The 50,899-nt window shown below is 57.5% G+C and overlaps 16 protein-coding genes across 16 annotated transcripts; 7 read left to right on the forward strand and 9 right to left on the reverse strand.

Annotated features, from left to right (window-relative positions):
• Positions 1-548: 548 nt before the first annotated feature.
• KLP7 (Kinesin) lies at positions 549-2,431 on the reverse strand (the record flags this gene model as incomplete). Its single annotated transcript, XM_028637096.1, has 2 exons — positions 549-2,179; positions 2,248-2,431. 2 exons carry the CDS (start codon positions 2,429-2,431, stop codon positions 549-551), a joined length of 1,815 nt encoding a protein of 604 aa, XP_028490916.1.
• A 612-nt stretch (positions 2,432-3,043) lies between these two features.
• Positions 3,044-4,885, reverse strand: D7B24_002902 (uncharacterized protein; the record flags this gene model as incomplete). The annotated part of the gene is made up of 2 exons (XM_028637097.1): positions 3,044-4,507; positions 4,613-4,885. The coding sequence occupies 2 exons, from the start codon at positions 4,883-4,885 to the stop codon at positions 3,044-3,046; spliced, it is 1,737 nt and encodes a 578-aa protein (XP_028490917.1).
• An 854-nt stretch (positions 4,886-5,739) lies between these two features.
• Positions 5,740-7,493, forward strand: GDA1 (Guanosine-diphosphatase; the record flags this gene model as incomplete). Its single annotated transcript, XM_028637098.1, has 3 exons — positions 5,740-5,971; positions 6,025-7,378; positions 7,436-7,493. 3 exons carry the CDS (start codon positions 5,740-5,742, stop codon positions 7,491-7,493), a joined length of 1,644 nt encoding a protein of 547 aa, XP_028490918.1.
• Positions 7,494-7,799: 306 nt separating this feature from the next.
• D7B24_002904 (uncharacterized protein) lies at positions 7,800-9,034 on the reverse strand (the record flags this gene model as incomplete). The annotated part of the gene is made up of 3 exons (XM_028637099.1): positions 7,800-8,174; positions 8,239-8,835; positions 8,891-9,034. 3 exons carry the CDS (start codon positions 9,032-9,034, stop codon positions 7,800-7,802), a joined length of 1,116 nt encoding a protein of 371 aa, XP_028490919.1.
• Positions 9,035-9,675: 641 nt separating this feature from the next.
• D7B24_002905 (uncharacterized protein) lies at positions 9,676-10,658 on the forward strand (the record flags this gene model as incomplete). Its single annotated transcript, XM_028637100.1, has 7 exons — positions 9,676-9,705; positions 9,765-9,818; positions 9,890-9,985; positions 10,052-10,231; positions 10,286-10,330; positions 10,387-10,489; positions 10,549-10,658. The coding sequence occupies 7 exons, from the start codon at positions 9,676-9,678 to the stop codon at positions 10,656-10,658; spliced, it is 618 nt and encodes a 205-aa protein (XP_028490920.1).
• A 1,413-nt stretch (positions 10,659-12,071) lies between these two features.
• On the forward strand, positions 12,072-13,285 carry D7B24_002906 (uncharacterized protein; the record flags this gene model as incomplete). Its single annotated transcript, XM_028637101.1, has 3 exons — positions 12,072-12,092; positions 12,151-12,927; positions 12,986-13,285. 3 exons carry the CDS (start codon positions 12,072-12,074, stop codon positions 13,283-13,285), a joined length of 1,098 nt encoding a protein of 365 aa, XP_028490921.1.
• A 2,064-nt stretch (positions 13,286-15,349) lies between these two features.
• HMX1 (heme oxygenase) lies at positions 15,350-16,603 on the forward strand (the record flags this gene model as incomplete). The annotated part of the gene is made up of 1 exon (XM_028637102.1): positions 15,350-16,603. The coding sequence occupies one exon, from the start codon at positions 15,350-15,352 to the stop codon at positions 16,601-16,603; it is 1,254 nt and encodes a 417-aa protein (XP_028490922.1).
• A 614-nt stretch (positions 16,604-17,217) lies between these two features.
• D7B24_002908 (uncharacterized protein) lies at positions 17,218-19,624 on the reverse strand (the record flags this gene model as incomplete). Its single annotated transcript, XM_028637103.1, has 4 exons — positions 17,218-18,605; positions 18,659-18,769; positions 18,823-18,952; positions 19,004-19,624. 4 exons carry the CDS (start codon positions 19,622-19,624, stop codon positions 17,218-17,220), a joined length of 2,250 nt encoding a protein of 749 aa, XP_028490923.1.
• Positions 19,625-20,446: 822 nt separating this feature from the next.
• On the reverse strand, positions 20,447-22,153 carry LYS3 (Saccharopine dehydrogenase [NADP(+), L-glutamate-forming]; the record flags this gene model as incomplete). The annotated part of the gene is made up of 5 exons (XM_028637104.1): positions 20,447-21,393; positions 21,468-21,489; positions 21,550-21,830; positions 21,901-21,983; positions 22,143-22,153. The coding sequence occupies 5 exons, from the start codon at positions 22,151-22,153 to the stop codon at positions 20,447-20,449; spliced, it is 1,344 nt and encodes a 447-aa protein (XP_028490924.1).
• A 455-nt stretch (positions 22,154-22,608) lies between these two features.
• SPB1 (AdoMet-dependent rRNA methyltransferase spb1) lies at positions 22,609-25,333 on the forward strand (the record flags this gene model as incomplete). Its single annotated transcript, XM_028637105.1, has 3 exons — positions 22,609-22,776; positions 22,855-25,153; positions 25,212-25,333. 3 exons carry the CDS (start codon positions 22,609-22,611, stop codon positions 25,331-25,333), a joined length of 2,589 nt encoding a protein of 862 aa, XP_028490925.1.
• Positions 25,334-25,888: 555 nt separating this feature from the next.
• On the reverse strand, positions 25,889-26,710 carry D7B24_002911 (uncharacterized protein; the record flags this gene model as incomplete). The annotated part of the gene is made up of 2 exons (XM_028637106.1): positions 25,889-26,596; positions 26,663-26,710. The coding sequence occupies 2 exons, from the start codon at positions 26,708-26,710 to the stop codon at positions 25,889-25,891; spliced, it is 756 nt and encodes a 251-aa protein (XP_028490926.1).
• Positions 26,711-33,633: 6,923 nt separating this feature from the next.
• On the reverse strand, positions 33,634-34,994 carry D7B24_002912 (uncharacterized protein; the record flags this gene model as incomplete). Its single annotated transcript, XM_028637107.1, has 2 exons — positions 33,634-33,797; positions 33,872-34,994. The coding sequence occupies 2 exons, from the start codon at positions 34,992-34,994 to the stop codon at positions 33,634-33,636; spliced, it is 1,287 nt and encodes a 428-aa protein (XP_028490927.1).
• Positions 34,995-35,530: 536 nt separating this feature from the next.
• D7B24_002913 (uncharacterized protein) lies at positions 35,531-36,139 on the reverse strand (the record flags this gene model as incomplete). Its single annotated transcript, XM_028637108.1, has 1 exon — positions 35,531-36,139. One exon carries the CDS (start codon positions 36,137-36,139, stop codon positions 35,531-35,533), a length of 609 nt encoding a protein of 202 aa, XP_028490928.1.
• Positions 36,140-37,178: 1,039 nt separating this feature from the next.
• On the forward strand, positions 37,179-38,615 carry D7B24_002914 (uncharacterized protein; the record flags this gene model as incomplete). Its single annotated transcript, XM_028637109.1, has 1 exon — positions 37,179-38,615. One exon carries the CDS (start codon positions 37,179-37,181, stop codon positions 38,613-38,615), a length of 1,437 nt encoding a protein of 478 aa, XP_028490929.1.
• Positions 38,616-44,251: 5,636 nt separating this feature from the next.
• On the forward strand, positions 44,252-45,229 carry D7B24_002915 (uncharacterized protein; the record flags this gene model as incomplete). The annotated part of the gene is made up of 1 exon (XM_028637110.1): positions 44,252-45,229. The coding sequence occupies one exon, from the start codon at positions 44,252-44,254 to the stop codon at positions 45,227-45,229; it is 978 nt and encodes a 325-aa protein (XP_028490930.1).
• A 1,319-nt stretch (positions 45,230-46,548) lies between these two features.
• Positions 46,549-50,060, reverse strand: D7B24_002916 (uncharacterized protein; the record flags this gene model as incomplete). Its single annotated transcript, XM_028637111.1, has 3 exons — positions 46,549-47,510; positions 47,562-49,957; positions 50,029-50,060. 3 exons carry the CDS (start codon positions 50,058-50,060, stop codon positions 46,549-46,551), a joined length of 3,390 nt encoding a protein of 1,129 aa, XP_028490931.1.
• Between the last annotated feature and the right edge of the window lie 839 nt (positions 50,061-50,899).

Here is a 50,899-nt window from a genome sequence, read left to right on the forward strand (position 1 = left end):
CCTTTCATCTCATGTCCTCGACGACCAGATCGCCCTGTGGCTTCTCGCTGTTCGGATCAGGGGCCGCTCGGCTGCATCGCATCCTCCTACACCTACCCTGCCGTTCTTGGATTTCTTCTCTTTCCTCGCGTGCCGCGTCCCGAGTGTCAGTCTCGCCTCACCTCCTCAAGCGTTGCAGGTCCATCACGCAGACTGCAACGCACACGACTCGCAAAAATCTCGTAAAGGGGAATCATTGGTTTCTTCTACCTTGGCCTGGCGCCCCGTCGACATTCTTGAAACGCCCTGGATGACGCAGCACCCGAGAGCTGCCCATCCTTCTCACCTCACCTTACCCAGAGACAGAAATAGAGAGAAAAGAGACAGAGACAGAGAGAGAGAGAGAGAGAGAGAGAGAGAGAGAGAGGCAGACGTAACGAGACCGCCGTCATGAAATACCCAACGCCGAGAAACACCACGCTTCGCCGCTGTCGTTTGTCGTCACAAATGAAAACCCTCCAGACCGATCCCATCCCCCAGACTGCTACCGCCGTCCCTGGCCCGCCGCCTCACACATTGAGCCTGGCCCCCAGCGGCGTCCTCGCGCCCCCCTGCTCCATCCACCGGCCCATGTCGTCTCCGATCTTCCTTCGGAACATGCCCAGGTCCTGGAGGAGGCTCTTCATGTAATCCTGCGTCTCGTCTTCCTCACCGCCCGCCTCCGAGTCATACGCCGTGCTGTCCGAATCGCCGTCGTACGACACAAAGCTGTCCTCGTTTTCCTTGTCGTCGTTGTCGTCGTCGTCCGCCTCTTCCCCGATGCTCTTCCGACCCTCCACCGACTTCAGGGGCACCGCCGGGATCGGGTTCTTGAGGCTCTCCAGCGCCAGCTTGAGGTGCAGCCGGAGCGCTTCGTTCTCCGTCTGCAGGCTGCGGATCTTGCCCTCCGCCACGAGGCTCTTCTCCTCCATCATGCGCTGCATCGCCACGACGCTCTTCTGGTAATCCTCGAGGCGCGCCTCCTGGTCCTGTGTCGTGTCCTTCTCGCGCCGTCGCGACTCCGACACGGAGAGCTGCAACACCCTGATCTCCTCCGCCATGTCCGCAATCTGTGCGTCTCGTTCCGCTGCCGACACGTGGTCCTGGTTGACGACGGCCCGTGTGCGGATCCGTTTGGCCTGGTCCGCGTAGCGCAGCGTCGAGAGCGTTTCCTCGTAGTCCGACGGCGCAATGCACGCAATCATGGCCGTCTTGCTGTTGCCGCCGAGGGAGTCCTTGAGCAGCCACGTGAGGATCGAGTCCCGGTACGGCACCACGTCTTTTCGTTTGCGACCCTTTTGCTTCGAGTCGGCCAGCGCTCCTATGACGCGCCCGAGCGTCGTCAGCGACTTGTTGATGTTGCTGCCCTCCCGGAGCCGTGCGCCCGTGGCTTCCGTTGCCTTGGCGCGCTCACTGCCCGCGAGATCCACCAGTCGGATGCGCGAGCTTCGCTCTGTCGTCTCGTCCGTCTCCATGTCGTGATGAATCTGCTTCAGCATAATGGTGAAGACTGCGTGGCTTCGACTGCTCGTGTCGTTCATCTTGGTGCTGGCCGTCGTTCTCGAATCGTCTCCGTTCTTCATGTACCGCAGAATCTCGTTGATGCTGCGCACCGGCACCTCGGTGAGATCCTTGACGTAGGGGCCTTCGGTCGGCGACTCGCGGATCTTGAGGTAGTAGGGCGGCTTGTTGGGCACGACGGGCACCAGCAGGTCGCGCACGTGCTCGTTGTAGACCTCAAAGTACGACACCCTGACGTTGTAGGAAATGTTGGGCGTCTCGTTCTGCGCCGCCTCGATGCGTTCAAAGAGATCCTCGCACGTCCGTGGGATCAAGCCCGGGTGGTCCGGCGTGCCCATCATGGTGTAACTCTTGCCGGACCCCGTCTGGCCGTAGGCGAAGATGCATGTGTGGTAGCCCTCGAAGTTGTGGTCGAGGAACTCCTCGCCGAGGGTGTTGTAAATTTCCTCCTGTGGCGCATAGTGCTTGTCCGTTGTGTCGTGGCTCCAGAACGAATTGTCAAATGTGAAACTCTTCTCCTCGATCACCTTGCGCGACTTGGTTCGCGAGTTGGCCGGGTCGTTGTCGTTGGGCACGAGCAGCGTCGTCTCCTGGGTCATTGGGTTCATCTCGATAAGGCATTCGGCGCCGCGGTTGATTTCTGCGGAGCGTGACATTCTGCCGTCAGTCATCCATCTTGACCTCGAAGCAGCGAGAAAACAAACTCACCTCGGGGCAGGAACGCCCGCACGCGGACGACCACCCGTACGTTGCCTCCTCCGTCCATTCTGGCGTGTAGCGGGATAGTTCCATCGCGAGAGCGCAGCGACGGGGTCGAGGCAGATGAGCGGATGGTCCGCAGTTCGGGAGTAGCGGCGGCGGCGGCGGGCATCAGGCGGTTGTCCAAAGCCATTCCAAGCAGTGTCTCATTGAGTTGCTCGACGAGTTTGCGGAAGCGTTGACGTTGAACAGCCCACATCACATTCCATGAAAGCTCTCCCCCCCGGTCGATGTTTACTTGGTTGCCCAATCGAGGCAGCTGCAGTGGGGTAGCGGTTGCCGGATCGACCGCGAGGTGTCGATGGGCAGGGATGGCCAGTGTGGCGTGGCCAAGTGCGGCGTGGCAGTGGCACCAGTGAACAGACAGTGATCCACGTTGACCTTTGAAATTCTCAGTATTCGGAAGAGAGGATCAGAGAGTTCTCCTGGTAGGTGCAAAGAGCGGTTGTGCTCAGTGTCATGGTACGAGATTGTTTTCTGTGCGTGGTGCCTTTCTGTTTGTTTTGATGCCGTCACTGCCCGCTGTAGTACCAGCGCCAAAGTACGTTCCCGCGCACTAGAGAGCCACGAGTGTGGAGGACCTAGGAGCCGGTGTCACAGCACGACCTTGGCAGTGCAAACCCTCGATCCGTCCTGCTGTTGAATTCCCTCCCTGTACCTATCCTACATGTCTATCATAAGGTCGCCCATGCAATCCCGAAACGATGAAATCTAGACATGCAAACGAAACGACTTCGTTCTCCCTCTACTTCCGCTTTAATCCCTTGCCCAACAACTCCGATCCAACCTCGACCACGAGCTTCTCCTTGGGAAATAGCTTCTTCTTTCCAAGCACCGTGGCTTCTGCATCCATGACGCGCAGCAAGTCGGCCAGCTCTCCGTCAATCGCCGTGCCATAGACCAAGTGACCAAGCGCGAGCAACATGCCTTGGAGAGCCTCTGGTGAAGCTTCTTCCTGTCCGATGGCTTCGAGGACAGAAGCGGCAAGCTCAACTTGTTCAGCCTCCGGCAAGCCGTCGCCTGCTTTCGTCTTTCTCGCGTTGCTGCTCGCCAGGGCGACATTATACATGAGAGAAGATGCGGCGACTCTCACGTTGTTATGGTTATCGTCGAGGAAGCTGGATGAGATGAGTTGCACGACAGGCTCTCTGATGAGCTCGTTGTGAAGAATCTGGTCCGCATAAAGCTGTGTAGAATAAAGGTTGCAGGCTGCTTGTAAAGTCACAAGTCGGAGGGCATAAGGGGCGTCTGTACTAGCATTGACCAGCCCGATGATGCTGTTGAGCGTCTGATGGTCGTGCTCTTCTTCGAAATGGCCGCTTACTCGAGGGTCGATCAGAGCGCACCTCAGGAGGTCTGTCACGGCGAAAAAGGTCTCTTTGGATAGTGTTTGAGTCGAGCGTCGGAGAAAGTCGGCGAATTGACGCATATCAGGCAGGACCGCCTGCGTAGGGCCGTTCTGGTCACGACTCTCGATGAAACGCCTGATGGCCTGCACAGCCGGTTCACTGGCCGCGTCTCCCATTTTGGCCAGCAGCTTCTGTAGTGGTGGTACTTTGGTGTAAAGTACTGGTTTGGCGCCAGGACTCGCAAAACTGGGAAGATTCAACGACTCGTGGGGATGTCGGGGCCAAGCCATCTGCACCAAAAGCTGGACCTTTTGCCGTAGGGCGTGGGGTGTCGCTCCAGTCCATTGGTCTTGTTTCTCGCCGTGTACAAAGGTTGCAAATGTGGGCGCCGCACGCACGTTGAAGGTGTTGGCAACGTCTGTTGCACGGTTGATGTCGATTTTGATGAGCACAGCCGTGTCGGCCATGTCGACGGCCAGTTGCTCATACTCGGGGTAGAGCATCTTGCAGGGTCCACATGTGCTCATGGTGAAGAAGACGACTGCACAGGACGTCTTTGCAGTCTCCAGGGCGGCACTCAGCTCCTGCATAGTGCCAGCCGTCACGACCTTGCTTCTCGGTGGTTGTGGCTGAGTAGACTGGGGCTGGGCTGCGGCGTTGTTCTGAATACCAAGTATACCTCCGTTCTGCCGCATGGAATTAACTGTCTGGTTCAGCTGAGGGAGGAGCATCCTTCCCATGGGGGAATCCATGACAGCTTGGGGCATGTTGATGATGTGATCTGGGATTCCTTTGCCGACCAAAAACTTGGCGAAGGAATCTGAAAAGTTGTTGCAGTTGTGCTTCCACAGATCGTAAGCCTGTTAACCCCAACACCTGTCAGCAAGCCTCGAAGGATGTATGCCGAACCGACGTCGAGCATCCATTGCACGGGGGTGGGTGAACGTCGAAGTAGCCTCACTCACCTCGAGAGTAAAAATGGGTCTCAGCGAGTCCAAGAACTCTTCTACCACATCCATCGGAAGCTCTGTCGTTCCGAGCGGTATCCTCTGCATCGGCCTGCCGAGATGGGAAGACCCTGGCCTAATTGCGACTATACCGCCATCGTAAACGTATTCGAGCCCGTTCAAGTGAATAGAGGTGTGATAAATCGCGTCAAGTTGAAACCCAAGGAACCCTTGGGACATTTGCCGCGCGAGACCCTGTGAAAGATCGTACGTGAAGAGGGCAACCTCCATGACGGGCCTGTTCAAGTGCAACGAGGATTGTATGGCAGGCAATAAGGCGGACGGAGTGCGTCGGTGAGTCGTTGCGCTACAAGTGCGCGTGTGGTAATTCTACGTGGGTAAAATGAAAAGAAATCAAACTGTTCTTGGACGGAGAAGGCCGGTGAGTGCTACTGTTGAGAAGACTCAGGGAGGCGGGTTTGGGTGCTTGTGAGCATTTTTGACGAGGAAATCCAAAACTCGACTGTCGCCGCTGCTGACATGGAGGCAACTGCGACGACGACGACGGCTATCGTCGAGAAGCTTCGGTGACGAATGACCTGTGGCCTGTGACCTCCCACTGCTTGGTACATGTACCACAAGAGAGCGCCACACCAATTGCTTCTCAGCACCTAGACATGTGGCAGTGCACCTCCTCGCCCGTCCGTTCCTGTCGCGCGGAGGAAAGGGGCCCCCTTTTGGTAGACGGGGTTCGGCGCCGGCATGCCCCGCTTATCCAGGCTGCATTGGGGTTAGACTCGTTGGCCGCGGCAGGCTGGCTCGAGCAATCAGCTCCCCTAAGTCAATGAATTTTTGAGTGCCACCTCCTGGTTCGAGCCAACCCCATTCTACTGTACAGTAAAGTCGTTCCCCTCGCCGAACCCCATTCGCCTCCTTGCATTTGAACCCATTCGACTGGACTCGATTCATCTTGCATCTTGTCCCTTGGCCGACCCGTACGACCTGACGCTCTTTCGACATCGCTCCCTTCTCCCGCCGCCCTTTCCGACCTAGTCCCTCCTTTTACTTCACCTCGAATCACGAATGCGCCGGGCCGTGTCTACGTAGACTCGCCCGCACAACCTTCGTCCCTTCAGCCGCGACCAATGCGAAGATCATCCGTCTCGCTCCCGCACACCAAGAACGCGCGAGATCCATTCGAAAAGCCCGGTCGCTTTGCCCCTGCCCGAAAGCCTGGTCTTCTGGGTGCACTGAAAGCCGTCATCATGTCGCAGACGCAAAAGGCGAGATGGATCAAGACGGCCGCCGTAGTCTTCTTTATCGTTTTGGGCTTCATCTGGCTGTCCCCCAAGGGCGTTGACATGTACAACAATGGAGGTGAGAAGATGAAGCGGCCGAGATGGCACGACAAACCTAACAGTCTTGCACAGTCTCCCCCACCAAGTCCAATGATGGCCAGGTCCCTTCAGACAACTCCTATGGCACCGATCGATGCACCAAGTCCAGCTCCAAGTCGAAGCCCATCGTGCAATACGTTCTCATGATCGACGCTGGAAGCACTGGCTCGCGTATCCACGTGTACAAGTTCAACAACTGCGGCGCCGCCCCCGAGCTCGAGAAGGAGGAATTCAAGATGACTGAGAAGTCGGTTGGTGGTCTCAGCAAGTATAAGGACGACCCCGAGGCAGCGGCCAAGACCCTCGATGCCCTCATGGACGTTGCCATGAAGGAAGTCCCTGACAAGCTCAAGGGCTGCAGCCCGGTCGCCGTCAAGGCCACGGCTGGTCTGCGCATGGTTGGTGCTGAGGCAGCTGACAAGATCCTCAAGACTGTGCGGTCTCACCTCGAGACCAAGTACCCCTTCCCTGTCGTCTCGGAAGAGCAGAACGGCGTTGCCATCATGGATGGCTCCGATGAGGGCGTTTACGCCTGGATCACGACCAACTACCTCCTCGGCAAGATTGGCGGCCCTGACAAGAACCCCACTGCCGCCGTCTTCGACCTTGGCGGTGGCTCTACTCAGATTGTCTTCGAACCGACGTTTAAGGGACCGGCTGGAGGCATGCCCGAGAAGCTGTCGGAAGGTGACCACAAGTACAACCTCGACTTTGGTGGTCAGAAGTTTGAGCTGTACCAGCACTCTCACCTCGGCTATGGTCTCATGGCGGCTCGTGACGCTCTCCACACCGTCTTCCTTGATGAGCTGCTGGCGTCCAAGAAAAACGACAAATCTGTTCTCGAGGGACCTGTCGTCCACCCTTGCATCGCTCCTGGATTCGCCAAGGAGACCGAGGTCAAGCTGCCAGAGAACCATCAGCTCGGCCAGAGCATCAGCCTTAACTTCACCGGACCTACCAACGCCGCCCCTGCGCAATGTCGCGCCCTGGCCGAACGCATCTTGAAGAAGGAGGCCGACTGCAAGCTTGCTCCCTGCTCTTTTAACGGCATTCATCAGCCCTCTCTGGCCAAGACCTTCGGCCGCGAGGATGTCTACATCTTCTCCTTCTTCTACGACCGCACCAAGCCACTCGGCATGCCCGACTCCTTCACCCTTCGCGAAATGCATGACCTGACCAACACCGTCTGTGGCGGTGAGGAGTCCTGGGACCTCTTCTCCACGATCCCTGGAGCTCTGGATGAGCTTCGCGACCGCCCCGATCACTGTCTCGATCTCAACTTCATGATGGCTCTTCTCCACACCGGCTACGAGATGCCCATCGAGCGCGAGGTCAAGATTGCGAAGAAGATCAAGGGCAACGAACTCGGCTGGTGCCTGGGAGCCAGGTAAGACCTAACCTGTACCACTCCCACGAAATGACATGATTGCTAACCCTTGGCTAGTCTCCCTCTTCTCGCCCCCGGTTCCGGCTGGGAGTGCAAGGTCAAGCAGGTGCAGTAGACGGGATCCGCCCCTCTAGCTATGCGTGCTCTGGCTTTTTGTAAAGTATAGACGTTGTAATTCATGACCCAAACAACACAAGGACCTGATGACAAAAAGAAGAGTGAGATGACCGCCACAGAACAGATGGGGACTCGGCACAACGTGGTTTTTTTTTTGGGCCTGGAGATTGGCAAATCTCACGGTACCAGTGGCGTCCCCTTACTATGGCGGGCATGGCCCGCATTCGGGAGAACACCGTATCGATGCCTTTTATAGCAGTGTTACCATCACACGTAACGAATTCATCAAACCGGCGTTTGTGAATCAAAGTGGCGTCGCAACCATGTCCAGAACCTCTTCCATGACCTCTTCCGGCCCGATGTCCTCGAGCAAGGCCTCTACGGCCTCGAGCTCGCTACCCCACTGCATGCTCCTCTCCTGTCCCGGCTCCACGATCTGGATCCTGTGCAGATAGACCTTCCGCAACGCCAGTGCGACGAGGCCTGGCGTCGCGTAATCCAGCTGGTGTAGCGGCGCCAGCGCCTTGATCAGCTGCTCAAAGTGCTTCGTCGCCGTTGGACTGACACCACCCCCGACGGCTCGGTGCATTCGCAAGAAGGATATCAGATTCATCTGGTAGCGGAGGACATCCACGTCAATCTGCACACCTTGACTGAGCCTTGCCAGGGCAGCGATATCCTACAACTGGTCGTCAGCATGATTCCGTCCGTCCGCCACGCCCGAGGGATTCATCACCACGTACCACATCGCTCAGCAACGGGTCGTCCTCGACACGGAGGTCCCCGTTGACGCTCTTCTTCACGACGCTCTCCATGCTGCCCGTCTCCGAGCCGCCGTCCCCCACGGTGGCCTCGAATCCTTCGTCGAGGTTGGCGAAACCGAGGTCCGGGTCGTGCCAGTGCGCGAGGTACAGAAAGTCGTTGAGGTGCGGCGTGACGTGCGCGCGCCCGCCGCTCTGCGCGCCGAGCGCCGCGACGAAGAGGAACTGCTTGGGCGCCGCCTGGACGGCGGTGCGGGTGAAGATGCGGCGGGTCCGCAGGAGCTCGAGGGCCTGGATCTGGACGGCCTTGGGCGCTTGGTCGAGGTTGCGGGCGAGGATGACGTTGGCCATGGCCGGGGGAGGGTGGCCGGGGCTCGTCGCCGAGAGAGAGGTCAGAGGGGTGAGGGCGCCGGGGCGGGCGCCAAAGTACGAGGGCTCCGCCGAGTTGCGGGTTTGAAAGGGCGAGGGGGTGCGTGACTGGGGTTTCGAGGTGAGAATGGCGGCGGCGAAGTCATCGAGGGTGGTGTGGGCGTGGCAGTCGACAACGACGCATTTGAGGCCAAAGGTCTTGGTGAATATCTGGTCGTAATTAGATGAGGTCTTGAAAAAGAGAAACGAAAGTTCTTCCGCATACAAGTTGAAGCTCTTCTGTCAACTCATCGAGTGCTTCTGGAGGAGTACTGATGAGACAATGCTCCCTGCTCACGAGGCACAGGAGCCCGGCGAGTTCGAGGTCGCTGAGGCCATGGACCTTGCTGAGCAGGATATCATCTGCCATATCTAGGCTCAGTGGACATCATCCGGGCCACTGATGACCGCGACAAATGGCTGAGGATATCTTTGCCGATCATCAAGTCGTTGAGTGGATGCAAGCTAGAAGCATGCGACTGAAGCTCACCAGCCTCTCTCTCTCCCATCGTCTCGTCTCCTAGCGCCCCACTACAGGCGCCCAAGACATGCCCCAGCAGTGCGGTGCATGTGGCGCAGTCGTCATGGCATCCAAGTGACCTCACGCAAGAGCCGCTAGTCCCCTCTCGGCCGCTTGCATCCAAGAGCGCAACGCATTGATTGGCTTGTTTCATGCTCGTCAGTGGAACCGCCAAGTAGACAAAGGTGGAGGTACTCAGGTACCTTGGGGGAGCTAGCCGCTATCAGTTGTGCAACAGGTACTGTATGGCCGGGCCTGGCGACCGACCGACCGACCTCCTCCATCTCGACCGCTCCAACAACAGACGAGACGACGATAACCCGTTTCTGCTGCCTGCACCGAAACGACAGGTGCCTTGCCCGACCGAATCGACACGAGTACGAAGATTACGTACTTGCAACGATTCCCCAGACCGATCCCACAGGCAGCACAAGACATTGCCTCTTCGCCGATTCCCCTCTTCGACCAGCTCGAGAGATCAACAGCCCAACATGTCGACGAGGAAGAAGGTCCTCCTCAAGGTTAGAATCATGTACAACCAACTCCATGCCTGTTTCCTCGACTGACTTTCTTTCACCAGGTCATCATCCTTGGCGACAGCGGTGTCGGCAAGACGAGTCTGATGAACCAATATGTGCGTCCTATTCGATCTCGACCACCACTGTGCGAGTGGAGTAGCCTGCTGACCCAGGATTCTGGCGACAGGTCAACAAGAAGTTCAGCGCGAGCTACAAGGCGACCATCGGCGCCGACTTCCTGACGAGGGAGGTCCTCGTCGATGACCGACAGGTAACAATGCAGGTACGAGGAGACAACGAGCCGCCGAAACGCCGTGGGCTGCGATCGAGCACTAACGTGACCGTGCAGCTTTGGGACACTGCCGGCCAGGAGCGCTTCCAGTCCCTGGGCGTGGCTTTCTACCGTGGTGCCGACTGCTGCGTGCTCGTGTACGACGTCAACAACTCCAAGAGCTTCGACGCCCTTGACAGCTGGAGGGACGAGTTCCTGATCCAGGCCTCGCCGCGGGATCCCGACAACTTCCCCTTTGTGAGTAGGCTTTCCGGCCCAGAGTTGTCACCGCCCTATTGACCATGTTCCTAGGTCGTTCTTGGCAACAAGATTGATGTCGAGGAGAGCAAGCGTGTGGTGAGTTTGAGATGCTTTTCTGGAAGCTCTGGACGCAAGCTGACTTTGAGTGGCAGATCTCGACCAAGCGTGCCATGACGTTCTGCCAGTCCAAGGGTGGAATCCCTTACTTCGAGACCAGTGCGAAGGAGGCCGTCAACGTCGAGCAGGCTTTCGAGGGTAAGTCCACGCCTGGCAGTTACTTGCTTCTTGTGTGTACTGACGAGACATCCCTCTAGTGATCGCACGCAATGCGCTGGCTCAGGAGGAGTCGGAGGAGTTCAGCGGCGACTTCCAGGACCCCATCAACATCCACATTGGGGACGATCGCGATGGCTGTGCCTGTTAATGGGGTCAAGTCGGAGGGAGAGAGCGTGTCTGCATAGCGACATGGCTCGCACGACAAGGCGCGGCACGGCACGGCACACGACAGAGAGGCAGGGTACGGCATGCCCACGATAGTCAACTTCACATGGCTCGAGGAGTACACATTCTAGCACAGACAGTCTCGGGTTGCCGGCATATTATTACTATACCTTAGGCTTGATGTAGCATATTCTGGCACTGGGTTTTCTGGGTGTTTTGCGGGGTTTTCGAATATCACACTGATTCTTTGCGTCTGATGGTCTCTGCAGTTGGCAACCTCTTTGGAAATTGAGCGTCAGACGGTGGAAGTGAGCCGATTGCAGCTTCTGACCTCTCATGTGTTCCAGGCGGGGGCGTTGCTCCCGCCAAAGACGTAGCGAAAACCTTGCAGGCGTCCGCATTCTGTCGCTCATTATAGATTTCACGGTCAGGGAGATGAGGTGCACGTGAACAAGAGACCTCGTCAGTGACAGTCTGGGGCCCACACGCCCGCCCGCGTCGTCACGTCATGCACCCATGGAAGGGCACGGTGTCCCGCCGTGCACGATTGCAGTGACAGGACCGACCGACGTGCCCCCAAGGAGCGCGCCGGAAGCCGCTGTTTCAGTGGCTGTTTGGATGCCCTGGCCCACTCGCCTGCCGCCCTAATCCTGAGCCCCCCACTGGCCTGACCCTCGCCGGGTGACACAAGGCTGCGACCCTGAGAGGACGGGAGGACGAGGAGGGGCTCACGAGGGCTCCCCACCATTGGCCGAGCCCTGGAACATTTGGCGAAGACGCCATATCTCTTCCCGACGAACCCAGACAAACGTGTGCGTGATCGGAGGGGTACCCGAGCCTCGATGCCCTTCCTCCATTCCTCGCGAACGACCCTCCCGACCCCAGTGCCCACGAGGCGGCTTGGATTCCCCAGTTGACCGACAGTTCGACAGCAGCTGAACCCACGCGCGCCTCGTGTTCAGCACCTGCCGCATTTGCGAGTTCTCATTCTTACTCCAACGTGCGGGCGGTCGACGAGACGGCACCTCTGTTGCTGTTTCGCCGGGAAATACGCTCGATCTCACCAACTTGGCCGCGACAGCCCTTTGACGTCCAGTAAAGGCTTCAGAGTTTGGTCATTGTTTTTTTCTTCTTCTTTTTCACGAAGGCCTTTTTCCTTGGCCCCAACGTTGACGCTAGATCGAGAAAACATCAATCACGATAAGCCTTTGCGACAATGACTCGAGACGAAGCAATGATGGGGGCTAGCGACAGGCATTCGCACAGAGAGTTGCCGACCGACAGGACAACCGCCGATGCAGGGCCTATGAGCTGGCGAACAAGACTTGGACTCGACGGTGTCGGGAGGCGCACGTTGGGAATTGCCTGTCTTCTCCTGACGGTCGCCTTGTGGACCATGTCCAACTTTCTCGCATCTGTAAGCTCTGGGCCCTCCCCAGTGGCATGGCTCACTGCAATGGCTGACAAGTGCGCAGTACATCTTCTCCGACTCGACGTACGACAAGCCCTTCTTCGTCGTATACCTCAACACATCGGTCTTTGCCGTCAACCTGGTTCCGATGCTGGTCCGCTTCCTACGTCGACACGGGCTGTCCGGTCTCCGTCACGAAGTGTCCAAGGCCTGGCATGAACAAGAATACGGCAGGACAGCCCTCCTGTCTCCGATTGCCGAAGACGCCGAGCGTCTCCTCGTCGACGATGAGGCCAGCGCCGGGGGCTACACCAGCGGAAGCATACCGAAGCAACCGCCCTCGACCGAGCGCCTCAATCCGCGCGAGACCGCCTTTCTCAGTCTCGAGTTCTGCATGCTCTGGTTCTTAGCAAACTATTTCGCCTCGGCTTGTCTGCAGTACACGAGCGTAGCAAGCGTCACGATCCTGACGTCAACGAGCAGCGTCTGGACGCTGCTCTTCTGCGCCACGCTGCGCCTCGAGACCTTTTCCATGCGCAAGCTCTTCGGCGTTCTGGCGTCGCTCGCGGGCGTCGTGCTCATCTCCACCATTGACCTGTCCGGGTCGAGCGATGAGAGCAGGGGGTCGTTCCCGCACAAGACAACGGGCCAGATTGCGCTGGGAGACGGCATGGCGTTTCTGAGCGCCATCATCTACGGAGTCTACGTCACCATTATGAAGTGGAGGGTCGGCAACGAGGAGAGGGTGGACATGCAGCTATTCTTTGGGCTCGTGGGTCTCTTCAACCTCGTCATGCTGTGGCCGGTCTTCTTCATCCTGCACTGGACAGGCATTGAGACAGTGAGTTTCCCCCCCTGTGGTCCCTAGCATGTTACTGTGTACTAAACCTATGCGCCAGTTCGAGATGCCGCCGACAGCTGAAGTCTGGGTCATCATCCTGGTGAATGCCTTCTCTTCCTTCGTCAGCGACATATCATGGGCGTACGCAATGCTCCTGACAACGCCGGTGCTGGTCACAGTCGGCTTATCGCTGACGATTCCGCTGTCATTGGTCGGAGAAATGATTCAGTATTCGCAGCACTCTGGCTGGGTGTACTGGGTCGGAGCGGCGATTGTCTTCATTTCTTTCGTGTTTGTCAATCACGAGAGCAAGGAGGAAGATTCTGCGACGGAAGAAGACCAAACTACGGCTATCTAGAGGGTGGCGCGATTGGGAAGGCGTTGGGTCATGATTTTAGGCGTTTGGGAAGGGCATAGGTTTGCCGTTGGTTGCGATCGTGATACCTCGGCATACACCTGGAGCGTGCATATAGAAGCGCATCTTGATCTGTTTTGCGGGAGCCGTGCTTATGTGGTCTCTTGCCATATCGCTTCACCGAATAACCATTCATTCATTCATTGCGAATCAACTTACGAGAAAGCCGAGCCATGTCACCCGATACGGGAACAGGATAATGTTGTTGGTGTTGCACTGGAGCCGTCCCTACCTCAGAGCTCAACCCAACGGGTGCTACTATGCTGGAACCCCAATGGCTGGGATGACGACCGAGTTGTAGGAATGGTTGATTCATGAGCCCGGGGCATCTTTCGGCAGCATACCGAAATGCTTTTCTTATCTTGGATCGAAAAGCAAGCATGACGAGCAGCAGGCTCGACCCAGTGATTCGAGGCATTACCCAAGTCTATTGCAAGCATCGGGCTCAAGCTCATGTGGCTGCTACAAGATTAGGATGAGGTCCACGCGGTGTACCGGCTCGTAGTTGGTTTCTTGCTCGTGTGGGGCATCTGAGTGAGAATATGGTTTCTGAGAACTGATTCACTCGGCCGTAGCCTCGCTGGTGACGACATGACTTGTGCGGAAGTCTGTCCGAAATAAAAGCAAAGACAAGAGGCTGAGACGGCAGTGAAAATGATGCAAGTCAGGAGTTGGAGATGTCCATGACTCGGACTCGAGATGGATCATCGACGACCGAGTTGTTGGAACAGGAACAGACTTTCAGAGCAGGCAGGGTTGGGGTAGGCGGGATCGACAGGGCCGTGATTGCCGTCACGTTGGTGATTAGAGCGCTGTGGAGACGGCTCCGGGGCGCTACTTCCTCCACCCACAGCCTGTACTTGTAGGGGCATGTAGTGGGCAACGTCATGAAATGTCGATACACAGCAGAGATACCGATCTCGATGACCCATGTGCCCCCCCCCCCACCTGAGCCCACGACCGAGGTGCGCGGGGCACCTGCCTCTGGCGAACAAGAGGATGGCCATGGGCATTCATTGGAGAGACATGGCATTCGCGATCCTGCCTTGGGGAAACCCTGCCTTGCCTATGTATTTTAGGGCCTGCAACACAACCCTGAGAAGGAAGGGATGGAATGCGAGCATGTGAATCCCACCCGTTACGCAATGCACACCCAAAGCGTGGAAGCCAAGGAGAATGAGAAATAGCGTTGAAGGGATTCACGAGCGCCAAGGCATGATCTTCGCATCCATTTCTTGGTCATAGGACTTTCGGATTGATCCCTCATGTGCCCCTCTCCCTCTTCTCTCGCGGTGGCCAACCCATCTTTGCCCGATCATTTTCTTCATCCCATCAACCTCATCTCCGCTCAAGGTTGCCCTGTAAGCCCAGTAGCGTACTGGTCGAGGACCTTGGCCGAACCCTTCCAGGCCTAGAACCGATCGTGCCTCTTCCTCCTTTCCTTCTTAGGAACGCCCCTTCGGTGCTCGGGCGTCTGCGTGTATCGAGCCACAGAACGACCCAGATCCTCCCAGCTACCTGGTTAAGGACGCTGCCCAGCTCTGCCTGGCTCGCTAATCACCGTACAGCACTCGGCCACATCTCGTCACTTGTCAGCTGTGACTGGCCGTTCCTGATCTGATCTTGATCTGTTCAGGTGCATTTACAAGCGCGCATCGCAACTGCTTGTTCCACGAGTCAGCTTTGTGTTCATTCAGCAACGGCCCTGCCACGATACCATAGCTAGCATAAAGGGTAGGCATCGATAGGGCACCGGCGAGGCATCAGTGAGCCCATCTCTTGCTGCGTGGTTCTGTCGCTCCTGGCATCATGAAATTTCGCTCCTCGCCCGCTCGACCTCTTCAACGTCTCGCCCGCGGCCTTCATGGGCAGAGGACATCCAGACAGCCTTTTTCACCATCTTGCAAACCTTCTCAAGCCGCGCCCGACCTCCCCACCTAGAGCCTCTCCTTCTCATAAGCATCATCCACCAGGCTTGCCTCGCCGCAAGGAGGCCCCTACGACGTTATGCTGTCCTCGACAGAAGCCTCCGCGAGCAGCGGAAGCCCTCAACGGCCGCTATCAGATTCGATCAACGCCGCCACTAGGACTATCCACGCAAAGCTTAACAAGCTCATCATCGCTCGTCTACCTCTGAGCTTGCCTCCTCATGCACAAGATCCTTCCACCTACGCATCTGGTCTTGTGCACATTGCGCCCATCTACATCACTTTCGAGTCTTGGTGGTATAGTCTCGTAAGCGCAACGCCGGCTCCCGGCGCCGATGCTGCTGCCGGCCGCATCCACGACATCCTATCCAGCATCTATTTTCCAGATCTCATGCGCGCTGACCGCCTGCGTGCCGACATTGCCCAACTCACTGGTTGGTCCATCGACGCTGTCAACCAGAAGCTCGATACCGTCGCCCGTCACGGTAGCCTCGCGGGTTTTCTGCGCCATATTTCTCGCGCGCTCGAGAACCGGCCGCACGTCTTGATTGCGTATGCTTACATCCTGTTCATGGCGCTTTTCGCCGGCGGACGCTTCATCCGGGCCACGCTGGAATCTGTCGACGCGTCCGCCCCGGAACCTGGCTTTTGGAATCGTCGCCCCGTCCCCGGCGCTCCTGGCGACCCATTACCTCTCTCCTTTTTCCGCTTTAATGGTTCTGTCGATGGAGAAGATCTGAAGCGTGACTTTAAGGCAAGCCTCGCCTCCATCGAGCCTCTCCTCTCTGCACACGATCGACACGACATTGTCCAGGAGGCCATCTGCATCTTCGACAACATGCTCCGTCTCGTAGGCCAGCTCGATGTCTTTTGCAACACCGATCTCGAAGCAGAGCCGTCTTCCTTTGGCTCGCGACTGCGTAACTCCGTGGCCGTCGCCAAAGAACGCCGTGCTGCGGCAGCGGCCAGCAGCAGTGATGACTCGCCAGAACGAAGCCACTCTCATCACCAATGTCCAGCAATGAGAGCGGCTGGTTCCGACGAGTCGGCGGACCTGGAGGGCACCGGCCAGTTTTGCCCCATGCTCGGCAAGGCTGTCCGTTTCGAGCCTAAGCCGTCCACGCCGGATCGTGTTCGCAGAGTCGGCAAGTTGCGTTCCATGTTCTCAGGCGATGGTTCATCTTCGCGCAGGGGTAGTCTTGTCGACACTGATACCTCGCGTACGTCTGCCAGGCTCTCTCTGCTGTCAAATGTGCTTCTGCTGGCGGCAGCAGCTGGGCTCATGGCCACGTTTTACTTCTCTAAGGGGAGACGTGAGGAGAGCGTGATGTAGGAGATGAAAGATGAGAGTCTTGTCGTGTTGCATAGTTGATGTTGGAGATTGACGGGATACCAGATGATGACTGCACGGCGTTGAGGCTGACCTTGTTTTCTTCTTCTTTTTTTCAACACCTGGACTTATCATGGCGCTGCGAGGGACATACACGATACCCCCCTTTGTCTCATTTTTTTGGGCTTTCCTTATCTACTGCATTCATGTTTTATGACAACAGACCCAGACAGCATCAACACCATGGCGAGAAGGAGCATAGCCTGGATCCGAATTGATGATCGGTCATACAATAGCCTGTTTTGCCAAGGTTTCAACAGTCATGACCCCAGGATTCTGAACTGCTGTTGTTGGGATAATTTGTGATATGCTATGCTATGCTATCCATAAACCAATCGATTGGGTATCCTGCTCTATCGCTCTTTCAAATCTGGCCTTGCAACCTTTTCCGTAAACGGGCTTGGTCCCTTGAGACGCCTCAAATAAGAACTCCCAAGAAGCTGCCATCCTGACGCTGCTGTATTCCAGGCAACTGTACAGTACTCAAAATACACACACACGCACACACATATGCGCCTTGCAAAGGGGGGGCTGCACAAAGAGGAAGACAAACACACTCAGCACTCGGAGTGGTCGTCATCATCGTCGTCCCAGCTCGCACCCTCCTCGGTCCGCGCCCAGCCCGCCATCCAGCGCTTCCGGCCGAAACCGCCACAGGTGCGCAGGTCGCGGGCGTCCCTCGGGACGTCCTCGTTGCGATCGCCGGCGCCCTCGCAGGCGTCCTCCTGCCAGTGCCGCACAGTGTAGTCGTCCGAGACGGTGACGAGCTTGCCCTCGTTTGACCAGCTGAGGCCCGTGACCTCGCGCTGGTGCCCGTCTGCGAGCTGCGTGCCGTTGTGGACAATGGGGATGCGTGTGTCGGCGGCGGCACCGGAGCTGGGGCCGGGACGCCTCGCACTGGCGTCCCAGTCGTGGTTTGGGTCGTGGCTTTCGCGATCCCACTTCTCGCGGAGGAAGCGCTCGTCGGTCGGGAAGAGGATGGCGCTGGATGTGGCGCTGCCGACGGCGAGAAGTTCGGGACCGTTTCCCGTGCCGACGGTGCGCAGGGCGGAGCGGACGTAGAAGGAGCCGACGGTGAGAGCGGGGTGGCGGAAGCCGTAGAGGGGGCCCAGACCAGGGGAGGCAGAACCTAGCTTCTGGCGGGGCGGGTTGCGGGAGAGTTGTGGCGCGGGTCCGAGCATGAGGTGGGCGGTCGAGTAGGCGTATACGGTGCTGTCTTTGCAGACGGCGTAGAGACGGGAGGCATCGGAACTGAGGCACATGGACGTCAGGCCGTATGGGCGCCAGGCGTGGGTCGAAGGGGTCGCTGTGGCGGACAAGGGGGTGGCTGCTCGGTTACTGGAGGTGACGTAGCGGGTGTCCCAGAGTTTGATGCAAGAGTTGGCTTCCGAAGCGGAGAGGAGGAGATGCTCCCGTCCTGCAGGCAACCACTCGAGAGCCGTGACCGAGGCTCCTCTGGTCTCACCCTCGACAACACGAACATGGGCTTCGAGCATGGTGTTCAACGGCCTTGTCCTTGATGCGGGCAGATCACGATCGCGAGCAATGGGTCCTCGAGGCCCCATCGTTGTGAAAGATACGGCGGGAGAGGTGCTGCAACGAATGTCCCAGATTTGGATCGTGCCGTCCCGGTCCGAAGTCGCAAGCACGTCACCATTGGCCTGGCCGGGTTGAAACTTGACGCGGCGCATGGCTTGGTACTGGCCGTGGTTCAGCTCCACGGCTATTGACTGGGACATGACATCCATGATCTTGCCGCTGTGGTCTCCGCAGGCGGTTGCCAGTCTGAGATCGTTGTGTGAGAAGGCCAGGTCCATAATGGCGTTATTGTGAGCTTGGACGGCGATTTTGACCTTGGTGGGTTCTGATACATGGGCGGGAACGGACTTTGTATCAAAGAGACGAATAAATCCCTCCTCATCGCCGACGGCAGTCAAGGGGGTAGCTAAGAAACAGTCAGAGATGGGTGGATAGAAACCCAGAAGCCTGAGAACGTACTGTGACAACTGGCGAGACTGAAGGGAATAGTATGCCCTCGGCCGAGGCTTGAAGTACACGTGTAGACATCTGTATCACGAGTGAAGAAGCGAGTGGTTTCGCTGCGTTGATCTAGAGTAAGGTTAGATCACGTCCAATTACCTCTTGCGTGCTGCTTTACATACCATGAGCTGGGCAGTCGATTCTCTCCAGTCCAGGCCTCGGCGTGATACCCTGCTCGCGGAGCAGCAGCTGTGCGGCAAACCCCCGGTTGCGGAGCTTCATGACAGGCTTTGGTTTATAGTCAAGCATCATCTGTCGATGATTAGTCCTACACTGCAAGCTTCTCTGGGGATAGAGACGTACCGCATCACTGGAACCAGCATGAGATGATTGTGCGAGCTTGCTCTCGAAACCGAGCGTGGAGCCGGAACGAGTCTGAGCACCCAGAGCTCTCAAATTATGAGCGGTCAAGTTAGACGTGCGCACACTCCCAATCGAGGGCGAAGACAGCAGGTCAGAGGCCTCGGTCCTCCTTCGTTTCCTCGCATCGGGAAGAGTCTCCCCTGAGTCTCTGCGTGATGCATTGTTGTAGTCGATCGATCCTCCGAAGAGGTTGAGAGTCTTCCTCCTTGCGTCTTGCGGAACGTCAACGTTGAAATCAACGGATCTTGAATCGAGCTTGTCTTCGAGGGTCGATGCAGGCGATGTCAGATGGGCGGCGTTGAGGGCCGACTCGCTCGACTCGCCGAGGATAGATCTGGCATCGAAGGGTATGGCAAGCCTCTCGCTCCGGGGAGTGAAGAACCTCCTGAATTTCCTTGGGGTTATGGTCGGCTCGCGTCGTTCTCTTCGGGATCGTTTTCGGGAAGAGCCATCCTGTATCGGCGAGGAGGGGGGCATCATGGTCGAGGGTGACGAGGGTATGTGGCCATCGCTCGGGGGAGGGCTGGCCATGGCGCGGCCCCATGTTCGGCTGGACGACATGGTGACAGTGTGGTGTGCCTGTCGAAGCACAGGTGCTCAATTGAGGAACTCACGACAACCTGGCAACGCTAGGTAGGGTAAGGTAAGAGGAGGAGGAGGGGGGTTAGGAGTTGCGTGGAGGGAAGGGGTGACAGGGCGCTGGAATGGGGAAGTCGTTGCCACGGACACCCAGGGAAGTGAGGACTCGAGACCAGGTTGCTGTGGACAACTAGTGGCGGGCCGGTGGGTTGTGTCAGAAGTGCCGGAAGCTTTGGGAGCAGAACATGAATTGACGAAGAGGTGTGGGCGTCAAGAAAGCTACCGTGAAAGACCCGGCAATTTGTTGCAGAGAAACAGGCTGGGGTGGAGAGATGGCATGAGAATTGGCAGAAGAAACGACTGACGTCGTCACGATCGAAAAGGTGCACGAGACGCACGGACGGCGAAGGGTGCCCGAGGAACGCGCCGCAACACGACCTGGACGCGTGCTAGCGCGTCTGAGCTACAGGGGTTTTTAATTGACCGTTAGCGCTTGAGCTGCCATTCACTGCCTTAGCTCTAGGTCCTGTCAGCTGCTGGCATCCCGAGTGAGCAACCTTCCCAAAGTCAATCCTGCTGCTACCCAAACATCAACCGTGTACATCCATCATGGGGACACCATGTCCTGCATCACCATGTATACACATCAACAGTCATCTGTCGGGCATTCTCATGACTTTCGTTATTGATATTTTTTTCTAACCAGGCCATCACCGGATGATGGCGTCCGCTTTTTGCGCAGGATGCCCCATCAATCCGAACGAGCCGTGCCCCGTCTATCAAGCCTCCTCAAAGCAAGCCGGTCTACGACACAGTCTTCTCGACCATGCTGATGCCGTACTTCTCCTTGAGCTCCTTCATGAGCGGGTTGTTGATCTTGGAGGTCATGGGCGCGAGCACGCCCTTCTCGGCGAGGGTGCCGTTGAGCACCTGCTTGACAGCGACGGCGCACGGCACGCCGACGAGCTTGGCCATGGCCGAGTAGCCGGCAGGGTCGCCGTACTCGACGAGGGTCGACGTGCGCGTCTCGCGCTCGCCGCTCTTGTGCTCAATGACAAACTTGTGCTGCAGCATGACGAGGTCGCGCTCGCCCTCCTCGAACTGCATCTTCTTCTCGAGCGTCGCGCAGAGCGTGTCGAGCGGGTTGCCACGCGCAATCGTCTGCTCGTCCGAAAAGAGGCCGATCCAGCGCAGACCGCCAAGGATGCGCTGCTGGTCCTCGGGCGAGTCGAAGGTCGCCTTGGCGAGGATGGCCTTCTCGAGGTCGGCGGCGCTCGAGGACGAGGCGCCGACGATGGTCTTGGTGGCCTCCTTCCAGGGCTGGTTCTGGGCGAGCGTCTCCTGGGCCGTGTCGTCGAGGAAGCCGATCTCGACCAGGACGCGGATGAACTGGGGGAAGCCCTGGTAGCGGAGGGTACCACGGATGATGGTCTCGGCCTCCGGGATGTTGTAGCGCTCCTTGTAGGGGGTCGAGTCACGGTTGGGGTACGCGACAAAGGCGTAGCCGGGGTAGATGAAGTAGGGCTTGGCCGTGCCCATGAGGTCCTTGGACTGCACGTCGACGACGGAACCGCCGTGGTAGTACTTGGCGGCGTTGCGGAGCGCCAGCAGCACGCCACGCGACGACCACGAGAACTTGTAGCCGAGAGGGTTGTCCGAGGCCTCAGGCGCGGGGAGACCGCCGCAGTAGGACAGGAAGGACAGGATCTTGCCGCCCTCCTGGTGCACCTCCTCAATGGTCTTGACGGCGTCTGCAAAAGGGTCAGTACGTCTGGATGCACAGCTTTTCGCACAAGCGCCGGTAGCTAGCAGCTGGCACACTTACAGAGGTGGTCAATACCGGGGTCCTGGGAAGCAACAAGGTCAGTTCAAGCCCCTCTCCGGGCAGGCAACGGAGGAAAACATACCAGGCCAATCTCGTTCATGACAGTGATGCCGGCGTCCTTGCACTGCTGGTCGAGCTCCATCATGGCGGGCGAGACGTAGCTGGTGGTGACGACATGCTTCTTCTGGCGGATGGCCGACTTGATGACGGTGGCGTGGAAGGTGTAAGGGATCAAGCTGATGACCAGATCGTGCTTGGCGACCTCAGCATCGAGAGCCTTGTCGTCGGTCACATCGAGGGAGATGGGGGTCGAGTGGGCGACGCCCTGGGAAAGCTTCTTCGCGGACTCGAGCGTCCTGCAGGCTGGAAGACGCAATTGGCGTCAGTTTCCGACCAAAGCTCGAACAGAAAGAGAGGTAGCTGCGTGTCTTACCGACGGTGACGGGGATACCGGCCTCGCTGAGGATATCGAGGGTCGGCCGGGTCACGAAGCCCGCACCGAGCATGAGCACGCTCCTGTGCGGCGGTCAGGTTAGCGGGGTTGCTGTTTTTGTCTCCGCATCGTAGCTATCGTAATGGTATGGTAGGTAGGTAGGTAGGTAGGTAGGTGAGGGGCAGGGGTGGGAGGAGGGGCCATGTTGAATATGGAAGATCAAGCATGGAGGCTAGACGTACTGGGATGACATGATGGTATTCTTTTTTTTCTCTCTGTGGGAAGAAAGAAAATATTGTGTCAACTGTCTTCAATCAAAAGAAGATCAAAGAAGCAGAGATGATGTTGCTCGCAAGAATCAGACATGGACGTCACAGCCAGCAGACACAAGTCATTGGCATTCGGGACCCAGAAAAATTCCACCCCACGGTGGGGTAACGGCGCGCTCATGTTTCCATGGCGTTGAGCGAGACCGGCGGACTCGCCCTTTGGAAGTGGGTGGTCGCTATCACCACGTGACCATTTGTTATCAGAACGCCAAGAAACAAAATTTCTGAAAATCGAGCCGAGAGAAGAGAAGACGGGCGGTGGGGCGGAAGGACTCGAGGACCCCAGCGCTATCACAGCAGCCTCCTTCAACGAACGACACGACACCAGGCCTGCTGCTGCTGCTGCTGCTGCTGCTGCTGCTGCTTCGCGACCGTCACCATGGCCATCCAGAAGAAGCACGGCAAGGGCCGTCTCGACAAGTGGTACAAGCTTGCCAAGGAGAAGGGCTACCGCGCCCGAGCTGCGTTCAAGCTGATCCAGCTGAACAAGAAGTATGGCTTTTTGGAAAAGAGCAAGGTCTTGATCGATCTCTGCGCCGCGCCAGGAGTGAGTTGGTGACCAAGGATTCGGGCATGCTGACGGCCTCACGCCACGGACAACGTTTGCTAACGCCTCTACGCGCAGTCATGGTGTCAAGTCGCCGCCGAGACCATGCCGGTCAACAGTCTGATTGTCGGTGTCGATCTCGCCCCCATCAAGGCCATCCCCAAGTGCATCACCTTCCAGAGCGACATTACGACCGACAAGTGCCGCGCGACGCTCCGACAACACCTCAAGACGTGGAAGGCCGACACGGTGCTCCACGACGGCGCCCCCAACGTCGGCACCGCCTGGAACCAGGATTCGTTCAACCAGGCCGAGCTCGTGCTGCAGTCGATGAAGCTGGCCACCGAGTTCCTCGTCGAGGGCGGCACCTTTGTCACCAAGGTGTTCCGCTCCAAGGACTACAACCCCCTGCTCTGGGTCTTCAACCAGCTCTTCACCAAGGTCGAGGCCACCAAGCCGCCGTCGTCGCGCAACGTCTCGGCCGAGATCTTCGTCGTCTGCCGCGGCTACAAGGCGCCCAAGCGCATCGACCCCCGCTTCCTCGACCCCAAGGCCGTCTTCGCCGAGCTCAAGGACCAGGCCCCCAACAACGAGGCCAAGGTCTACAACCCGGAGATCAAGAAGCGCAAGCGTGACGGCTACGAGGAGGGCGACTACACCCTCTACAAGGAGGCGCCCGCCAGCGAGTTCATCCAGACCGACGACCCCCTCGCCATCCTCGGCGGCTACAACAAGCTGACGTGGGCCCAGCCCAAGAACGGCGACGTGGCCCTCGCCGCCATGAGCAAGCTGCCCGAGACGACCGACGAGATCCGCCTGTGCTGCGAGGACCTCAAGGTCCTCGGCCGGCGCGACTTCAAGATCCTCCTCAAGTGGCGTCTCAAGGTGCGCGAGATCTTTGGCCTGTCTACGAAGAAGGACGACGAGCCCGTGCCCGAGGAGGTCGCCGAGGTCGAGGACATGGACGAGGAGCTCAAGATCCAGGAGGAGCTGCAGGCCATGCGCGACCGGGAGAGCACCAAGAAGAAGCGCGAGCGCCGCCGGGAGAACGAGAAGAAGCAGAAGGAGATTGTGCGCATGCAGATGAACATGATGGCCCCCATGGACATTGGCATGGAGCAGGACGGCCCCATGGGCGCCGACTCGATGTTCCGTCTCAAGATTGTCGACAAGGCCGGCGCCGCCAACAAGATTGCGCAGGGCCGCATGGCCATCCCGCGCGAGGCCGAGCAGAAGGACAGCGGCATCGGCTCGTCTGGCGAGACGGACGACGAGACGGACGAGGAGGAGGACCGCCTCGAGGAGGAGCTCGACGGCATGTACCAGCAGTACAAGGAGAAAAAGGCCGAGGCGGACGCAAAGTACCGTGCGAAGCGCGCGCGCGAGGAGCACAACGACGAGTTTGAGGGCTTCTCCGGCGACGACAAGACGGTCAACACGGACGACGAGTTTGACATGGACAGCGACAGCGACGAGTCGGACGGCGAGGCTGCCGACGGCAAGGCCCTCGTCACAACCCTCGACAGCACACCCGAGGAGGACGGCGCGTTGTCGAGGCGGGCCAAGAGCTTCTTCGGCCAGGACATGTTCGAGGGTCTCATTGACGAGGAGATGGAAGACGAGGACGTCAAGATGGCCGATGCGGGCAAGACGACGGGCGACGAGGAAATCGACGACGCCGCCATCGACGCCATGATCGCCGCGGCAAAGACCAACGCCAAGACGCAGCCCAAGGCCGAAAAGGCAAAGGCCGACAAGACCAAGGCCGACAAGACCAAGACGGAAAAGGCAAAGAAGGGCAGCAAGGCGCCAGTGCCGGCAGCCGTCGACGCCCCCGACACGGACTCGGACTCGGACAGCGAGACCGAGGGCCGCCCCGCGCCCGCCGGCGACGACGAGGCCGACTGGTCCGCCGACCAGAAGAAGGCGGACGGCACGCTCGACATTGACATCATCACGGCCGAGGCCATGACGCTGGCGCACCAGCTGGCGACGGGCCAGAAGACGTCGCACGACCTCGTCGACGACGGCTTCAACCGCCACGCCTTCCGCGACCGCGACGGTCTGCCCGAGTGGTTCATGGACGACGAGGGCAGGCACGACAAGCCGCACAAGCCCATCACCAAGGCGGCGGCCGACGCCATCAAGGAGAAGATGCGCGCGTACAACGCCCGGCCGATCAAAAAGGTGGCCGAGGCCAAGGCGCGCAAGAAGTTCAAGGCGGCGCAGCGCTACGAGAAGCTCAAGAAGAAGACCGACTCGCTCGTCAACGAGGAGGGCCTCACGGAGAAGGAGAAGGCGAGCACCATCGCCAAGATGATTGCCAAGGCGGGACAGGTCAAGAGGCGGCCGCAGCCCACGCTCGTCATCGCCAAGGGTGAGTTTGCTTCTTTTCCATCGGGGCTTGCCGTGACACGACTGCTAACCACGCACAGGCCTCAACCGTGGTGTCAAGGGACGACCCAAGGGTGTCAAGGGCAGATATACCATTGTCGACGCGAGGATGAAAAAGGACCTGAGGGCGCAAAAGAGATTGTCGAAGAAGAAGAAGCGGTAGACTGCTCGCCAAGCGAGCCGTGCGAGGGGCGTGTGCTATTCAACGGTACAGTAGACGGGATGCGGCGCTTGTCGTTCATGAAATACCATAGTCCAGTGCATTGTAGGCGTCAGAAAAGAAACAATTCGCATCGACTCGCAGCCAGGTCTCACGAAGCGAGAAGACATGATCGAATCAGGCTATAGCCATAGTGCGCTCAATCAGGAGGGTTGCATTGCACGGTCTCATAACTTGAACGCAGTCCGCCTGGGCGTTCCAACGACCCGATGTGTCAAGATTGTGAACTAATCCACCAAGAGATAGGTAATGAAGATCGATATATGATACAGCCGCCCGATTCCAGGCTCTCTTTTTTTCCCATGCCCAATGTACACTAGTCGAGCCCGCGTGTTCATCTGACTCCAGGTCAGTGTTGTTGCTAGGTCCACCCAAAAAAAAAAACGCCGCGTCCTGGTCGACGAGAGCCTAGAGGTGATCTCGAGCACAAAGGTGATCTCGTTCCGATGCCGCCACCCCATGAGCTCGTCCCACATTACGCCAACAGAAAGCCCCTGCTCACTCATCATCTTCGATCTTGATACCTCTGCCTGGTGGCCCAGCCCCCCTAGGTGCGCGTGGGCCGAGGACCCAGTCTTCCATGGCCATCCACTCGGTCCACTCGCGGTCGGCAACGGATAGCCATTCACTCCAGCCGGCGTCTGCTGCTTTAATCTCCTTCTCAGATGGCTCCTGCAACGGGCGCAGGAAGGGCGTGTACTGGCCATCCGCCATATCGTACGAGTCCTTGACGCTCAGCCAAGGGCGACTCTTGGCGGCGAAGAGGTAGTTTCGTCGTTCAGCTTCGTGCAGGCGCCCCACACCGGCCACCCAGTCGTCGCCAAAGAAACCATGAAGAATGGCAGGATAGTCGAAGCCCGTGGCGACGAGACGACGGATGTAAGGGATGGGGGATACTGCCGTGTTGGGGAGGGCGGAGCCGGGAGCCTGGAATCCGCCGAAGGAGGGGGGGAAGCCCGAGGGGCCGGGGCCTCCGCGGCTGCTGCTGGGAGCCGAGGGGTAGTGCGCTGCCGCGGCGGCCGCGGCAGGTGAAGATGGAGCGGATTTGAACGACAAGACGGGATTCGGGTGCTGCTGGTAGGGAAGGCGGATATTGACAAAGGCAGCCACCGCCTGGACGGGGGGGTCGTACTGGGCACGGTCGACAAAGTAGCGAACGCAGGACTGGAAGTGGTTGTACCAGTCGAAAATGTCAAAGTTGGGGTCCTACGAGCCTTGTCAGCAGTCTGCCTCTAGGCACATGAGAACCAAGGAGGAGAGGCCGTGTCCTACTTGGGCATGGAATGAAGGCCCTGCAGAGGCACCGCTGGCAAAAGCCATGTCGAAGGAGAGGGGATGTGTGCGGTCGAGATGCGAGCTGTCACGGATGACTGGCTACTCGTGTCCAGCTTGGAGCCAGGGCTCCGAGGTGTCTAATAACACAGGATCCGGCAGGCGAGCTTGACAAGGCGAAGAATTCAGATCTGGGTGCCGGAGACGGAGGGTCAAGGATGGGATGGATACGACACTGCCCTGGTGTGAGATGCGCATGGACGGGGGTCGCGTGGTAGGCTGTTCTAGTTCTGCAGAAGGGGGGTGTGGGTGTGGGATTGGACGGAACTCGGGCAGGAATTAGGCCAGCGTCGAGAGTGGGCTTTGGGGCTACCGAGTACGGATGCCGTACCGTGTATGTATGGATACAGAGGCAGAGTGGCGGTGAGGAGATAGGACAGGAGACCGGGACTGGCTGGCGGATGGGTTGCCACCGATGTATGTATGAGTGAGTGAGTGAGCCGGGCGGGTGGGCGTGGTGTTTATATCAGTTTGGAGATGGAAGGCAAGAGAGGAAAAGGCAAAAGAAGAGGCCAGGCCAAGCAACGCAGGTACCACCTTCACCGTCGGCGTGCTTGCCGTAGCGCCTGCCTGTCTGTCCTCCAGGTCGACCCTAATGGCGTCAGGCGTCGTTCGGAGATATGGGAAGCCGTCCGGGGAAAGGTTGAATAAGAAACGGTCAGATGCCCCCAAGGGAGGAGGTACAGTCTTCTCCACAGCAGAACAATAGTACCTGAGGTAGGCAGGGAACGATGAGTGACGGCTAGATTTACCTACTCGGTACCTTAGGTTAAGGCACCTTAGGTTAAGGCACCTTAGGTTAAGGTACCTTAGTTACGCTCGGTAGGTGGGCAGGCTGTGTGGCCCTGGGCACTGCGGCAGATCAGGTCCGCGGTTGAGGCGCCGGCTACCTCACCGTGAAAGCCAGAAAGGACTCGAGATGGGAAATGCATGGGCAGCCAGAGCCAAGGATGTCGAGGGAGACAGAAGAGACGACCGGGAGACGCGAGAAAAGTAACGGGTGAAGCCAATCTGCTTGGTGCCTGCCTCTGCACTCTCGACAGCCACGGACGGCGAAGAACCGGGGTCAGTGTTCATGCAGGTCAGTCCAATGTGAGTGAGTAGTGAGCAGGCGCAGATGGCTTGCGTTGCGGACGACACTTGCATGCCTCCACCAGCCTGCCTGCCTCGCTGGCTTGGCCGTCGGCCGTTGACCAGTAACGAGCGACGAGTGACTAGCGACGGAAAAGGACCAGGGCAAGGTAGGTAGGTAGGCACAGCAGGGAAGGGCCTGAAGGCCGGCGCCCAGGGTGGGTAAGGTATGACCATCAAGCATTTGTGAAAGACATGAAAAGGGAGGGGTGGCGGCGGAGGGCGGAGGGCGGCGAGCAGGATGCGCGAAACAAAAACGAACGAGAGCGAAAAAGGAGACGATTCCCGACGAGTCGTTGCCTCGTGCGTGAGGAGGCCTGGCCTGGCCGAGCTGAAGCTCAGCACGAGGTCCACTCCCACAGGGGGAAAGGGGAAGGGGGGGGGGGAGGACCAAGCAGTCAAGGACCCCTCCGAAGGCCACCCCCCTCTCTTCGGCCGACGTGAGGTGTTTTGCGTGGAGGAGGAGAAGGCGGAGAGGAAAGGAGGGACCAACAGAAGAGTGACTAGCTGCGGGCACTTGTTCAATGGTGCCGCTGAATATACTGGGAGCACGATGGCTCGGTGTCCGGTGGCCTAGCGGTTGCATACTCAGCCGGGGCCGGTGTGCGACGGGACAAAAAGTGTGAACCGGGGGGTGACTTGGTGATCCTGATGTCTTGCCCGTTCGGGGACTGTGGCTTTTACGCTGGGAGATGGGAGCTGCTAGGAGGCTGCTGGGAGCTGCTGGGAGCTGCTGGGAGCTGGAGCTGGAGCTGGAGCTGGGGAATGGCGCACGGTGGTAGTTGGTGGTCGGCGGTTGATTCGAGTGGAGGGCCACAGGCTGAGGCGCTTCACGAGAGTGGGGGTCTGCTTGGCGAGAAACGATGAGGTAGACGCATCGAAAAGGAAGGGGAACCAGCCAGGCATTGTGACAGGGTGTCATTCATATTGGTTTCCAGGTAGTTGGGAGATTGAAGAGCCGGTCACCAGGCGTATGTGTACAAGCACAAGCACAAGAATAGTCACAAGCATCAATACAGATGGGTAAAGGTGCAGGGCGCGGATGGGCTGGAAGGGGAAAAGCAACGAGAGAAAGACGTGGCTTTGTTCAGGAGAGGCGTGGAGGCGTGAGATCAATGGGATGACAGAGACAGCGTCCACTGATGCAACGAGTTCTCGTCAGCTTGCCCGATCAAGGCGAGCAGACGCAGCACCAGGGTAAGGGGGTCTCGGCAAGAACAATCAAGATGGAGGTGCTGTTGCTGCTGTTACGACTGGGAGTTGCGGCTACAGCTCCCCTTCCTCCCCACTCGCTCCTGCTCAGGGCGTATGAGATGGCCGGCGCGAGGCGGGCAGCAAGGGTCATGGTGGCGCCAACGAGGCCTGTGGCAGGCAGGCACTACTGGCCCTGTGAGGCCGCGGTCCCTTCCGAAAGCCCAGGTCAACGACAAAACGGCTGAAGCAAGTGCAACCAGTGGAAGCTGGACCCTGGAATATCTCCGAAATAACAGGCAAGAAAAGTTCAACTGCCAGCGCCAATTGACAGTCCATTTTACCTACCTACATTGCACTCGGTGGATGGCAGTACTCAACAGACGCGCATCCTTGATTGCTCATTGATGTTGGTGTATACAGGCACCTCTGGCGGCCCTCCTCCCCATCTGCTTCCAAGTACTATTTCTACGGACATGCCGCTCATTGAGACCCTCCATCCATTGGCCGCTCAGCAGAGGTACAATGATCTCAGCATGACGGGGAACACAACCCGGAGACGGCCTGTCCGGTGGTTCGACATCCAGTGATACGCACCTCCACCCAGGCGCGGCAGCGTACCTAGGTGCCCCTCTCACCCCCCCCCCCCCCCCCCCCCTTCCCGTCGCCATGCGGTCGTCGAGCCGGGGCGAGACTGAAGAGGGGTGTGATCCTGCATCGCTGCACCACTAACGAGTCCCTACCCAGGTACTAGAAGTACTTGGATCCCTCTCTGCAGCTCTGCGCCTCTCAGGTCGTGACACTGAGGTAGTGAAGAAGGTGGCTCCTCGAGGCAAAAGCCAGGGAGCAACCAACCAGATTTGACAGGGGTCACCCTCGCAGGCCATCGAGTAACGCACCTGCAACGCAGCTCACGAGCCATCGGCACGCCCACGGCGGGTTTCCAGGGCACACCTGTCTGGCCTCAGCTCTTTTGTCGGTCTGTCGGGCGCACAGAGCATTCGGTTGTTGAACGCGCACCCCCCCAGCGCCCCCGAAGCACGTACATACCCAACGTGGTTAACTCAGGATAGGTAGGTCGCTGCCATCCCCACCAACCTTGGCCAGGGCCCCTCTAACCATTCCCCAGCCCCTCAGCCTACCGCCGTTGCCTCTCCTCCACAAAGCAAAGCCATCGATACGAAGTGTGCTCGTGCGAACCCTCTCGCCCTCTGTGCTATCACAAATCATGTCGATGTCGAGTGGCTTTTCGAGGGAGTTATGTGAGGGATCGGCATCTTGTTCTTCTCAACTCCGAGAAACAGTCCGACGTCATCTCCGCTCATCTTGTGAGTCGTGATCTCTGTCACATCTCACCTGAGGCATCAGATAATCTTGCCGTGGGCGCAGCCTGACAGCTCGACGGGCCATGTCCGAAATCACAAAGCATGCCGATTGGATCCGTGGAGAGCTGCGCGCACGAGACATGAAATTTTGTCGACTGCTGACATCCAGCCATGCCCTCCGACATAGGATATTCAATTAGGGGGACAACGAATCCCTCCATCTCGTCTGAAATGTGTCTCGCCCCTTTCGAGCAGGACACGACATCAGAGGATATCGAGCTGTATCGAGCCTTACAGCAATCTCGTTGGACTCAATCTTAACCTAAGCAACCCAAGAGATCGACAGCATCGTGGGCCAATCAGCCGGCAATTTCGAAACCCGAGTCTTGGCACGTGTGCGAGACATGTACAGTAGGTAGTAAACACAAGAAGTACAAGCAACGGCTTCGAGTGTGCTTCTTCTCGCAGGCCAAGCGGTAAGGCCCAACGCGGTCGAGGCCAAGTTCGACTCCAAAGGGGATCCCGACACAACGTCCGATCGTTCCTATCCTTTCCTAAGAGGCCTATCCAAGGAGTCGTTGGCGGCTTGCCGAATTCGAGCCGACATTCCATGTCACTCGTCTTGCGCCACTTCTTGTCTTGAGCAAAGAACAGGCCTGCCTGGACAGGCCCAGCTCCTCAGATCTTGTTTCTCGAACCGGTCAACCCGGCCACCAGATGTTTAGGTTTTAGGGTTTTGCCTGTTCTCCAAGACACAGGCTCTTCTTCCCAAAGCCCCGCCACAGATACAACCTTCTCTTGGGTGCCGATGGCAATTACTACCCCAATCCATGCATCGGCTGCTCCGTGGCATTGGCTGGCCTGGACTCGACGTTTCTCTGCTCGTGTAACACATCCTGATATGCAGCCCTCTTCGTCCACTGGCAACTGCTCCTTGGCTACCTGCTCCACAACTAAATCAGCCCATGCGTGCACATTTCATTGCCTTGGGTGCCGGTTTGAGCTTTCCGGCTAGATGTCAGTCCACCTCCAACGGGACGGGACATCATCTTGGCAGAGACGATATACTTTGATGACTCGAAAGGTCTGCATAGTGGTCTCGGGTCAGAAGTTCCAATTGGGGTTGCATCTGCTCCAACGGACCTAGGCTGCTCTATGTCTCTGTTGCCGTCATTGGAAAGCAGGAAGTATTTCGATGTTGAGCGGGTGGCTTGGTGTGGGCTTGACGGCTGACTGCATATTCGATCCGATCAGTTCCGTGGTTTTGGGCCCTACGATCCATCTCTTCTCGAGCTCATGTCGACATCGACATCGGTAACTTCACTGTAGCTCTGTGCTCGCAGATGGTGAAATCGTGGCCGGCGTCGGGAGTCTTTCAACCGTAACTTTTGCGGTACGATCTTCACAGGTCTCCGTTTCCTCAGCCTACCTTCCATGCCGCGTTACTTTGGCATTGTGTGTAACGAGGCATCTGCATTCCATATCCGCTGTCCACAGAATGTTGGCGTCTAGCTGAATGCAACGGTCTATCGGAGGCAGTGGTCTTCCACTTGACACGGCCATCATCTCTGGAACCGACGAGTCCGGCGAAAATCTCAAGCAGCATGTTGCACAGATGGAAGATTATTGACTCGCGAATTACGTCAAGTTTCGCAAGCTTACTGGATTCATCTGGTCATGTCTGCATCACTGTCTCAACAGCATATGCGGCAGAGCCCGATATGTTTGACCGCGACACCCGAGTGTCTTTCCCAACCAGTCCGCTCAGCGCCGGCCTCGCATATCTTACGTGGTATCAGCTCGACGAACAAGTCCGAGGCCATTCGTCGTCTGCATCAAAGCCGTGAGGCCATGTTGTCATCACCCTGTCAACACTCGCCACAGGGAGAGCACGCGCGCGTGAAGGAAGTGGTCGTGCTCTGTCACACCGACATCGTTAGTGACCCGTGGTTCTTCCGCCTGAGGGGAAAGTCTAGATGTTCTCACTGTGAGTATGTAGGATCAACTGAGTTGGTGAAACGTTCTTTCTACGTGCCATAGGATACGGCGTGTGGGGTTGCATGGGTCATTTATCCCGCATGTACCATGGATAGCAAATCTCTCACGATGTTTCGGCGACGTCACCGGGGGTGATATTACCAAACGACCATATGACGCCGTCTCTAAAACTCCAGGTTCACTGCCTCGTAAAGCACCGGGTCGCCGCCAACTCACAACAGAAGTACAGGGCTCTCACTTCGTACAGCATTCGACAGCAACGCGAACTCGGGGGAAAAGACGATCCAGTAGAAAGAAGTGAGTTGCTCCACGCCGTCAGAGCTCAATAAGTGGTGCATCGATCGGATCGTCCCGAGACTTGGTTGTATTTAATTTGAGCAGCCGTTGGGCTGCCGCTGCTAACAGGAGTCTACCCCGAACTCAGACAGCAGGCCGAATGCGGCCAGACCGGCGAAAGAGGTATATCGATAATTCAGGTTGCCTATAATAGTAGGCTATGGTCTTATTTCGACCGGCTTCTCGGAACCCTGCCATCATCCTTCGTTCACAGCCTGCATGCCATATTGTCACGTCTCATGTTACACCACAGGCACCGCCATGGCCTTGAGATGAAGCTACGCAGGCCAACAGTGGAGCAGCCCGCCTGCTAAACCTTGGCCCGACATCTATAAGCGGCGGGAACGCAACATCAGGATGTCACATTGTAGAAGATGTATAGCATGGACATGGCATGGTCGGTAAGATCGCCGAATGCACCAATGTGTAAGTGCAACTGTAGGTAGGTATGGTTCCTATCCGAGGCTCCGCGCTCAACGCCTTCCATATCTGTCTCTGTGCACCGACTGCATTGCAGCCTTGCAAGGATCAAGGTTCCAAAAGAACTCAGCTTATTGCCACCCACGAGTTAGGTCTCGCCCGGCCAGACGAGTCTCGTGTTTGTGCGCCCGTTGTTGCGAGTGATTTGGCAAATCTAGTCTTTATCCGATGGGGGGGGCCTTTAGCCGCCGTCCGCTTATAGAGCAAGAAGTGGCCAAGCTGAGTGTCCATGGAGGGGGGCGGGCGGTGACGTGAGCCCGTCATAGATGCTCCGAGGGAGCGGTTGTGTGTGAGCCCTGTCTTCCGACGACCTTCTTCCATGCGAACAGGGCAACTCCATGGTGCACGCAGGAGTCATCCTTCGAGATCCGAGAGGCGATGTGATGCGCGTGTGTGGCCTGGTCATACGCCAGAGCTCTTGGTACCTTTGTCTGTCCAGGGTCATTCGTCCTACAGACGACTCTTCTGGCTGGGTCTCCATTTCGCATAGGGGTGCTCTTCCTTTCCAGGAATGAGGTGATCAACGGCCGCAGTATTAAGGTAACCGGGATGGACCTGGTCCAAGCTGGTCACCCCACACATCTTCATCGTCGTCTCGAGCTCATCGCGCAGAACTGTTCCATGTCAGAGACTGTTCTCGCCGCCCTCTTTGATGAAGCAAAGGGGGGCAATGAGGGGCTGAACTCACTATCGATATACCGCTCGACGCCCTCGGTGCCATAGTTGAGGGCGTAGAGCAATCCCCTGCCGACGCCGACGCCCCTGGCGCCCAGGCAGAGAGCCTTGAAAATGTCGGTGCCGCGCGTGACACCGCCGTCGACGTAGACCTCCATCTTGTCAAAGACGTCGGGGCAGTTCTTCTGCAGCTCGAGCAGGACGAGGATGGTGGCAGGGCTCGTGTCGAGGCTGCGGCCGCCGTGGTTGGAGACGATGATGGCCTCGACGCCGTGCTCGGCGGCGCGCACGGCGTCCATCCAGGTCTGGATGCCCTTGAGCACAATGGGCAGCCCCGGCACGGTGCGACGCAGCCAGGCAATGTCGTCCCAGCAGACGTTGGCGTCAATGTAGCTGCCCATGATGCGGCCGAGGGCGCCGCCACGGGCGTCATTCTTGGCGGCAGCGCCCGAGATGGGTGAGGCCAGCGACTCATCGGAGCGGACGCGCTCGTCTGCCTCGCGCTTGCCGGGCAGGGGCGCGTCGACGGTCAGGACGAGGGCCTTGACGCCGCGGGCCTGGGCGTCGCGCAGGAGGCGCTCCGAGTTGGCGCGGTTCTTGTCGACGTAGAGCTGGAAGAAGACGGGCACATCGTAGGGCGTGGCGACGTCGTGGGCGGCGTGGGCGGCGAGTATGTCAGCGAGGGAAAAGCTGGCGCTGACGGAAACGGTCTGGGGCATGCCCGAGGCCTTGAGTGCGCGGCCGAGGGCCTTCTCCCCCTCGGGATGGACGAGCTTGGCCATGGCCGTCGGCGGCGCGAAGAGGGGCAGGCGGGTGGCGTGCGAGAGCATGGTCGTGCTCGTGTCGACCGTGGCGACCTGGCGAAGGACGCGGGGGCGCAGTGTGATGGAGGCGTAGGCCTCGGCGTTGCGACGCTTGGTGTGAAGGTCGGTGGCAGCAGACGAGACGAAGGCCCAGGCTTTTGGGGGGAAGGTGGTTGATGCCACAGCCTCGAAGTCATGTGCGCTGATGAGGGTATCCAGAGGTGGTTTGGTCTGAGAGGTGGCCGGCGCAGGGAATACCGTTCCGGCGTTTGTCGGGGCTTCGGGGCTCTGCCGGGCCTCGGTTGAGCCGAAGGGTGATGATGCTGGAGACATTGTAAGGGGAGGGTGATGGTTATAATGAGATTAGGTGCCGTGCGCAATGATGAGAGTCTGAGCGGGTTCAGATCAGTTGGGCTGTGTAGAGAGCAGACGTGAGCATGCCAGGTACTCATTGATCAGGAGAAGAAATCAGCGATAGTCCATTGATGAGAAGACGTCTGCAACGTTCAACATAAGAAGAGGCGACCTCGGGTGGATGCTCGCACGATCGGAGGGGAATCAACGTGGAGGAGGCGATCCGGGGGCGGTGGATTCGGTGGGGGAAGAGCGGCCAAGCGGCAGCGCTCGGTGAAGCTCATGCCGAGTGGCGCAGTTGCGGCTTTGCTGCATGTGGCTAGTGTGGGCAAGAAGCCTCCCTGGGCAAGGTACCTCTCTCTACCTTAGGTAGGTTCTCTGAACGATACATGTGAATGCCCTATCATCAGGCGACACGGTAACTGACATTCCTGGGGTTCATTGATGCTGTGAACATTTTTTATGTGAATTTTTCTTTTGAATTCCATTCTGTGTGGGAACCCCGGCCGTGCCGCTCACCCAGCCAAGGCCTTGGTGATCAAGGCCGTAGCCCTCTCGCTGAGATCCATCTTCAACGCCAGCGCCCGGCCCGGCTCGCTCATCTTGGCCCACGTCTTCTGCAGGATGCCGATAATCTTGGGCTCGTCAATCTCCTCCTTGCTCTCAAAGCCGTCGAACTGGTCGTCGAGGAACACGAGACAGGCCACGTCCTCGAGCACCTGCGTCTCCTCGTCGGCCGCGAGGTTCTCCTTCCTGATGAGCGCCGCGACGCGCGCCACGTCGGTCGGCGGCACGTCCGTCTCGGCCGTCAGCAGCGCGGCCACCTGCGCCGCCGCCTGCGACTTGAGCTTGGCCCGCCACGTGAGGTAGCCCGGCCGCGTCATGGGGTACGCCGACCGCGGGATCTCCCAGCGCCGAAAGTGCTGCGCGCGGCACGCCAGCTGGAGCGCCGGGCCGGCCTCGGGCTGCCGCGCCGCGAGCCACCGCGTCATCTTGCGCGCGTAGTGCAGTTCGTAGGGGATCGGCGGTGTCGTCTCCGAGGCTTTGGGGTCGCGGGCGTGGGCTTCGTCGATGAGGTCGAGGCCCTTTTGGTAGGCCGCGGGGAGGGGAGGGAGCGTCGCCATTTTTGCTGGTCTCTCTCTCTCTCTCACACACACTCTCTCTTTCTCTTTCTCTCTTTGGCTTTGGCGCGTCTCTGCCGTCTGTCTAGCTTGCTGCGCTTTGGCGCCGAGGATAACAGACAAGTCGGTAGCCTGGTGAGTGGTCTGCAAGTAGGTATTCAAGATAGGGCAAGATGAGTGGTATCGCTGAACTGAACAGAGGGAGATAAAAGACATGCCGTTGCCGTGAGGTCAAGTTGTGGATGAGTCAGCGGGTCTAGAGGGTGGGCGATTGGCTCGAGGACGACGACCCCCTTTCACCACCTCCCTTCACAGCAATGCGTCACTTGGGAAGCTTCAGCATTGCGGGGAGAGTTTGTAAGCCCCTCGGCGTTGAGGCGGCTCCGATTTTGAGGTTTCATCGCGGCATGTAAAGTGAGGCTAGTGTAGCCGGATCATACGTGGAGTTGAGCGCTACCCAATTGTCGCTACAAGGTAGCACAGGAGCCAGCGCCGGCAAACACTCCACGGGCTGACGTGACACTAGGCGTGACATGGTCCACGGCGTATCTATTCCTGTGTGTGCCTGTTGAATCCATCTGGAGGGTGTTATCATGAGCTGGGGTAGCAGAGTTTGCTGTTGGACACAAAACTATCCAGCCATGGAGCACAGGCGTGCTGTGAACGACCTGGAACAACACCAACGGCAAGAGCTCGGCCACGGAAAGTGGACATCAAAACAGGCTTCAACATCTTCTTCCCATTCAAGCTATTGTAGGCAGTGACCTGCTGACCATCCAATACCGGCCGGCAGCCCTCTGACAGTGAAGTCGCCGCACACCAAAGGGGCAGCCGCATTGTCAACATCGTACGCATTCATATGCCACCTTTGCGACCTGAGGCTCGTTTCTCGTTTCCCCCACGCAGATAAATCAAGGGCGAGCGTTCTTTTCGTGGGTTTCTGTCCATGTTTCTGTCCATGGTAATCGAACCGATCTTTCGACCTTACAACCCTTAACCCATCTCACAGCACACCAGCTGGCCTCCATCCCAGACAATCAGAATGGACAGGACCAAAGGCAGAAGGCACGCAAGCAAAGTCTCCGAACAGGTTCCGTCTGATGAAGAAGTACACATCTCAGCAGTCAACCTCCTCCTCGGTCTGGATCCCTACGTCCTGAAACACAAGCACAAGAACAAGTCCACGAAGACCCCGGTTCAAGACGATGACAAGTCAACGTCGGAAACCACGCCAACAGCAGACCTCAGCACCGAAAGCTCTGGAGACTCTTCCGCTACCGAAGAGGCATCGAGCGATGATCAGTCGAGTCCCTCAAAGGCGAGCACCGACGCCGAGACGCCCGCTGAAGTCCAATCGGTCGAGGCCGACAACTCGTCCAGCGCCCCTGAGACCAGCGCTGGAGAGACTGCTCAGGTTGTCATGGAGGAAAAGAGTGAAAAGAGCGTGAGTTTCGCCGAGGACAAAAGTCAGACAGATGAGTCGACTCAAACGTCCTCCATCGACGCCACGACGACCGCTTCCGAGAACGATCCCGCCAGGCCAATGCCGTCAACTGCTCCGACTGACAAGTGGACTGCGTCGGACGATGCCATGATCATAGGGATGAAAGAGGACGATGCTACCTGGGCCGTCATTGGCAACGCCATCAGCCGGGGAAAGAACGAAGTCAAGAAGCGATATCATGAGATAAAGGTCGTCACGGCGAACGCAGCATCGGTACCAACTAGTCAGCAGGCGAGCATGGACACCACCGAGCCAGAAAAGTCTCAGAAAGCGAAACCATCCAAAGACGCCGAGCACGATGCGTCAAAAGACAACGCGGAGAAAACGTGTGACGAGAAAAACTCCAACATCAAAGTCCACACCAAGAGAAGGACCCAGTCCTCGTCCAAAAGCCCCCCCTCGACGACCTCCATGTCCCTCTCTGCCATGGAAGCCGCGCTCCTCGCCTCCCCGCCCTCGTCCACCACCTCTTCCTCCTCCGACGGTGATGAAGCCGGCTACGACGCCGATGACTTCGACCCCTACTCCCCTGACCCGCGCCCCGACCCCTTCGCCCATGAGCGCGAGCGCCGCCGCCAGGACCGCTTCATGCAGCGCCATCTCTGGGCAGCCCTCTACCCGCGTCGCCGCACCACCCAAGACCACGAAGACAAATATACCGGCGCCACCGGCTTCGCGGACCGAGGCTTCTCGCGCCGCGACCGCCGCCTGCTCGCCTCGCTCGAGGACCGCCGCCTCGGCAACCGCTGGCTCGAGATGCAGGCCAACTTCTTCAATGTCACGGGACGCATGCTGCCGCTGCACCTCATCAAGACCAAGCTCGAAGGGCAGGGCGTCACTGACGAGGAGCAGATGCTGCCGCGCGTCGCGAGGTTCGAGCAGATGGTCGCCAGCTGGAACAGCAGCGTCGCCGATAGCGAGGAGCTGCTCGACCCGGCTCTGGCTGGGGAGGTGCCGGATGATGCGATGACGTGAAAAGTACGCACGAGGAGGATCCGGAGTTGGCCGGCTTGTGAAGAGGGGGGGGGGGCTGTTCCTGGAGGTTCCATTCTTGCCCTGGTGGGTTTTCACGGATCCGAAGGTGTTTTTGCCTATGGCCAGCCTTTGGCAAACTATTCCCGTCACAAATAGCTGGTGACCTGGAGAGAGACACATGCCAAGACGAGCAATAATTTCCAGACGCAGCGAAGTGGTTTTGAAAGAAGTCCTGCTTATTTCCCGTGCTGTTCATCATGCATGATATGCCCTCCCTCTCTATTTGTAGCTCTTCACCCTACGCCGCCAAGCTCTGTCAGCAAATCCTGGTTCATCAACATCTTGATCTCTTCGATGGATACTTGTCGGGGAACCAGGTATGACATTCGTCGCAAGGCTCATCGAGTCGGATCGTCTGCCATATCTGACGGTGCCCGCATGGCTTTTGAATCAGGCTAGCTGGGTGACAGAAGCGGGCGAATGTAAAGGTAAGATGCTTGCAGACGAATGCATGAGCGTAGTACTGGCACATGATGTTTGTCTTCCCCTTGCTGCTCGGCGGATAGAATGGGTAGTGATGTTGCTGTTGACGGTCAGAGTGATGACTACACCATGCTCGTTTGTTCTGTTCACAAGGTGGAAGCTGACCAGATTGCGTGGCTGTCCAGCTTGCACGTGGGTTGGATTTTGAGCAAAGAATGACCTGTTTTCTGAGAGGCCGAGTTCAGGCTTTGGTAAGAACGGCGTGGCCGATATTGGTGTTGAATTCGAGGTCTCAGTCTGCGCCGAGACGGAGACGGAGCAGGCGCTCAGGGCAAAAATAGCGAAAATAAAAGAGCAACGTCAACAATGATTCTAATATTCACAAGACGATGTTGACAGCGTGGAGTTTATCTTGAACATGGTCACACAAGCGCCTTAAACGAGAATGCCCATTCTGACTAGAATATTGACCAAGCTGCTGCCTCCCCTTGAACAGTCGATAAAGGTTGGCAAACAGCGACGACGTGTAGTAAATCGACTGAACGAAAGCTTCGGGCACCGAAATGTGACCACACATGGGAAGGTGAGTTGTTTGGAAAGCTGTAGGCAGCCTCGTCTTCAAGTGTCAAGCCGACTTGGCTGAAGTATCTCGAGTCCAATAGAAAACAAAGTTTCACCTAAAGGTGGCCGTTAGGACCCCTGTTGCCGTTTGAGCCCCATGTTTGCTTCACGCCTTGCGGCAGCAAACAGTCTCCCAAAGCAGGGCTGCGATTGAGGGTCCAGAGATGCTTCGCTCCAGCACATCTGTCATCTGGAAACAAAACCCAAGACATCTGAAGAGACAAGTCAGCTGACAACCTCTCGCCTTGTGAGCCTAAGAGGGTGGCTCTAAGTTGGCGTCTGTCTGTTGCACTGGCTGCAGACAAATGCTGGCTCTGCTGGGGAACGAGAGGGGTCCGTGAATAACCCCGTCACGTCAGGTGACTGCCTTTTCGGATCATCAGGGTGACATGATCGAGGTCTCGAAAGATGTTGTGTCAGGCGTCAGACTCGGATAGGGGTTCATGATGTTGGTAATTGACGGCTTAGCCGTATGCTGCCGCAACAGATGGCTAGATCGTTTATCTGTCGGGCAACCCATGCCATCGGCAAGAAAGTGACGGGGCGGCCACGTCTGAGACAACAAGCAGCACGGGGTGGGCGTGGCGACCCGAGACCTGCGTCCCAGTAGGCTCCTGAGGTTCTGCCTGACCCCGTGATTGAAGGCACTTTCAAGCGACGCCGTAGCTGGCGCCTGGAATGGTATGGCCTGGCGTGGTCTCGCAGACGCGTGGGAGAGGGGCACGGTGCATGGCGCATGGCGCATGGCTGTCGTGCGCTCTGCCTTGCATGCTGGGGCTCAGGGACTCCGAACAAGTGAGATCAGGTAGTTTCGTCCCATCATTTGGGACGGGCAAAGGTCATCCCTCACCGCCTGTTGGCTTCGACTTGGCCCAATGTTTCCACTTTACACACGCTGCTACGTCAGGAGTGGTAAGCAGAGGCAACAGAGTCGGAGGAGCGACCAAGGGGTGGCCGCATATGTGGCGGCCAAGTGCCGGGCTGTTGTCAGGCCAAGTCGAGGCATCGATGTAGAAGTGAATTGGGCCGCGGGCATGATGGTCCTTGGGCAACATCAGTTGATCGGGCACCACGGCTGGCAAGCGGAAGATACGAAGTAGACCCAGGACTGTTGGTTGACTGAAGCCTATGAGGACAATTTTTCAGCTGAAGCTAGAAACGAGGCGGTTCCTTCGTCTTGCGCTGGCCTGGATGCGCTGGCAGGTTTGGCAAAGGCCAATGTGGGTGTTGGTGGTGTCGAAGTGAGGTGAAGCTGATGGTTGTCATGACCATGTTGACTTTCAAGTGGAGTACATGTACAGTAGTACCTAGGTAGGCAAGCTAGGTAGGGACATGCTTGGGTACCTTGCTTGGCCTGGAAGACAGTGGTACCCACCTTGGCAGAGGAAGGGTCCTTGTTGCCCGTGTCTTGGGAAAAGAGGTGGCTGGGGAAGTCGATGCTGGTGGGAGTGGGGTCGGCCAGGTCGGTCCTTCCTTCCCCTGCCCATCGAAACTTGTAGCGCGTCACTTTCGTGTGGCCAGGCGCGTCGAGTCAAGCGACGAGAAGGGCAAGGAGCACCAGTACCGACTGACATTGCACTGTCCCTGATCATAAACTCGTGTTTCCAGAGGTCCAGTACACCATCGATACCTAAGGTAGGTCACCAGGCAGGCCGCCCCGGCGTGTATCCATCCAGTACCTACCTAGGTACCTACCTACTCAGGTACCTGCCCCGTTGAAGAGCGGCATACCGAGGCGAGATTTTCGAGCACACAACCTTCTCAACAAGGCATCCTCCGGCGACCCTACCATGACATGTTGAGCCCCTTGTCCTGGGTCTTCCTACGATCCATCTGGATGTTTCAAGACACAAGACCAAGACGCACACGAATCCACAGAGGCTGCAGGCCATGAGCTGAAGGTCGCACGGGTTTTGCCGTTGAACGACGCCGGTCGAGAACCAGGGCAAGCCCAGTGTCACCTTGTGCTGCAGTCCGAGGCACCTCATCCATAACCAAATGTCCGTTTGCCCATCATTCCTCATCGATCCTTGCCCATGGCACTTGGTCCTGCTCGAGGAGCCTCGCGAACCAAGACCACTGTATGTCACCAGCTTCGCCCTAGCAGAAGCAACGACGAGACTTCGCTGGTCAAACCCGGTCTGGCTCGATTGGGCGCTGGAGCTGGAACACGGCGCAGGTACCAAACAACCACCACACTCACTGCCAGGTCAGACCAGTGCGCAGCCAGTTTATCCATGGCGGCGGCAGTATCGTCTCATTCATATATGTTGCTTGTTAGCATTTCAAGACACCGTGATGCATCGCTGTGGCTATCACGGCTCCAATGATTGACCTACAACAGCATGTCACACCTCGGTACACCTCTTGTCAGCCGGCCGTCTCCTTCAATCTCCTTTCACGGGACGACAGGATACCCACAAAGCTAAACCCAGGCCAGCGTCAGAATGCACCCTTAACCTTGGATGGTTCGCTCCTCCAGCAGCAGTTCGGCACGGGTCAAACGACCACAGGCCAGAGCCACCCCTGAATCCCCAATGGACCTGGACCCGGACCAGGTTCAGACCCTGGCCGATGCTTCAATTTAGCGCGTCGTCTCGTTCGGCCGGCCATTCAGCCTGCTGATTGCCGACCATATTCTTGTGCTGCTCACCCTCGCCCTGGAGCTCGAGCTGGTTCCTGTCCTCAGAATCTCTCTCACGAACGAAACAGGACCCTCAACTCTTCTTGGAGAAAGCAACCGTCCATCCCCAGCCACCCCATACTCGTTGACCCGCTGGCGCATCTTAGCGCCAGTAGCCACTCATCCTGAACCTCCCCCTCGGTTCACCGAAGACGTCGCTGACGCCGCGGCCAGCGTCGACACCAACGCTCATTCGACGCGCGCGGGTGCGAGCTTGTTGATTTGCGGACGCACCTGGACGTGGAACCCAACGGCCAGCTCATCGTGCAGCGAAGCTCCGCATCGCCAGCCCATCATCGCTCTCGACCTTTTCTCTCTCGCTGCCTTGCACGCCTGGGCTTTACTCTGCCTCTCTGGTGGTTCTTTCGTGGTACCACAGCACAGCGCCCACTTCCTTCTCTGCCGTCATCGCCAGGAGGAGGCAGTAGACGGCGCAAACCCGGCTTTTGTTGACCAGCATGGCGATGCGTCTCTGACCACCACGCCAAGGCCCACACTCGTTCATGCACAGTATTGCTACGGATGGTGCTGCTGCTACTGCTGATACGTACCCTGCGTTCATCTCTGCATAGACCTGCACGTCTCCTTTAGCATACATATACCTACAGGCTACGGCTACTTTGATCTTCCAGGCTTTTGCACTCGCTCTGCTGCTGCTGGTTCTGCCACGCCTGCTTTGGATTGCTTTCTTCCCTTTTATTTATTTCCCAGTCAGCCCTACCCTGTCCAATCTCGCATGGACATGGCCTGTAGGTAGCTAAAGAACTTCGGCACTACAGCATATCGGTGCACACCAGTCTTTGCCTCGACCCTTTCCCCCAGGCCTAGCATCGGTCAGATATCGGTCTCCACTGCTATCGTCTGACAACTATCAACTGCCAGCCAGCCTCCGAGCCACGACCTCATTCTGGACCGGGCTTCCCAGCGAAATCCGCCCCTCACCGCCTCAACCTTGCTCCGGTTGCCTCTGCCTACACTCGTTTTGGCCCTCCTCAGGGATTGCCCCCGTAATCAGCCAATCTTTCCACCATCCAAGCTGCGGATCTCCCGTTTATAAGGGCGACTTTGGTAACGGTTCCCTGGCCAAGCGACACATCGTCGTGCCCTCTACGAACGACCGTCTATCAGTCGTACCCGCCTTGCAGTCGGAGGCTCTGAGTCTACAGCATCGGAAACTCAATTGATTGCTGCGACGAATAGTGCCACAGAGGCTTACTACTTCTTCTTGTCGCTGCCTCCCCCGGCGTTGAGACGGACTCACCTCACGGCACTGGCCGGTCTGCCCAATTGATCTTGCCCTACTTTGGCAGTCAGTTTGATGCACATTGGTCCGTCCTCCTCCAATTACCAACCACCAACCTCTTCTGTCTCAAATCACCACCGACCACTCAGACAACAGATGCACCTGTAGTATACTGTTTTGACATCTGGAACATCGGGAAGTTTTTGTCTCAACCCAAGCAAGACGCTTAGCGAAAGCACAGTGACAGCCTTGGCGATTTATCTCACCTCACCACTCACACCTGTTCTCATGCATCCCGTCTGCCACGAACGACCTCATTCTCACCTCACGCCCCCCTTCTCCCCATTCTCTTCGGCACTTTTGCCCTGGGACCACTCGTTACACCCAAGCAACACAGCTGCCAGAAAAACCTCAGGCAACGGGGTTCATACTTTTCGGCAGGTACAGCAAACCTCTGATATCATAACAGTCTTGGGGAATCAATTCGGAAACCCTTTGTATTCGCCCTGACATCACCTGACATATCCACTCGCCCAACTGCCAAGTGGATAGTGTCAAGCATCGAGCCTCTGGGAACTGTTGTGCTCAGTCTGCACCGCCGCCTTGATGGCGTCGTCGCTCGTGGATCAGAAGTTCCTCGGCCGTCTGGCCAGGACGGTTGAAGCAGACAATCCCTTGCTGTCATCCATGCTGCTCAAACTCCTCGGATTGTCCCTCAGCCTCGCAGAACAGTTGGTCACAGCCAAGAAACAGCGCCGCCCAGATCCTGCCAGAAGCCCGAAGTCTTTGGAGCTCATTCTTCATATCATATGGCTTTCACGAGAGGGCCTGGTCATGCTTCAACAGTATGTCATACCCATGGTGGGGAATCATACTGAGTTGAAGGTGCTCGCGTACAAACTCCAAGCATCTTTCTATTACATCTTTGTGTTGTTCCACAACAACCCTCCGGTTTCGACGATCGGCATTTCGACACCTGACCCGGCGACCAGCGCAGTACTGCCAGGAACGACACCGCCCAGATCCGATAAGGGCAAGGGACTCGCCATGGAGGGTGACTGGAACACCTCGCAAAACTCCATACAGCCCACACATCCTCTCGAAGGGGGGCCAGTCCATCCTCCGCCAGGCTTCGCCCCTCAACACAATGTTGCCGATCTTCCTGCTCGATTTTTGAAGGAGCCCAAAAACTTTCTTCCCGAGGCCCATCAGTACTTCCAACAAGCAATCGGTTTGGCAGACACGTATCTTTGGGGTTCCCATTCATTACGACTGTCCGTCAAGACAGAATACGCTGCATTCCTATGGGACTGCTTGCACGATGGCGAAGGTAGCCGCAAGGTCGCCAAGGACGCTATAGCCGAGGTGTATGAAGCCTCGGAAGGCATGGACGACGACATGTTCACGGACGCTTGCGAACTCGTCACCGTTCTTGGGAGAATGATGAAGCGAGGATTAGGCACAAACAACATGGGTTCCAGCAACACCTTGAGAAGTCAGCGGGATACCGCTAGCCCAGCCCAGCCGTTGTATGCGCAGACGCCTGCCGCTGTGCCGCCCCCGGGGATGGAGAACCCCATCTGAGCACACCATATCAAGGGAAGGATAAGCTCGCCAAGCGTCGGCTCCTCCATTGATGAACTACCACTATCCGGTTCAGAAGAAGAAAATCACCAAACAGGCTCCCCAGCGCTCGTCGTATACCGCGACACATCTTGACTGTACATCACTAAATCCAGTACATACATACCAACTTTAATACCAACACCACCCGGACTCAGCAACAGGGACTTGGTCCTCGGCATCACAGGGCGCACAGGGTTCATTGACATAGCTGCATAGCGAGCCGCGCTTTTATTTGGTTGAATGGGATTCTGTAACTATATGTATATTGAACATATTTAAGCTTCTCAAAGCTATATTTGTCTCCATTGCTTGCTCAACTCTGCTTGCCAATTGCATGATGTGTCCCGCTTCTTGCGTATCAGGTGCTGGCTTTGTTATGATTCGGAGAGCGTAGTCACCACATGGGCGCTATTTCTCAAACCCTTTCCCGGCCCGACGCGCTGCGATGTTGTGTGGATGGGTTTCATCATGAGTACACGGATGTTGCTGCCTTGGCTGGTGTTCTGCCCATGCATTTCCCTAGTTGCTCTACTACGAGGTCTTTCAATCTCATGTTTTATTCCATGGTAAGCCTTTGATGAATGTGAGGCGAACCAAAACAACCTAGTTGAGTGGTTCGTCCCCCCCTCCCGGAGTCACGTAACCAGCGAGGCAAGCCACTTTCAGGCGAGTAGCAACAAATGCGTAATGCCCGCTGTACTCACTAGACGATGGACGAACGTGCAAATAGTAGTCTCACAGTCTGCTGGCGGCTCCCCGCGATGGCGTGAGAGCCTGAGGGTCGCAGTCCATTCGTTCTTGGTTGGCTACCGACTTCTTCGTCGCATGAGGGTTCTGGGAGAAGAGGGCTGACTTTCGTCAAGAGGTTCACTATCGTTAGCTGTGTCTAGTCGGGTCAAGCTCTGTGAGGCAGCCATGACAGAGCACATCGGGCGCAGTGGCGTTCGACAACGACAACACAGCAAAGTGAAGTGCAGCTTGTGTGACCAGCGGGCGGCACCTGCAAAGATCACGCGAGGAGAAAGGGGTATGGAAATCGAAATCAACATTAAAGTAAAATTCATCTGGTATCTTGTGAGTTAAATCCTTCCAACGCCCGCCTCCTCCCAAGCCGAAGACCCATTTACCACAGGTCTGGGATGTAGGTATGTAATTGTCGATGGTATAATATATAAACGCAACGCCGCTCCTTCCGTCCCCCAGGTCCAGATCGTCAATCTTGGACATGGATGTTTTCGCCGAACATATCATCAGTGCGTCCAACGACGGGCTGATGGTTACTGGCTCTTGTCCCACGCGTTGGCCTTGGCCCTAGAAGTCCCAGGCCCCGGCTTCCGTCGCCGACTGCCGATGTTCAGCAGTTCCTGGCCCTTGGCAGCAAAGTGGCCATCCTCAAAGTGTTCGTGCCCGACAGTGATAAGCTTGAGAATGGTCCCGAAGCCAACGACAACAGAGGCCGTGCCGACCTTGACCATCGGCCCCAGCTCCGAGATCATGAGACAGCCGCCCATCTCGTCGTCAGAGTGCAGCGGCATTGTCTCGTAAACGTCGTGCCGGCCCGAGTGTGAAGCGACCCATATTTCCCACTTATCCAGCTTCAAGCCGGGCCTGTCGTCTTGTCGGAAGCTGTAGATACGCCGGCGCAGGCCCTGGGTCGTGGGCGACGAGTCAGGACTGTACCGGGCGGGAAGGGGCTGATCACGGCGTACGCCAACGATGAAGCCGCCTGACAGAGCCTCCCACGTGCCTGGGTTGTTGATACGCCTCTGTGACATGATCGTATCGGGCCACTTGCAACAGCTTCGACTTGCCGGGGCACTTGAGTCGCGGAAGCAAATGGTATCGCCGTCTTCCTTGGGTGAATAGGTCTGGATGACGCAATCACCGGTGTTGTTATCGTTGTACGCAAGGCCGAACGAGATGAGCCCGACAGATCCGCATTGTGGTTTCCTTCGAGCTGAGTGGAAAGCTCGTAGCGTCTGGGGTTGAATGGGACCTGTCTCGAATACGTGCAGAAGCCGATACGTCTTGCCGTCGACTAGGTCAACCGAGTGCTGTCGTGCCACGAGGAAACAGTCCAGACCTGGAAGTGGTACGACCTGAGAAGCATCTCGGTCCTCGAGCGAGTGCATGTCGAGGCTCACGGAAGTCCAACCTTGGTCTTGTTGGTTGGCCACATGTATGCAGCCCTTTTTAGATGCCGTCAAAACAGAAAGAGGAGAGCCGCGATCAGACATGGCTTTTCCGAGTTAGTAAATCTTATGCTAAATCAAGTAATACCAAGACTTACATGATTGGGTGAGAGGCTTGACGGAGACCAAGGGGCTCCTACAGATAGCGAAATCATCCACCGTTTGAGTTGGGGGTGCAAGCTCCATCATGGTGCCGTTGCGGCGAACCACGAATAAGGAGGGTAAGGAATTGGTTGTGGCGGGACCGAAAAAGAAGGCTTGGAGTTTGTGGCCTTGAAGGTCGACGGGAAGCGAAGGACCCCATCTTTTCTCTGTCAGATGCCAGAGATGAGCTTTTGAAGGCGACAAAAGGGCCAACCAACAACATTCATCATTGATAGCCATGGCCGAGACAGGGAAGAGGCGATCTGGGGCCTCGGAAAATTCGCCCAGTGCATACTGCCCCTGTCCAGCCCGAACATCCCAAACGCGGATCGAGCGGTCAAGCCCGACGGATACAATATGGCCGTCGACTGAAGCAGCCATCAGGACAATATCGAGGGTGTGCCCCTTTGACAGGGATGTAACTGACGTGAGCGGCTCATTGTCGAAGTCATGTCCCGACTTGAACTCTGCATCCTCTTTCCACAAAAGATAGCTCATAAACAAGCGGACGGCTGCGAGGACGAGTATGACAGTCACCACGAAGCGAACAAGGTGATGATCAATGAAGTCGTACAATGCCGGCAGCAAAGGTCGCTCAGGATGTTGAGGGGTTCGATCGGCCCCTTTCAGTACAAAAACGAGCGGATCATATACCTGGGCGATATAGCTGTGCGCCCATGGTTTGATGACGCTGATGACCTCCCGAGCGGTTTCGTGATCTTGAAGACGAAGCCAGGAGGTTGGACTTCTGGCCTGATGTATATCCACCAACAAGGACTCTTTCTGTTGAGTCAAGCTCGATTTGGTGTCTGACAGGCGGAACAGGCCACCAAGCACGCGGAGAATTGTCTGGTTCTCGAAGAAATGCCACTGAGCAGCCAGTACGAAGCCGACCATGATAATGGTGCCGGCAATGCGTGTGGACATTGCAATTTTCCCCTGCAGCAGTGCGTCGGTCCAGCTAGCACGTGCAGCAGACTCGCTCGGGCGTCGAGTGACCCTGGATGATGCTTTGTCTAGCGCCTCGCTGAGCTCTGTGCGCCTTACATCTACGCCAAGGACCGACAGGAAGAATGTTGACAGGTAGAAGAAGTCAAAGACGATGGCAACGGCGGCAAAAGTGCAAAAGGCAGAGACACCCGGCGAAACAACTTTGGAGAGCGCCCACAGAATCAGCACATTTTGCAGAGAGCTCGCGAGGGCGATGGGAGCCGTGTCGCCAAAGGCGTGTCCGATGCGACTGCTAGTGCTGTGTTCTGAGGGTGTTGCAATAACGGCATTGATGAGTCGAAAGATATTTTCAAGACTCATTGAAAGCACAACAACGGGATAGGCGGCCTGCGGAATTCTGGACAGGTCGATCTTGAAGACGGCGCAGACGGTGAAGCTCGACAGGATAGACAGCATGATCTGCGTCATGACGGTCACAATCAGACCAGTCTTGGACTTGACGGCCCTCAGCTTGGACATGCTCACGAAGAAATAGAGCATTGACAAGCCATAGGCCAGGGCCAGAACGATGGTGTCATGGATGGACATGGGCTGAAACTGAAACTCGTAAAGCTGATTCGACATGCTGCTGCCGTCGGCGGGGTAGGCTGTCCATTTGTCTGCCATCTGTGTCGCCAAAGCAGCGGCTTTCCGCTCCCACTGGCGACCAACGGGCGAATCGCGCAAGTGGATGAGGGTGATGACGAGTGCATCAGCGGCCAGCAACCTCCGGTCTTCGAAATGCTTGCCACTGAAAACGATGGAGTGCCGGAGCGTGGTGTTGACGGAAGTAGGCTGGCTCTTGCGCTCGTTGACGGTGGATATGATGTCCGCGTCTGAGCTGATGCGCTCAGGCGAGCCGTACCAGTACTGCAGGGGTGAGTGGAAGAACCAAGACTGGTTCGTCAATCCGTTGATGACATGGAAAGCGTCACGGTCATTGGGTGTCATGTCGAGGCTATGATCTCGCACTTCCATGGCAGGTTGGCCGGGGCGGCGGGGATCGAAGTTCTCTGTCGGCCCTAAAAGTTCATCCTGCAGTTGTAGGGCGCCTAGCAGGACTTCGCGGTCGAGGGCTTGCATGTAGCTCCCGTGGACCCAGACGGAGCGCATCACGACGTCGGGCTCGACGGCGGCTTTCTCGATGGGCTGGGCCAGCGTCCAGACATGGTGCGGGAGATTGGAGGCGCCATTTGTAAAATCAGTGGTATAGAGGAAAGGAAAGGGATAAATCAGAACAGCGGCGACGGCGGTGGAGATGAGAAGTGTGGTGATGACGTGACGAGTCGCATAGGCGCCGTACCGCGCGAAGGCTCGGCGTAGAGGATGGGAAGGTGTGAGGACGGGAGCTTCGGTCGTTCTGGAGATCGCCACTGGGGTCAGCATACGCCCTCGATCGTGGAGAGTGGTAGAGCAGGTGGGACGACATACCCTCGAAGGGGATAAAGGAGATACCAGATCATCTGCGGCGAGACTTGCGATGGCAAGCGAGCAGGTCTGTGGGTCAGTCGAGGGGTAGGCGTAGCCTTGTTATCATGTGTTGTCGTCCATGGGGTAGGACGGGAGGAGATCCGGTCTTCGGGTATGGGAGAAAGAGCTGTGAGGTCAATCGGAAGTAGCTGTTCAGGCGTCGACCGAATCAAGTCACGGGTGGATGACTCGAAGAACGGAGGCTTCCATGGGGGACGGTCTGGTTGCTTCTCTCTGGCCTGTGAACTCGTTGGGGTGGAGTCGAGAGGGACGGGTTCGGCTCGGGGAAGGTGGCACTTGGTCGGCGGGCGGGAAGGTATTTCGTGGGCGGAGATCTGAATAATGCAAAGACAGATAGCGTGGGCGTAGTCTGAGACAGAGAGGACGTGTGGTGTCGAATGAGGAAGTCGCTAGCAGAATGACGACGGTGTGGCGGCCAAATGCAGACGAATATTGGCGACAGGATGGCGGCGTCAATCGACACGACACAAGACGTTGCGTGTTGCGTCCTAGGCTCGGATCCGGGACACAAAGTCGACGCGGATGTTTGGGGGGCAATGGAGGATGGTGGGCAATCGGCAGGTTCGTATCGTCCCAAAAGGGGAGGAGGCATCAAGATATCGAAGCTAACCCAGTGTGCCTACGGTAAGGCGAGGTTAGAGTCGAACGAAGGGATGTGGATGTCGTGGTGGAACCTTGACTGGTTCTGAGAGGAACACAGCTCAAGGTGGTGTGGTGGCCTGTCCCAAGTGTCAGCCAGTCGAACGAGCGAGTGCAGGGCCCTCTCAGTGGTCGCATCAGTGGGATGATCGCCGAAGGGGGAGAAGAGGGG

The sequence above is a fragment of the Verticillium nonalfalfae genome (assembly GCF_003724135.2).
Source record: "Verticillium nonalfalfae strain VnAa140/NRRL 66861 chromosome Unknown scaffold_177, whole genome shotgun sequence".
NCBI classification, from domain to species: Eukaryota; Fungi; Ascomycota; class Sordariomycetes; order Glomerellales; family Plectosphaerellaceae; genus Verticillium; species Verticillium nonalfalfae.